Consider the following 72,089-nt stretch of genomic DNA (forward strand, 5'->3'; position numbering starts at 1 on the left):
ATCCGCTTCATGATTTATTGTACTGTACTACTGTCAATAAAGCGTCATCGAAACTTTACGGAAACTATTTACAGTAATAGAAGCGTATACAGATTGGTGTTCATTGCATCTAACAATCTATGTTATGTATATAAGCCTCGCTAATCGAAATGGAGATACATGCATAAATGTGTAATTAATGATTAATTAAAGCTTAGAGTTACATCCCAGATTAGCCCATATAGTCAGCACAGGCTAATCAGGGACGACAATTTCCGCAACAACTTGATTGTCGAAAAGAAGAGACTTTAACGAAAAGTACAATACAAACGGAAAGTTTCGTCCCTGATTAGCCTATCTGGACTTCACAAACTAATCTGGGACGACAATTTACGCCTCTTAATAAATCCAGTTTGTTCAGACCGAGGTTCATAATTATATAGTTGTGTTGTCAAGTTTAAATCGTGTGAGCCCACCGTATTTATTCCGTTGTCACTCCATTTTATACCGAGGGTGCACAATATCGTTTAATAAAAATGGAGGAGCCAATGAATGACCAATGAAATTACACCTTACAATTCGATACTAGTATTCGAATAGAGTCTGAGAAGCAAGGATCAGTCATAGCGCATAACGGAACACATGCCAAATGCGAAGGTTAACGGTTAGTATGTTTAACTTTAACTTCGTCTGTAACTTATAAGAAAACGCGTTTTTTAATGTTCACTGAAGCATTGGGCACGGAAATACGGTGACATAGAGGTTACATTAATTCCTCTTTTTTAAATTGCACTCCTCTTTTTCCTTTCTCGTGGCCTCGACTTAGTAACTCGAGGCTTCGACTTACTAACTCGTGGCCACGAGTTAGCTATGTCGTGGCCTCGAGTAACTAAGTCGAGGCCACGACATAGAAAAAAAGAGGAGTGCAAAACTAAAAAAAGATGAGTGCAATTGAAAAAGAGCGGCGCAGTAAATAAAGGAAGGGCGCATGATTCTCTTTTTTCTATCTCGTGGCCTCGACTTAGTAACTCGAGGCAACGACATAGCTAACTCGTGGGCACGAGTTACTAAGTCGTGGCTTCGAGTTACTAAGTCGATGACACGAGATAGAAAAAAGAGGATTGCAATTTAAAAACAAAGATGATTGAATGTCACCTCTATGCCACCGTACGGAAACCATGACTACGTCATTCTACTAGCCTTTCACCAGGTGTGTTATGGTAACATAGATTTAACGCGATATAAAAATTCTCATTTTTGATTTTTATGTTTCACAATATATTCCATGTCAATTCCCGGCTAATATATCCGAACATTTACGAGCGAACGCGAGATTGGCTTGGCGTGGGCACGAGTTACTAAGTCGTGGCTTCGAGTTACTAAGTCGATGACACGAGACAGAAAAAAAGGATTGCAATTTAAAAACAAAGATGAGTGAATGTCACCTCTATGCCACCGTACGGGAACCATGACTACGTCATTCAACTAGCCTTTCACCAGGTGTGTTATGGTAACAGATTTAACGCCATATAAAAATTCTCATTTTTGATTTTTATGTTTCACAATAAATTCCATGTCAATTCCCGGCTAATATATCCGAACATTTACGAGCGAACGCGAGATTGGCTTCGGGCAGCTTCGGAAGCACGACGTTGTTCTCACGATATACTGCTGGAGAAGGCTGCGTTTGTATTAGCCCAAGTATGAAAACAATAGCTTTACTACTTTAGGAATAAAGTGGACCTAAACAGAAAACTTTACCAAATTTTCAATTTTCTATGTATAAAAGGGGCACATAATTCTGTAAAAATGCCAGCCAGAGTTACATTACTTTGCATTCACAGTCCTCTTATGATAGTAAGTGTTGCAAGTATGACAGCAATAGCTTTGATACTTGAGGAATAAAGTAGACCTTAACACAAAACTTAACCAAATTTTTAATTTCTTAAGAATAAAAGGGGCCCTAATTCTGTCAAATGCAAGTCAGAGTTATATAACTTTGATTGCTCAATACCTTTATGATAGTTAGTACGTGTTACAAACATGAAAGCAATAGCTTTGATACTTTAGGAATAAAAGGGACCTAAACACAAAACTTAACCAAATTTGAAAGTTTCTAAATTTAAAAAGGGCACATAATTCTGTCAATATGCAAGCCAGAGTTATCTTATTTTGCATACACAGTCCCCTCATAATAGTTAGTAAGTGTGCCAAGTTTGAATGCAATAGATTTGATACTTTATGAAAAAAGGGGACCTTAACACAAAACTTAACCTAAACACAAAATTTAACAGGACGCCAACGTAGACGTTCAGTTGATGACATTAGCTAATTTTTTTTCAAAAAATAGCCGAGCTAATAAAAACAAATATGATAAAATATTGGTCAAAGATTATAAATGACGATCACGTAAAATATACATACATTCTATATAAGTATATCCTAAAAAGCCTTAACTCATACAAATGACTCGACTATATTTAACATATATTTAACGAAACTTGAAAGACATATATTTTCGAGGCCCAAAACAACATTAACTTAAATAACGTTCACAAAACAATTTTTACAGGAATGGAAAACCAAATTTACATGTCCGACAAAGGCAAACATGATCTTCTGTTAAAATAACAAGGAACTGGAAAATAACATAATTTAACTACCAAGCAGCCTGTCAACAAACCTAATAAATTCCGAACTGCAAACCACAAACTTCCGGTTAAAGTACAAAGATGGTCCAACATTCCTTATAACATAAGAAACTGCCCTTTTTGCCTCTAGCTAGGAAAAAGAATACTACGAGACGAGTTTCACTACGTCCTAGTGTGTCCAAACTTAACGAAACAAAGGCGTAAATATATCAAGATATATTACACCAGACGCCCAAATATCCCCAAATTCACTGAATTAATGCAGTGCAATAATATTAACATGGCTAAACGCACAAGCTGGTTTACGCTCAAAATTATGGATACATTCACAAACCAGCATTTATTAACTACCAACCTTCGACATAGTATCAACATAAACACATATAAATACCTGATTCTTAAGGCAAATCCGAATTTGTAATGAAGCATGTGGCTTTTAGCTGAGCACATGCAACATAGTCCAATTTCATTCATAAACGCAATGCTTACATCCCTTAATCTGACCTAAACGCGCTCTTGATTTCGGCATGTAGATCAGATAATGCGGGTAAATCGACCGACCTAAAAAATAACATCATTAAGGCTGCATACCACTGAATCCTTTACCAAACAATGAAGCTCAAGTGAAGACTATCTCTCCGGTTTTTTTGCTCTTAACTTATCCAACAAACTTAAACTCCTATTAGATATTACTATAATTGAATATTGTTATACGATTAAATAACACATTTACTATATACTATTACACTTTTGTCAAATGATTAAATTACAAATTTACTATAAATAATTACAAGCTGTATTGTTGTATGTGTTTTTAACAAAACCATATATGTGGATTGCACTATATGGTACAATTTCGTTTATATTCTCTTCGTGATTTTTGTAGATTTTGAATCGTATAAAAGAAATAAAACATACATTAATTGTCTATAAACTATGGCTAAATAATTGAACAATTGTGGATAAATTCATTAAAAACAGGCATAGTTTGCTTAACTTCTAGAAGATGAACAAAATCTTCTACTCTGTACAGTGTCTATAGGTATATTTTCCGATGGATACCGTCAATTCAATAGTGACTGCGCTTTAAAGTGGGTATGCACGATTTTGCCAAATACGTATGAATTTATATTACGTGTGTACAACACTTTTTATACATATATTTCAATATAAATTAAAACAAAAGTTAAGAAGAACATGTGTCGAAAAATGCTAAATAAGCAAGACATTTCATTCTGAAATCGAAAGTGTCTGTACAGTGTATATCATGCATGAACGATGTGAATCTAAATTTAGTTTTACGGATCATTTTAATTTCCTGTTACGATATATGTTAATATGACACACGAACACTAACTCCGATCCTCATAAATAGACGAATGCATCGGTTATTGAAGGAAAATATTAACGAAATATCTTCGTCACAATTGGCTAGGGGCGCTAATTTGTCTTTGCTGCATTTTAGGAAATTCGTCTTCAATGTATACTTGTTCTTGCCTATTTTGTGTTATTATGATATTTTTATCAATATATTACAATTTAACACATATAAAAATCGTGCATACCCACTTTAACCTTATTATATTTTATGATCTAACATAAAAGTGAGCGATTCCCTTCCAACATTTACACGTATCATGGACGACACATCTTTCGAACCTCTTAACTTTTGACACGTCAAATAATAATTGGAAAGAGTGAAATATATGAATTAATATTATATTTGATAATTTGTTTCTACATACTTGGCATTTGTAATTGATGTGTTAATCCTCTTGAAACAGATTTGCGCGAGTTTCCAGCACCACCATATATTGTAACACTGTCATGGCCGTGAAAACAAAGAGTAACTGCTTTCAAACCTTTTTTGTATTTAAATTACTTTCAGTATTTGCTTTTTTAACTAGCTTTACCTATAACTTGTGTCAGACGGCTTTAGTTGCATCGCTGATGAAGAACATTACTGATACAATTTATAAATTCTGATAGAGATTATACGACGTAAACTGGATCAGATTTCAACAAATACATATAATCTTGAAACAATGGATATTACGGCACACTTTTCAGTGGCGTGAATTCAGTCTCAAATAGTGGTTAACAAAACTTCAAATACGCACACTAAAATCACAGTATTTTGTTTGTAATGCATGTATGGATGCAATAAAGTATTGAACTGTTCTGTTCTGATTTGTATCGCGTGTTGAATAACCATATCATTTACCGCGTATAGGCCCCACTCCCAACATATAACAAATACAATTGTTGTGGCTAAAAGATTAAGACGATACTGACATTTAACAAAACATACCTTTTGTTTGCAACAACAAAGCTACTGGTTCACTTTGTTTATTTGCATAGTATTCATTCACGGTGTCGGCGTGGCATGGTCTTTTAAGTAGTGTTAGTGTTGATTGGCTTGCCGTTGACAAATGATATTGTATAATTTACCGGTACTCCTTGAAAACTGCATTTAATTAATATAAACAAAGTTTCATGGTAATCTGTACAATTAAAATGTGACCGGTAAACCGAATGGTCAGTATGATAACAAGTGACAAGTCAACTACGCACATAAACTGACGCTTCGACGATGCTTAAGAGTGACGTTTCGGTTACGCTTGCAACAACCTACGCTTCAACAGGTGTAACACCCGCGTCTGTCTCTACATAAGAACAAAGTACGTTGGAATTCGGTCACCAAATTGCATGCTGTTAACGGCAATTGTTGCATTCACGAAATTACAGGAGATTCGTAATACCATCCGCTGGTTCCCAAATTAGTGTTCTATTAAAATAAAATTGTGTTGCCACAAAGCTTACCACATACGCTTTCGCACAACATGTTCAAGGAAATACTGAGAGTACCGGTATTTCTGAAGGTGGCACACGCTGAGTTTGCATTACGCAAACGCAGTCTTTTAAAAAAAGACATCGGTTCTGTTCATTCGCCATTATAGTGAAACTTGCTTTCAAGTTGAAATAAAATCCATAAATGAACGGTGCGCGAAAAGTCTAGCGTGAAATTATGAGTTGTGTTTTTATTGAAAAAAAAAACAATTCTATTTTATTGTGTCCTGTTAAACATCACTTGTATATTAATTTAGATATGCACAGTATTAATAGTAAATTACGTATTAGTATCCATAGATATGACTTATATCTATCTATCTATACGTAATCTAGCAGCAGTTTGGGTTGAACTGAATGAAAGTAAAGGTTACAATAATGATATGCAGTTATTAATGGCTGACTTGATTATGAGTGTTGCATTAAAATATTCAAAGCACCAACTGTTAAGCTGTTGTGTTTTTAAAGTAATAAAGTGTAACAAACTGAATAAAGTTTTAGCATTATTGTAAAATTAATAACAGGCCAGAATATTGTATTTCGACTTAAGGATATATAAATCTCATAAACATACATATTCAATAACATCATGCGTTTCAATTAAATATATAAATAACATTATAAACTGAATGGTGGTGCTTTCTCCGGTTACTCCGGCTTCCCCCCGTTACTCAAGACCATGCCCAAACTGATATTCTTGCAGTAAGAATTGAAGCTATAAATAATTAATGTTCTGCCTAGTTTGAGTCAAGTAAATAAATTAAGTAGGAGTACTGGGACACACACCGGTCCACACATAATAAAAGCAGCCTTATGGATTGCTATGGAAGCCACAAACCGTTTCTTTGGTTCAAAAGACAAAATAGCAGAACACCAAGTAAATAAATCCTCAAACTAAAAGTTGCTTCAATTGCAAATCGTCTGACCATTTTGTTTGCAACTGTCTCAGCAAGTTAAAGGCTACAGCACTTACAACATGAACATGTGTAATTAAAACGGTCGTCGGTTTTGTAAGCAGGTCGCTTTTCGACTGGAAATGGAGAATCATTTTGTTGTTGTTGAAATCTTCATCAGTTAACGTCGTGTTTGCTCATCAAAATGAATAATATAGTGTAAAAAATTTACGTCATCAACATGACACCAATACCGTCTGGGGCAGGTTTTAATAAAAAAATTATATAGCATTTATAAAAATAAAAATATTTATAAGTTGCGAGCTTCGGTACGTTTAAAATATAACTAATAAGCAATATTTGACAAATATTTGACAAATCAAATACTTATTCACACTAAAATTGATTTAAAGTATAATTTAGTATATCTCATTTGCATGATTGATCTAAATTGATTTAATTGTAATTTGTATATTTGATTTTTTTTAATGTTTTGGAGGTTTTTAAGCGATCGGCTTAAAATAAAATTGATTGCTAACACTTATGCTTTTCTACCATCCAACTTTATGGATGAACATCGAATCAGCTAGCAGAGTTCCCGTTTCTATGTACTGATATGAATAAACGTCATCATACTTGTGCAAAAGAGTAAGTGCTGAACATATGTTATTACATAATTTGTGTTACGTAAATTTTCGCGCACAAGCCTTGAATATACCAAATACTTAAAATGTTTTCGTCCGATAACTATGTTTGTTGTTGTTGTTTTTGTTTATAGAGTTTACTTGATTCGCACGAAATGATGTAAAATGTAACGATGTTCATAATAAGAACTTTGAAAACTACATTAACTGTGCCTCTTTAACCGTTATTCAAACTATAATTCTTTGTGTCAAATGTATAATCGACCATAAATGATGATAATTAGGTTACATACACTATCCTTTCAACAAGAAAATAAAGAATAATTGAAAAGAAATGTATGTGGTTTGAGGATACTTACATGTATTTTTGTTAGCAATATTACGTGAACGTAAGCGGCGAAACAAAAACATATTCAATAATAAAAGTAAACAAATATTGAGATAATAGAATTGTTTCTCAAATTTAAAAGAAATATAAGGAAAGTAAATTCATTGTTTTTGGTTTACATAAGCTTTACTACATGCTCGTCTTCATAGTTGTTAGAAGTTCATGATAGTTGCATGAAGAAACGGTATATTTCATAAGTTTATGATCATTTGTGCAAATGCCGACAGCATTGCAAGCAAAGCTGGAACTTAAAGGAAAACGTGCTGTGATATTAAAATATGTTTCTATTTTGTTTCAGCGATACATCATAAACAATGTATATGCCAACAAGTTCCTATTTAATTTCTGCCTAATTGTGTACTTTCTTCGAAAAGTTCCTATTTAATTTCTGCCTAATTGTGAACTGTTTTCAAAAATAACGTATTATATGAGTCTTTTATTTTCTGGTTATCTGAGATGAGAAAACAACACGCATGTGCTTATATTTCCTTTATCCTACTTGTTAAATGACATTTACTATCAAATCTCATATCAAACAATTTATGAATAAATATATACCATATACGTCTTGCTTTAACAATATTTAGGAACATAAACATGAGTTTTGTAATTTAAAAAGAAATATCAAAATACATATATGTTTACAGTTCAAACCATAAAGTACTGCTTGCACCAATACAAATCCCTCTTACAGCAATTTTAAGAAACGTGTGCAATGTCGGTATAATGAAACCATTTTGAAAGTTGATGAATCTATAAAGATACTTATTGAAACCTTTTCATTAACAGAGCGTCTCGACCCACCTAATCCGCTGTACAATATTTTTGAGACCCACCAGACCTGTTGTACAATATTGGTGAGACCCACCTGACCTGTTGTACAATACTGGTGAGACCAACCTGACCTGTTGTAAAATATTGGTGAGACCCACCTGACTTGTAGCACAATATTGGTGAGACCCACCTGACCTGTTGCCCAAAATTGGTGAGACCAGCTCAACCTGTTGTACAATATTGGTGAGAACAGCTCAACCTGCTGTACAATATTGGTGAGACCCACCTGACCTGTTGCCCAATATTGGTGAGACCAGCTCAACCTGTTGTACAATATTGGTGAGACCAGCTCAATCTGTTGTACAATATTGGTGAGACCCACCTGACCTGTTCAACAATATTGGTGAGACCCATCTGACCTGTTATATAATATTGATGAGATCCACCTGACATGTTGTACAATATTGGTGAGACCCACCTGACCTTTTGCCAATATTTGTGAGACCCACCCGACCTGTTGTACAATATTGGTGAGACCCAGCTAACCTGTTATACAATATTGGTGAGATCCATCTTACCTGTTGCACAATATTGGTAAGACCCTAAGGTCTGATATATCAAACAGAAATCACAATGAACGATCTAGCAGGTAAGCACTGTACAGTGAAATGTAAATAAATATTTATAAAGATAGTCTTAAAGAAGTTGTACGTAATTAAACAGTATAAACTCTTCCGATAACAATTTCTGTATATCGAAATACAAAAACAATGTAGATATGAACAGGATTATGTTCAACTGCATCCATGCTACATGCATGCGTCAAACTGAAGATTCACAACAACTAGACATCACAAAGATACATCTCTAATCAACATTAAACTATTAATTTTAAGGCGATTAAACAATCTTTCAACACAATGCAGGACATAACATAAAACACCACAACGCGACAAATTAAATGATACTAACTGCAATGAGCCATTCTTGTAAATTGTTCGCAGTATTATATATATATTCAAATTTTCTACCGTTGTCGTGCACAATTGCACCTTGAGTAGCAGAATGTCACCAGGATAACATTCTACGCCCATAAATAAGCCCTCCAATCATTCTAAACATGTGCCAATAAGCGGCGTTGTTCTGCGGTTTAAGTTTCACTGAAAACTTATAGACACGCCAAGCTTGTGACAAATAGCCTTCAAGCTCCCAACAATGTCCTATCAGATTTAATGAGAATTCCATATGATATTGATCTTTCCATAAGTCTTTGGAAAGCACGTAATATTGGAGATTATTAAGCGCACTGTCTTTGTCGCTGATTAATCCAGTGATTCGAAATGTTAAATACTGTAGGTAATACATATATGGCAATGAATTAACCACTGCAAGGTCCATCCAGTAGTCTCGGTAAAGACGGCAGCCTGCATCCTCCGCCGTTACCGTTCTGTAGAACTCAGCAACGAGCTGCCTTGGAACACAATTCATTTCATGTCTGTTAAAAATCGTACACACAGCAACCTCGTTTTGCAACATGTGTAGGAACTCTTTTCGGCGTCCCAGCAGCTCTGAACCAAACTTATGGTTTGAAAAAGAAAAGAAAGGGCTAAAAGGTATAACTTGGTTAGAAATGAGAGCGTTTACTTGCTTTAGAATTGCAGCAGCCTCTTCAAAACGACATTGTAAGAAATATATCGACGCCAACTTCAGGCGACTCGATGTCACGTCGGACATCAGAGATTTTTCACACAAAGCGAAAATCTCCTGCGGTAATGTTTGATTTTCACCGATACACAGCGATGCTTTCATTACAGCCTGAATGGAATAACGGAATGGTAATATAACAGAGACTGCTGAACGAATGTATCCAGTGCTGGTTTGATTAATGGTCTCTAACTTTTGAATGTACCGGGCATGGTCTTTTATAACTTTTGATGTGTCTACTGCTGCAAACATACTCATTGTGTAAAATCCGTATGAGTTACCGATCATATAATTTAACATCTTGGTGGCAACAACGATATCCAGTTCTTCGAAAGGAATCCCATTTGTGCTGTCTGTGTAATTTGATGATATACGTTTACCAAGGTCGTCCATTTTAACATTACGCAAACAAGACACATCGTTACGGATTATATTCGTGAAAAATTCTATCAAAACCGGAAACTCATTCCATCGGAGTTTACCTGCAAATAAATTCACATTTACCGTCGTATACTGAGGGCAATATCGTACCTTTAACCACCGCTTTAATGTTGTCAAACAAAATTTTAAGCATTGGATAATATTTTTATCTTCCCAGATGCATGGGGGTGACATTTCAACGCAAAACAGCAACGTGGTTTTCAAATGAAAAGTGCATAAACGGTCGCAGACGAGTGGCTTGCAAAACTCTTTTCTGATTATTTTCATGATTACGTACACTTTCATTTGCGTCATTGTGAGGTCGAACATCAACAGCCGCTCCATCAAATTGGTAGATATCCTCCAATAACGCTTATCTGAGTTATCGTTAGGTCGTACTGTTAATGTTCCCAAGGATTGGTGAGGGTCCCATTGTATTGTGTTCTCAACATGCGCAGTCGAAACAAGGAATACCCCGCTATCCTTCAGCTGTGTCAACAATTCTGGTCTAGGCCAATGACAGGGCTTTGGCCTCCGGAAAATATATTTACAATCTTCAGGCAGTGTTGCACTGTGAAATGCGTAGACCATATCTGCTCTATCGTCGATGGTTAGCGAAGGACCGCGTTGGATATAGTGACAACCATATTCTTTGCAGATCTCTGTGATAGATATTTCCCGAACATTGTTTCTCAGGAATACCCGCCCATGAGCATCAATATGACAATACGGAAACAGTATATCCATCAAACATATAGAATAATAAGGCAAGAGCAATTGCAGACAGCAACACTGAGGCGGGATTGATATGTCCGTAACAACAAATAGCTGCCATTGCCAAAACTGCCTGTCCGCAATATTCTGAATCACCGGAAAGTTTCTATGGCAAAAAAGAGCATCAACGTCTGAGTTCATACCTTCTGTCGTAGAACCTTCGGTTTGGCTTCCAAAATTATATACATCGGAATCCCCGCCCGCTGCCTGATGATAGATGGTTAACAAAGCTTCAATATAAAGCCACGTTGTCCTTCTCAATTGAATCGTTTCCTTATTGACGCCAATGTCACTCAGAGCCTTTGCAAGAGCCGCAGATGTCACAATGCGCGTGTTTCCATTATTCTGAAGTTGAAATAACCGTTGTGTTAGATTATATATACGTATTATATTGTATCTAAATATTCCATAGGTGAACGGTAGTTGTATAAGAGCTATTCTCGAAAACAGTAGAACATCTACGCATGTGTTGTTATTTCAACTGATGCACTAAAAACCTTTTACTTAATGTGAAAACATTTAGGCCGTTTCCTGCGTAGACGTTCTGTTCGTTATATATTATATACTGGGAAAACATTTGGAGGGGTTATAAAACATTTGACTTCGCATTTCCTGTCAAACATTTATCTTTTTATTATGGTCGCAATCTGTATACTGTTACCGAATGCAAAGTAGTTTAATCATTGAACGTCTACTTTATTACAGAGTAAAAAAACATACTAAATCGATGAACTGAACTCAGATGAATACTTATTAAATGTGAACGCAGATGTATAATTATTAAATGTGAACGCAGATATGTTTACATATATAAATAATTTTATGCTACACAAACAAATAACGATCATGATTTTAGTGTTATCCATGTTGAAATGACTCAAATTATTTAAGTCTGAGAGAGAAATTTAGTTCATATCAAATAATATTTATTATTAATATCATTTTAGATTCCTAAAAGTTCAAAACGAAAACCACCTTGGCCGGAAGTGTATATATAAAACTTACGGCGACGTTAAATAGACATAAATCATTTCTAACCTATACACTGCAAAATTAAGCAAAAAGTCTTAGCACGAAATTCATCAAACACGATCTAAAATAATGACCATTTCCCATAATTGGATATTATCGTTCCGACAAATAGATAGTTCGTTTAACCACAATCGTTGATTTCGTTCAGTGTCTTGCCTTTGGGAAGTAAGAACTTTGGTGTATTTAAGACGTCAATGCTTTCAAAATATAAATGTACTGTTTTATCTTATAAGAAGCTGCAAAAAATTACCAGACCAGGTATATATGAGACTCAATAAACACATGATATAAAATGTTCTATTAAATAAACAATGTTTTTTAAATTATTGAATTATGTTTAACTATACATTATTTCGGACATATATTTCTGACGGTCAAATGTTTCGCGATAATCGTATCGTTTCTGATATTGTGCTATTAAAAGTTACCTATAATGCGTTATTTTTCATATCAATGGTACTGTGCAGCTGCATGCCAGGCGCTTTTTTAAAATCCCCTATCCATTGCCACAACTACGCTTTATTTTTAGCCGCAATTATTCTATAAACCTTTTTGCAAGCACTTGCAAAATCTAAACCAAAAGGTGTCTGCTTAAAAACCAAGGACTTACCAAATCTTTAATTGTTGCATTTTGGTGTCAACAAGAGGGCGTGTGCGAAATTATGGCAATGTGTCGACACTTCTGCACTGTGTCGCGCACAATGCATACAAATGACCATATTTTCTAGTTCTGTTTTTCTTAAAGACATACACTATTTTACATACGCTTCCTAAAGCTGTCCGAACATGGGCTTCTATGAGTGATGTCATTTCCTTTCCTTTCTAGCTATTATTCTGGCATATTTCTTCTCCGGACGCATCGGATTGGCTACAACTTCAATAAATGTTCCTTTTTTTGACCTATTGTCTGCAAAACCAATACAAGTAATACTAGTCAAACGTTACAAATTCATGCGAACATGAGTGAATGAAATTTCTTCCAATAGTGATAGCTGTGCTTTAACTTAATAAACAAATATACAGTTCAAACTTTTTCAGTCGTAACTTTGGAAGACTGAATTATTGATTGTTACGAATATCTAAATTTTAAAGTCTCAATCACTTGGAACCATGCAAGAGTAGGTTTTTGAAGTTGATTTAAGTCAACATAGCAGCTTTAATGTTGTTAAATAAAGTTTAATCAGCAGGACGGGGTAAAGTTTATACACACATCTTTTGTACATATGCGTGGTTGGTTGCTCTTCAGTAATACAAAAATATTGTATCACGTTTCATTATTGTTTCATCTGTATAGTAAATGAATATTTTAAACATAATTATGTCTATAAAGTTTTGTATCACACAAAGTAAGGCCTTATTTTGAAATCGTATCCATAACAAAACAGGGAATGCTGCCCTTATCCTTGTCACAGCTACACATTAATTATCGCCAAAATCATTGTTTATTGGTTTTTGTTTCTTCAATGTATAAAATAGACATACAGTCTATGAGTATACATGATCAAAACATAGTAACGTATATAAAGGCATGACGTGTGATCAGTATTGATTTTCATAAGTTGTTAAATTAAGTATCAATACATGAATATGTCTATGGCAATTTTTTTGTATTACAGCATGTAGAATCTATTTAACAATCACTGCTATAACGATCACATCAAAAACAAAAAATGCGAATCTACATGATAGCACAAAGTCAAGTTTGAGTAATGAATAATATACAATTAATCATATTAATATTTTTACAGGTTTCTTTGACTAAATGCTTTATGTACATGCATAGCTAAGTGTCTGTTGATACTTGTATTATCCGATTGCATTAATTCAATGAATTTTATCATGCTTTGTCTTTTCCAGTAATATTTATTTATATACAATTTCCTAACATCATCATATAAGGAACATTCTAATATAAAACATGATATTCATCCTTAAGAACATTCCAATGTTGACATTTTCTATCATGAAAAGGTATAGCTTCAGGTTTATGTCATCTGCCTGATTCGATTTCTAATCTATGGGATGAAATCCTTAATCTACAAAGATAAGATCTAAACTTATTTATACAAAAATGTTTTAAGTAAGGTTACAATTCAACTTTACAAAATTGCCTGTAACTTAATCCAATAAATTTTTAAACTGTGAATTTACACACATTAGTTTTTCAAAGTTATACCTGAAGCTTTCGTCCGTGTACTACGGACTTCATCAGCAGAATGAATGTCTACTGTTGGGAAACGTTAACACCGCTAATTGTCGGGGTGAGCGATCATCTGAGGTCTCAATACATATACATGATTGTAAACCGGGCCACGCGATCACAATGGAGAATGTTAGGATTCTGGACCGTGAGCCATCCTGGTTCGAGAGAGGGGTCAATGAGGCTATTTACATCGGTGCACTAAGACCGGCTCTAAACAAGGACGGGGGCCGCTACAAACTCTCGCACACCTGGGACCATACGTTAACATCGCTCACCCCGAGAATTAGCGGTGTTAACGTTTCCCAACAGTAGACATTCATTCTGCTGATGAAGTCCGTAGTACACGGACGAAAGCTTCAGGTATAGCTTTTAATAACGAGTGTGTGTAAATTGACAGTTTAAAACTTTATTGGATTATCATGGAAACCACACAGTCAAACTTTCATCGAAGATTGCCTGTAACTTATTGCTCTTGAAGAAGCATTAAGTACTGACATCCAATTGTGGATAAATGTATCATTTAATCTCGACTTTACCAAGGATAAAAATCACTGTTCATCACCTACACCTTGGTGTACCCATGCAAATTGAAATCCTAAGGTCTGTAACAGATTGTAAACATATTTTGCCCAATAATGTTTATTTGGTTTATTTTTTAAATTCTCACACATGTGGTTATAAATACACTCTACATACTTCTAACGGATTAATTTTCAACCAATACCGTATTACATTAATGGCTCTTTTAGTTATCAAGGGTGTTCTTGCATGTTTCCCATATAGTCAATTAGTCTGTGTTTGAATTTTCACGCCTAGTAGTTTTTTTGGCAAAAAATTAAGTGAACTCTTTCAATAACCATTGACTCAGTAAATCCCCAGTGTTCTGACTCATGATTTAAAATGGGTAAAACAAGTTGATCAAACAACTCTAATTTGGTATGTATTGAAATTGTTGGATATAATTTTTTAATATGAGTTAAGCTTAAAAAAAGCCTTTGAAGCTTGGCCTGCAAGTGTTTTAAACGTATGTGCATAAGATCCCCCAGTAGGGAAAACAATTCCTCAGTATGTAAATGATGTAACAATTTCTAATTATTGGTCTTCATGCAAAAATTTAATATCCATCCTAAGTTGTTACCCTTTTTTGAAAAACCATAACCGTTGTTTTATGTTTGTAAACACATAATTTCCACCTATCAAAATATTCCTCTAACATAGACAAACCTTTAATTAGTTCTTCCTTAGTTTATGTCATAATTACAATTATTACAATTACATCTGCATATAACAAAAAAAAAATATCATACGAATGTGTATTTCTTTAAAACCATTTAACATATAATGTTCTTCTAAGTCATTCAATTAAATAGAAAATAGGAATGGTGATAATAATTATCATTGTCTTTTTCCTAAAAAACAAGAACAATATCATTACTTATTGTGTTTCCTAATTTTATTCTTGATTTTACATTTGTATAAATAGATTTTATGATATCAAGCATTTTTCCTCTAACGCCTAGCTTCAACAGTTTTTACCAGATTATATCCCTCACCAAATAATCGAACGCTTTGGTGTAATCAACATATATGTTTTACAATCTTATTTATTCATTAAATAAAAAGTAAATGACACAGTGTAATACAGTAATGCTATCAACAGTTGTTGTGCTTGAATCCTGCCTGTGCCTCTATGAATATAAAGAAGTGAAACTCCAGCTGCTTGAGTAGTATTGAATTATTAGTATAAACAATTCGTAGGTCCTTTATTTAAGGCAAGTGACCGATTGCCCAAACAGTACAAAACAGCACAATACAGCACAATACAAAACAACATAAACACAAATAAGAATAAAGCTGGGGTCACCGCCTTTAAACGGTCAATGCAAAGCATTGGGGGTTTAAACCGGTTTTGGAGCGCTCAACCTCACACTTGGCCCAGCAATATTCATAATACATTTAAGTGTAAATAAAATTTAACCTCATAGCATTGTAACTCAAATTAAACAATAATAAAAAGGAATTAAAACGCATTCAATTTAATTACCATTTAATTACTCAATGGTATTGAAGACACCAGAGCAACAGAGTTACAACTTTTTGAGGAATGATGGAATGAAACTATGAACAAGTGTCAACTACATTCCTTCTTTATAGAAAAAAGATTTAAAAATATAGCATCATGAAGTTTATATTTCAGATCATCATCGCACAAATACAGGAAATATTAGCAATAATGGGTGTAACAGTTCCATATTACATTGCTTGATTGTTTATGTACTGCTACAAAATAAATCTAACAAAAAACGCCTGTCACAGAGAAAATAAAAATAAAATTATAAACCCAATGACCTATGCATGTAGATAACAACTGGGAATGTTGGTCGTATGACGTCACAAAAATCAATGCACCCAGGAACAGTGAAAGAGTTATGACGTAATTGACAAGCGAAGACACAATGACGTGAACAAAATCCAGGGACAGTACTGTAAAGTAAAAATAAAAATATTGATGGGGCGGTACTGCAAAATTAAACTACTAATAAAACAAGTTTAGGTGATTAAATATTAAGAATCAAATGTATAAAAATGGTAATTCCATTAAAGCGACATTATTGGAATCAAACAGTTTATAGGGGTTTTGACAACTGACGACAGAAATGATTTGATATAAGATGTGAGTCTAAATGTAGTTTTTATGCAGATTTGTGCAAACGACACAAAGACACAATTATGCTCAAATGTGAAAAATGCCCATAATATCATTAATGATTCCAAATTTTAAGAGAAAAAAGATATAGTGAATCGAAAACCATCAAGCACGTGTTTTTAAGTACATCAGCATCATATCCTTTTGATAAAAACGAGTTAATTAAATTATAAAGTTGAACATTTTCTTTAACATATTTTAATTGGCGGACACGCTTCAAAACATCTCCATAAAATGATGGATGGGAAATTCCATTATTTAAATGCCATTTTAAAGAAACATTATATTCTGAAATTAAATCACCATACTTTGAGTGAAATCCAGCGAATTTACTTCTTAGGTTATGATACAAAAAGCCTTGTTTTAGCAAATTCTTTGTTAATATAAGATTACGATCAATACAATCTTTAATACATGAACATGCTCTGGCATAACGTACCAACTGCGAAATGTAAATACCATAGGAAGGACCTTTAGAGATGTTGCCATCTAGGAACGGCAAATTCACAATTTCAAAGTTAGTCGTCCCGTTTGTCGTATAAACTAGTTATAATCATATTATTATTTATAGTTAGATGTAAGTCTAAAGACGCAGCGTCTGTATTGGATTGAGACGATCTATTTAAGACTAGTTCGTTTGGGTAGATTTTGTGAATACATGTATATTGTTCAAATAATGGATTATCTAAATTAAGTATGTCATCAATGTACCTACTAGTAAGGTTAAAACATTGAATCAAATCAACTTGTTTAGTTTTAGATAATTCTAAAATAAATTCGCTTTCATAACAATATAAAAAAATATCAGCTTTAAGTGGCGCACAATAAGTACCCATAGGAACGCCACTAATTTGTTTAAATATTTACCCATTAAATTCAACAAACAAGTTATCCAGAAGAAAAGTAATGGCTGCACAAAAGTCAAGACCAGTCCAAATGATGTAATTATCTAATATCTGATTAGTAAAAAAAAGCTGTTTTAGTGTTTAAAGCTATATATGAACACTTCTCTCTAGCAAATGTTTTTTGAAGACATGATATTGTTCAGACCAATTGTTAAGCTTGTTGTTAATGGCCTTAGTGAATAATTTACCAAAACTACTTAATAATGTTATCCCTCTGTAATTAGTCAAATCCTGTTTATCACCCTTTTTATGTAACGGAACAAAACACCTATACACCATCCTTCAGGAAAACGTCCATATTCAAAGAAAATATTAAACAAAGTGCAAACTACTTAAAAAACACGTGTACTACTAATTCAAAATTATAAAAAAAAACTCATTAAGCAGATAATCAGGGCCACCTGATTTAACATTATGTATTTGCGTCCAAGCACATTTCACTCACTAAAAATTATATTTTATTCTCCGTGAAAGTACCGGTCCTGATCAATGAAAATATCTTCATCAGTTAAAAAAATCTAGAGTTTTCACAATTTAATGCATTTATATAATCTTTTTTTTTCATTTCCCGTTTATAAATGTATGGTATTTTGGCATCTTTTTTCATATGGCTATTACTATCAGAATTTGTATCTATCTTAGTTTTACATTCAATACTAAACTTTACCACACAGTGATCTGCTCAAATAAAACTCCAAATTTATGAATCAATGGAAACATATTACTTTCACAGAGAACAAAATCAATAGCATTGCAACCTTGTGAACTTACACGGGTGTGTTTTCCTATATTTCTATCTGAATCTAGTCTACCATTCAATATTCTTTAACCTGCCATTTTACATTTTTTAAATAATGACTTTCCATACTCATTTACAGTTTTATCAAGGTTACATCTTGGTAAGTTTACATCTTGTACATAAAATCAGGTAACAAATGTTCTACGCAGACATGAACAGCGTCATGTAAAACAAAATCTGGTCTTTCCCCAACTCTTGCATTAAAATCACCACATATCAGGAATTAACAAGTGTCATACTCATACATATTTTTAAAATGATGAATGCCATTTGTAATCCCTTAAAAAGATTTTCTGACAGGTTCTGTCTCCCACTACCTTGTGGTGCATTGTAAATAAAACACAATAATAAATTATTTTTTTAATTAAACAATTTACCATCTTGTTTAATCCACTTTATACAATCACTTGCACGTGTAATTAAAGGATTCATTTTTGTATTATTACATACATAATAATTCCACCACTACTTATTTAAGAACTTTTAGTTTAATTAAGTATAAAATGTAAAATTCCCAAAATTATAATTAAAAGTATCATTTGACCATGTTTTAGTTAGCAATAAAATGTCATATGAAGTGAATAATAATTTTATTTCCATACTGTCAAGTGTGTTACAATGTTTACCAATAAGTCCTTGAACATTCAATAAACACACGTTGTTCTCGTTGTTGACCTCATCGCCGTCCTACTTACTTTTGTTTGCTGATATCTGATTGGTCACCCCAGCTTTGCCGCCTTTCAAAATGTCTAGTTTCAAATCTCCATCGGTTGCACGCTGTTTACAAGGCTGGGATCCCACAGAGAGTTTCTTTCTCCCCACGCTATTTATATCACAATGACTGTCAATGGTATGATCGCTTATTATTGGCAATGACGCTTGATTTTTCCGTTCATTATAAGTTGCAAGCACTTGCAAAATCTTAGCCAAATTGTGTATGCTTTAAAGCCAAGGACTTATCAAATCTTAAACTGTTGCGTATTGACGTCCACTTGACGGCGTGTGCGAGATAATGAGAATGTGTCTTCCCTTTCCATTGTAATGCCGTTTAATAATCCATATTTTCCAGCTGCTTTTCTTCAAGAAATATTTGACATACGCTTCCCAAAGCTCTCCGCACATGGGCTTCTTTGATTGCTGGCATTCGCTTTCCTCAGTACAATTTAACGTTGTTTCTGGCAGATTTCTGCGATGGACTTATCGGATGGGCTGAAACTTCAAAACTTTTTGTTTTTTAGGACCCATTTTCTACAAAATCATAAACGTAATACTAGTCCAACGTTACAACATTGTGCAAACATAAGTGAATTATTTTTTCATCGATTTATACCGTCATTTCAATAGTTGCCATGGTCTAACGTTAATAATACATGATTACACATACAAGTGAACGATACCCTTACAGCCTTAACACGTATCATGGTCTTTCGAACCTCTTAACTTTTGACTCGTCAAATATAACATTGGAAATAGTATTAGTATTATATTTGATCAATTGACATGTTAATCCTCTTTTGATAACAGATTTGAGCAAGTTTCCAGCACTTACATATCATGTTAAACTGTCATGGCTGCCAAAACAAAGAGTACCTTCGTTCGAAACTTTTTGTAATAAATTACTTTCAATAATCGCTTTTGGATTAGATTTAACTATAACGTGTGTCAAACGGCTGTAGAAGGATCTTTGATGACCTACGTTTCATCATATAGTTTATAAATTCTGATACAAGATATACGACGTAAACTGGATCAGATTTCAACAAGTTCAGATAATCGTTTTACAAGTGACATTATGAAAGACTTTATTATGGCGAGAAATCATTCACTCACGATGATTGGTTTACAAAACTTCAAATAGGCAGACTAAAATCACAATACAATGTTTGTAATGATGTCTGTTGCAATTAGGTATTGTATTGTTATATTCTAATGTGTATGGCGTGTTAAATAACCGTGTAAATTACCTAAAATAGGCCCCACTACCAACAGATCACAAATAGCATGCTTGCGGCTAGAAGATTAAGACGATACTACCAATGGAAGCGTCACAACTAAATATATGTAATGCATAGAAAAGAAGATATGCATATTTTACTTTTTTAAGTGTAATCACAGAATTTTTTTTTTCAAAATAAGGTTTAAGTTTTGTAAGAACATTGTTTTCCTAACCTCATTTAATACTTCCATTTTTTTTTAATCAAAACCTCCAAACTAAGGAAACAGGAAGTTCATTCTTCATTTATGAAGACCCTGTCTATTATTACAATAACAGAGCAAATTGTCTACAACTGCAAAAAATTAAACATCGATATTAGACGTTAAAAAGTTGTACGTTTCCACTAACATATGTTTGTTTGCACTAACATATTGGCAAAACAATAGGGTAGGTAGGTCGCCACAGCTTTTGCCATCTAATTTTTTACCTTTACGCCTTATTTTCCACTAAAAACGTACTTTCAATGACAAAAGTCATTCCAATTGTCAGTGCAACATCATTTCTATGTAGTTCTGTGATAGCAAAATCATAATTTGATAAAATAATCCAGTTAACAAATTCAATAAAAATGATATCAAATGGCCAAAAAATGTTAAGGGTCCGCAAAAAAAAATAGGGTCAGTCGGGTCAGTGGAAACATAAAAGGTGTTGTGGGCCTTACAGACAAAGCCAATAAAATTTGTACAACACAATGTTTGAGTTTGGTCTCTTATAAATCACACATTTGAATTGACCGGGTGCAAACGAGTTTTAGGGGCGAACAGAGTTGTAATCATGACCTTAGCAGCTTACCTTAAGAGTTCAGGTTAACTAAATCATGCCAACCGCGATCATATATACAAATTAATTAAATACATTTAAGAAAACACATGTCGTTTACCTGTATATGTAGATATTTATCAAACACGTTTCCTGGAATTAGTGAATTTTCATCTTTTTTCACACGGCTGCTGTGTTCCTTTGTTGACGCACGCGCCAAAGAGGATGCGAAAAACTGCGGTTTTGTATTCATAATATTCAAATTTGTTGAGTTGCAAATGTATATTTTAGCGCACAAACCTAAATATGTGAGTCTTGTATGCAATGTTTTTGTGAATATTTAGTATAATTTATTATTTACAAGTTTAGTTTATACCCACAACGCAAACAAATCGCAACTAAAACAAGCTCTAAAAGCTTTTTCAAAATGCTTCAGAAAAACTGTTGAAATATTTATCTAAACTTATAAATGGTATTTTTATGTAAATCGTTTACCAAATATAACAGATAATAATTATTACGATAAAAAGGAACATAAGATGGTATGACCAAAAACAACGTTGGTACAACGTTATGTTATAACGTTGGATTAACGTCCTAAAATAACGTTCTTAAATAACGTTTAAACAACTTAATTTTTACGTAATTGCAAAGAGGGTAGAAAAATACAACGAAATCACAACTTTGTAATAACGTTATGTGTTTGCTGGGGATTTAGGCTGCCATTGTTTGACAATATGAGCGCCCGCAGATGATCATGTCCGAGAAAATGTGTATTATCCCTATATTAAAAGGCTGGAAACCAGTATATGTCATGTGATCATATCGATAAGTAAAAACCCTCATTCTATCTTTGGTCAGAAGTAAATAGCAAGTGTTTTAACAGGTGTGTTATTTACATTTCTTTTTTCATTGTAATTTGCCGTATTTGAGCAAACTTATTGAGCCAGCAAATGAGTATGTACATGTTTTTCAGACAGATATGCAGTTTTGTTATCATTCTTTTCGCAAAACAAATAGTTTAAACTCCAATGTTTTACTGACTGGTGTCTCTTAAATAGGTTGGACAGTGTTTGTTTTTTTCACCATTTTTGGAATGGGGCTGGGTCCCTTTGAATTGGGAAAATTCGCTGCGTTTTGACTAAAATTGGGAAGTAGTGTTGTTGCTGATTTGCTTTAAAAATTCTTCAAATTGAGAATAGAAATGTTTTCAGTATTATTTTTACTTTTTACTAAGGTTGAACTTTTATGGCTGGATGGGAGATGAACGAAATAAAACAATTGGAGGGAAACCTCTTCAATTGGGAATTTTTAACTCCCACTTTTTTCCATTGGGAATGGGGCCGAATACTGGACGCGATTTTGAACGAAAATCACAAAACACTGATGAGTTGCAACATAACAAATGTAAAAATATCTATACAAAATAACTTTGTATATTTGTTTCGGAAGAAAAAGGTGCAGAGAAGAAGCTTAGTAGCAGACAGAAAAACAGGTAGGTTACAAGTAAACAATCAAATAGTAATACTTTATTCTTGTTTATGAAAGACTGGCAATCAAGGGCACATTATTGACTACATGTACTTTCATTATGTGTGAAATATAAAAGTGCTAGCTAATCTACTTGCCATAAATACTGTTTTACATGTAGATAATTAAGTTTAGACTTTTCTGAATATAAGATTGAAAACTTGTGATGGTTTGAGTATCCAGTCATTTATTGTTATTTGGAAAAATGGGGCTTAATGCATTTGCATAAAGCATCATCCCAGATTAGCCTGTGCAGTCTGCACAGGCTTATTTTGGGATGACACTTTCCACCTAAACTGGATTTGTGGTAAGAAGAGACTTCCTTAAAACCAAAACTTCTATTTAAGCGGAAAGAGTCGACCCTGATTAATCCAGGACGATTCTTCATGGACATGCATGAAGAAAATGTATTTATTTGTTATTGCAGCGAATTAACGTAAACGTTTTCTTGGTATGTGTGGATGTCATGACAATTTGTTTGTTCTTGAAATGGAGAGGTTAGAGAGGGAAGAAGTGAAGAAAACAACAAGAAAAGTAAGCTTGAACATTCTGATGATGATGATGATGATGATGAGCAAGGTATTGAGATGTTGTGTGTGTAATGCTATTTGATTTTTGTTGCCTTGCATATTGTCTAAAAGCATGTGTTAAACCTTTAGGGCTTATATGCACTTTGTTGACCCATTTGTTGTTCCATGAAATATTAACTTTAAGACATTTTTCACTACTACTAGTAGAGTCAAGGTTTCAAGCCTTCATTCCAAGCTTCAGGTACTAATGAGCAGCAAACATCATTAAACATCAATAGTCTGCTAGTTACTGGCAGGCTGTTCTGCTAGTTACTGACAGGCTGTTCTGGTTTTTTGCTGGTTGCATATAGCCATTTGCACTATGCTACTTAGCAGGGAAGGGTTAAAATATAGTGAAGATAGATACAAACAACCTTGTTATGTACACTTTTCATGGTTTTCATTAAAGTGTTTTTGTCCCCTACCGGTGAAACATTTTTCTGGATCCTGCGATAACTTTAAAAGTTCTTAATATTTGTTCATGAAACTTGAAACATGGATAGATGGCAATATGGAGATTATGCACATCATTTCATTGTGTGCCTACGTCAAAAATTCTGGTTGCTATGGCAACAAATATAAACATAAATAAAAAAAATTACTGACAATGGTGGAGTTTAACCGGTAGGGGACAATATTGCTTGGCAATCTCTTGTTATAGTTGTTACTGTGCATTTTTTTGTAAAGTTGAGGAGTCAATTGCCATTGATTCAGAAAATAACACACCCAATTAGAGATTGAATATCAGTGAAAACAAGACCCGTCGTTTTGAATGATATAACTGCAAGTACTAAGGGATTTCTATTGATGTAGATTTCTGCTTTTTTGATGCAAGCATTTAGCAAATTTCTCATTTTTAGCTCGACTATTGAAATATTGAAATATATATAGTGGAGCTATCCTACTAACCCCGGCGTCGGCGTTTCCGTTGCTGTTTCCGTTTCCGTGCAAATGTTAAAGTTTTCGTACTACCCCAATTATTTTCATTGTCCCTTGACATATTGCTTTAATATTTTGCATACTTGTTTACCAACATGACCCCAACCTATAAACAAGAGCAGACAACTCTATCAAGCATTTTGTGATAATTATGGCCCCTTTTCCACTTAGAATATGCAGCGAATGTTAAAGTTTGCGTACTACACCAACTATTTTCAATGTCCCTTGACATATTGCTTTCATATTTTGCATACTTGTTTACCATCATGACCCCAACCTATAAACAAGAGCATACAACTGTATCAAGCATTTTGACAGAATTATTGCCCTTTTTATACTTAGAATATGCATATTATTGATAAAGTTATGTTAAACTTTGCGTACTACTCCAAATATTTCCTATATCCTTTGACATATTGCTTTTATATTTTGCATACTTGTTTACCAACATGACCCCAACCTATAAACAAGAGCAGACCACTGTATCAAGCATTTTGACATAATTATGGCCCCTTTTAATTTTTTTTTCCTTTTTTTATTTTTCAAAGATCGTCTAATAAATTATTGAATATGAACAATTTCCCCATGATGGCTTACATTATACTGTCAAGCACTCGAATAGACGAGCGCGCTGTCCTCTGACAGCTCTTGTTATGCTCCCAATTGGGCGGCATATAGCAGTCACACTGTCTGTCTGTCTGTTAAAGGCCCGTAACTTTGTCAAATATCAATTGACCATAACCTTGTCATAAGGATTTCAATCAGGATATAGCTGCTGTGTGGCTTCAAAGTGCAGTAGGGGGCATTGTCATCATTTGTGTTTCACAAACACAGCTCGTGATTACTCCTGCAGAGTATCTGCCTTTCGTCAGTCTGATGCAAATGTAACTTAATAGCAAAATCAATAGTACATTTTATATGATAAAAATTATGCTATTTTGCATAGTTAAAATTGTGCAAAAATAAATTTGCAGGGCATTTAAATAATATGTTCAAACTAAATAACTCTGTGCTTCATTAATTTGACCCATGATAATTTCAAAGGACCCCTGAAATGAGCAAAAATGGGGTCATTTGACTCCTGTATGTCAAAAGCTAAGGTATTGAAATCCCTGTCACTGTAATCACACTTCAAATTCAGAGTCTCAACGGGTTATGATGGACTCAATCATCAAGCAAGTCAATCAGAAGAAGAATGGGAAACAAAAGCTACAGAAGGTTCAACCTGAGCCTGAGGTAATAAAAAATAATAATTTAAAGAAATAAACCTGTCTCAGTGAAATTATGTTTTAATGCATATCCATAAAATGACATCCCAGATTAGCCTGTGCAGTCTGCACAACACTTTAAACACTTTCAGCTTTAAATGGATGTTTGGTAAGAAGAGACTCCATATAAAAGAAAAATTCCATACATGTGTACAAGCAAAAAGTGTCTTCAATGCCTGTTAAGACTGCACATGCAGATCTGGGACAACATTTTTAGCTCATCTATTTTTTGAAAAAAAATTATGAGCTATTGTCATCACCTTGGCGTCGGCGTCGGCGTTGGCGTCCAGTTAAGTTTTGCGTTAAGGTCCATTTTTCTCAGAAAGTATCAATGCTATTGCATTCAAACTTGGTACACTTACTTACTATCATAAGGGGACTGGGCAGGCAAAGTTAGATAACTCTGGCGTGCATTTTGACAGAATTATGTGCCCTTTTTATACTTAGAAAATTGAAAATTTTGGTTAAGTTTTGTGTTTAGGTCCATTTTATATTCCTTAAGTATCAAATCTATTGCTTTCATACTTGCAACACTTACTAACTATCATAAGGGGACTGAGCAGGCAAAGTTATGTAACTCTGACTGGCATTTTGACAGAATTATGTGCCCTTTTTATACTTAGAAAATTGAAATGTTGGTTACTTTTGTGTTTAGGTCCACTTTATTCCTACAGTATCAAAGCTATTGCTTTCATACTTGCAACACTTATTAACTATCATAAGGGGACTGTGCAGACAAAGTTATGTAACTATTACTGGCATTTGGACGGAATTATGGGCCCTTTATACTTAGAAAATTGAAAATTTTGTTAAGTGTTGTGTTTTGGTCCACTTTACCCCTAAACTATCATAGATATTGCTTTCATACTTTGAACACTCGCAAACTATCATAAGGGTACAGTAAAAGAACAAGTTGCATAACTCTGGTTGTCATTTTTACGGAATTATGACCCTTTTTTGACTTAGTAACTTTGAATATATGGTTAAATTTTGTGTTTCGATCCACTTTACTTCTAAAGTATCAAGGCTATTGCTTTCAAACTTCAAATACTTTCATGCTATCATGAGGTTACTGTACCTGGAAAGTTGAATTTTACCTTGACCTTTGAACGACCTTTACTCTCAAGGTCAAATTATTAAATTTTGCTAAAATGCCATAACTTCTTTATTTATGATTAGATTTGATTGATACTTTGACAAAACTACTCTTACCTGACATACCGCAATAGACTCCACCCAAACCATCCCCCGTGCCCTCCCCCCCCCCGAATCCCCCCCACCCTAATTTTTTTTTAAGATCATCTCACAAAACCACCACACCCCACCCTCACACTATACTATACCCACCCCACCTTTCCAAATTGCGAATTCCCCCCCCCCTATTTTTTTTCTTTTCTTTTTTTAAGATAATCTCACAAACGACCACCACACCCTCACACTATACTATACCCCCCCCACCCCCCACACCCACCCCCGAATCCCCCAACTAATTTTTTTTTTAGATCATCTCACAAATGACCACCACACCCTCACACTATACTATTACCCCCCCCCCTCGAACCCCCCCAAATTTTTTTTTCAATATCATCTCACAAATGACCACCACACCCTCACACTATACTATACTCCCCCCCCCCCCCCCAACCCCATCCCCCCTAATTTTATTTTTTTGAAACGGTTAGAAAACACAAATATTTATTTTTATTATTTTATGTTTAAAATACCGTCCAACCATTGCATCCAACAATACCCCCCCCCCCACCCCCCTCCCCCCGAATTCCCCCCCTAATTTTTTTTTAAGATCATCTCACAAATGACCACCACACCCTCACACTATACTATACCCCCCCCCACCCCACCCACACAAATTTATTTTTTTTGAAACGGTTAAAAAACACAAATATTTATTTTTAGTATTTTATGTATGAAATACCGTCCAACCATCGCACCCAAGAATACCCCCCCACCCCCCCCCCCTCGAATTCCTCCCCCCCTATTTTTTTTTTTTAGATCATCTCACAAATGACCACCACACCCTCACACTATACCCCCCCATCCCACCCCCCCAAATTTTTTTTGGGAAGATAATGTAATAAATGTCCACGCCCCCACACTATACACCCCTCTTCACTCCACCCCTCCCTCCTTTGTGATTTAAAATGAGAGTCCCTTCACCTTTAAAAAGAAAATAGATGAGCGGTCTGCACCCGCAAGGCGGTGCTCTTGTTGCACACATGCAATAAGCATGATTTTCCCAGAGAGGCCCATATATATCAGACATAAATTCACTGAGAATTCATGAAAACGTTGTTTTAATGAGTAGTTGAATATGACCATGTGTTGACATGACTGTTTAAACGGGCATACTGGTTGAATTCATGAATTACTATGAAAATAAAATATTGATACTGACATATCGAAATAGTTTAAACAAGGTAGGTATAGATAATGAAAATAAAGTCAATACATGGAATGTTTAACCCTTTCCCACTCAGAGGCAAAGTGAAAATGGCTATGTGCAACCAGCATAAAACCAGAACAGCCTGCGAGTAACTCACCGTTTATTCAGGTTTTATGCTGTTTGTTGCTCATCAGTATCAAGGAGTTGGAAATGAAGCCTATACAAATTGAATCTAGTTAGAAAGGTCTTAAATTATATGTAACTTTCTGAGGAACATCATATGCGTCAAAATTCGTCTGCAAGTGGTAAAGCCTTAAAAAATAACAACCATGAGAAGACTGAATGCCCCGTGTATGACCCGTCCCATTACCTTAACTTCAAGATCTGACTTGAGGATCAAAAGCCACATTTATATTAGACCTATTTATTTAGCTCCATTGCATTGAAAGCCTCAGGCTTATAGAAATGCTTTCTAGTCCGTTTAATCCTGGGCCTATAACCAGTACTTAATGTCTTTGGGTAAGATCTAGAGAATAGAATCTAACTACATGTAACTTGATATTTAGTTACTCCAGTTTCCAACCATAACAAAGAAGTAATTGTATTTATGCCCTGGAAAATGAGGTTTAATGATTGTGCGTAAAAAGTCATCCAAGATTAGCCTGCCAAGTCCACACAGACTTATAAGTGAGGATGTTTCCTCTAAACTGGATTTTCACTTAGTAAAACTTCCTTTAAAAAAAGAAACAATAAAAGCTCAAAGTATCCTTGATAAGCCAGTGCAGACTTCACAGGCTAATCTGGTGTGATGCTTTACACACATGCTTTAAACCCCATTTTCCCATAAAGCAGCTTAATTCAATGTATGCACAGGAATCGGAAGATGAAGATGATGATTTACAAGACGATTTTGATAATGATGATGATGACGATGAAGATGACGACGAAGATGATGATGATGATGATGATGATGATGATGAAGAAGGAAGTATGGATGAGGACAGTGATGAAGACGGGGAGGATGTGAAAGGATTTTTTGATGACAATCAAGCCTGGTTGAAGCCAAAAACAAACAAATCTCAGCTACCAATGGTATTTGTTCTCGATACTTATATTATTATCTTCTGTAAGTATCTTCACAGTTTGACACTCAAAATGCATGCATATGGCTAAAGTGAAGTTGGATTATGTGCATGAAAAATAATAATGGGCTTAAGTACCAGATTTGTTGTGTTTCAAGTAATGAACAATTGAAATGAAAAGTAAACTACAAAATCCTCAGGAACTAACTATTCACAGAATAATTGTTACTATGACAGTCATTCAGTCATTTTAAGTGGAAAGCTTTTATATAGAATATGTTATTATATAGTTTTGAACCCCATGTTGAGTTATTAAAATAAAAAATGTCTGTGAAATATGGTTGTATTTTAGGGGGTTTCTGATATTTAAAAAACACCTTAATATGTAACCAATCCCAAAGCAAACGGAAATCCCAAACAAAAGTTGTATTTTTTTCCACCAATTTAATTGTATTTTTTTCGAAAGAAGTGTCTTATGATTATTTTCCCTTACCGGTTTCACCAGAGGGGACTTATGGTTTGCGCTCTGTGCGTCTGTCTGTCTGTGAGTCTGTCTGTCTGTCTGTCACACTTTTCTGGATCCTGAAATAACTTTAAAAGTTCTTAATATTTTTTTATGAAACTTGAAACATGGATAGATGGCAATATGGACATTATGCACGTCATTTCATCTTGTTCCTACGTCAAAAATTCTGTTTGCTATGGCAACAAATAGACTAGAAATACTGCTGAAAATGATGTTTTTCTGGATCCTACGATAACTTTTAAAGTTCTTAATATTTTTTCCTGAAACTTTCAACATAGGTAGATGGCAATATGGACATTATGCACGTCATTTCATTTTGTTCCTACGTCAACAATTGTGGTTGATATGGCAGCCAAACAAAAATAATCTGAAAATGATGGAATTTCTGACAATGGTGGAGCCGGTAGGGGACCATATAGCTTGACAATAGCCTTGTTATATTTCAATTTTATGTAATAAACATCCAACACAGTATGAAACTAAAAAAATAATGATTTTGTACTGATGTCTCAATATTTGTTGATACAAAAAAACTCAATTTGGTCCATTTTATCCATGACAAATTCCCAATTAGCTTTTTTTTTATTTTAAAAATCCCAATTTGACCAGACTCGAAAAATACCCTGAATTTGTCAATGTATTTTCTTAGGAGGAAGAGAGTGTCAGTGAAGACGAAGAACTTTAAGATGACTTTGATGATGATGATGATTCAGGTGAAGATGTTGAAGTTCAAGATGATGAGGATGAAGACAATGAGGTACACTTGTTCAATATTCTAACAATAATGATCTGTATTGATCTGAGTGTAGCTCTGGGAAACTGGGCTAAATGAGTGTGTGTAAAGTGTTTTCCCAGATTTGCGTTTGCAGAACACACAGACAAAGCAGGGACGACACTCTCCGCCTAAAGTGGATTTTTGTTGAGAAGAGAATTCCTTGAGACAAACAAATACCATATTAGTTTAAAGTGTCGTCCCTGATTAGCCTGTACTGATTGGAAAGGCTATTCTGGGACCACATTTCAAGCACATGCGTTAAGCCCCATTTTCCCAAAGTGTGGCTCTTTTGTTTTATTTTCTTTCAACCCTATCAGTGTTTTTATGTCCCCCAGTCTATATTGTTTTTGCCCTGTCTGTTTGTTTGTTGGTTTGTTTGCGTCAAACTTAAACATTGGCCTTGTGCAATATTGAAGATAGCAAGTTGATATTTGGCATGCATGTGTATCTCATGGAGCTGAACATTTTGAGTGGTGAAAGGTCAAGGTCATTCTTCAAGGTCAAAGGTCAAATATATGGGAGGGGACATAGTGTTTCACAAACACATCTTGTTTCAGCATTAATCTGTTTCAAACGCTTTTATTATCAATTTTAAAGTATTTGTAAGCATAAAATCAACAACATTGATTTCCCAATTTTAATCAAAAGGACTTGATATTTCCCAATCCAACAGGACCTGTCCCCATTCCCAAAATGGCGAATAAATTAAACTGTAAAGTCCACTGCTCCACCAACTGAGCTTAAGACAAACATATCTTACAATTACTTTGTTATTGATAAAAAGGTCTTAGTACGAGCATGTCTACGTTCGCATATATAACCTAAGATACAATCTAGTTACCTTTTTTTACCTTATACATTTCTTTGGACCTCATTATAATCAAGGCTCTTTTGTTAATTGCCTTACATGGGAAAGGGGGTTTTAATGCAAGTGCGTATAGTGTCGTCCCAGATCAGCCGGTGCAGTGCCACAGGCTAATCAGGGACAAAACCTTCTGCTAAAACTGGATTTTTGGTAAGAAGATACTTTCTTTGAACAGAAAATATCATAAAAGCAGAAAGTGACGTGACTGAATAGCCTGTGCAGTGTGCACATGCTAATCTGGGACAACACTTTACCCACATGCATGAAACCCCCTTTTCACACTGCACGGCACATTTGATTGCAGATGCTGCCAGTTGAAAAAGCATCCAAAAAGCTGAAGAAGAAGAAAAGAGAAACAAGTGAGTTTGACTGCATTAGAATTATCTGTATACTTATTGTGTAAGTGGTATAGCTTTTTATAATGGATAATAAACAACAACAGTAAAAAGCTTAATGATGTAGGTGGACTTTTTATTTGCTGCCAAAGTTCAGCATAAATAGACAGTGCCCCAGATCATTATTTTGAAAATAGGGTTTTCACCAATTGATTTTAAAAAATAGGGTGATTTTAATTCTTGAAATAGGGTGAATCGAGTTATAAAAATACATACCTTAAAATTATGTCTGCTTTACTTCTGATTAAGCTGCACACTTGTATTGATTCAGTAAAACTGTAAACTATCATAATTAACTTTAGTAAACAGACGTTTCATAATATCTTTAACCATTCAAACTGTCCATAATATCAACTTTAAACTTAAAAAAAATCGATAACATGAATGATTCGGCACTTATTGGCTCTTGCTATCTTGGTTCAAAAGAGTTTGCGATCGACTGATATTTTGGCGCAACAGTCGCGCACGTCTTTCGACCACTCTTGGACATTATTATTAGGCATCGTAATAGAAACTGAAAGTACAGACACTTTACAAATACATGCACACTGAACAACGGTTTCAGTTAGATTGAAAATGATGTATGTCGTCGTAAATAATTTGGTCAGACGGTTTATTTAACTATGACATCTAGTCCGCAAATCGTTTGAATAACTTTGACTGTTTTCTTGCTCTGTCATCCAGGCGCTTGCTAAATGAAAGGGTCGCCGCGTTACGATAATAATTCCAAAGAAAAAATACCGAAAATGAGCAAAGCATTTTATTGATCCTATTGTACGGTAGGCATCAAATTTGATGAATTTGTGTAAAAGTCAAATTAGTTGCGTTTTCAATACGCATGATATTGTGTTTCTTTGCGTTTTTAAACATTTCAATAGGGTGAAAAACGCAGATACGCAGCTTATCTGGGCAGGGGTGGCGAAATCAAATGTCTGAGTTGCCCGAGTCGTACATTTGCTTGTCTGGGCAACTGATTTGTTTCAATTAAATTGTCCGTGGACAACCAGTCGGGTCGAGAAATAAAAAAAATACATTGTTTTAAAGCCGTAAATAAGTTTTAAAAAACCGGGTGTTGACACGCCATTACATTGTCAGTGCCATTTGCGGAGCAATCAAGCTAAAATACGAGCACTCTCCTGCGCAGTGATCTCACTTATTTTATAAGAGACCGGGAGTATGCCGCATTTTCAACATTCGGCAAGACTGTAATACAGTGAACAGGCTGGTGTACTCGTTCATTCCGTATCTAAATACTGAACGTTCTTCTTCAATTAAAAAATGTATTAATAACAAATGTTCGCTAAATTCTAGCATCATTTTTTTCTCATGTTTTACTTCATACAAATTCGAGCATAGCCGGATAGTTACGTTGCATATGGCAATGGCTGTCATTAAAATTCGGAAGTGTTTTTCGGATTACACATTTACTTATGTTGATTTTAGAATAAAACAAAACGTTTACAGTTGTGTGTAATTAATTCAACGAGTCTTTGTTAAAATGCTTAAAGTGATGAAAAAATGTTTCGACAATATTACGCATGAAATGCACAATTTCAACGATGATTACACCGTTGCCATCATCAGTTTTCTAAGTAACTGGCCACGATTTTATCGTGGAGGTGTACACCATAGGGTCTGATTAGAATGGTACACGTGTAGGTATAACAATACATTAGTTTATAATTTAAATAAACATTAATGGACAAGTGTAGTTCAGAAACGGACAAGTTAAATTTCCTAAATAGTTGTCCGTGGGCAAGTATAGTTTTTTGAGATATCGCCACCCCTGCTGGGGCACTGATAGATTTTAATTTAACCTTATACTGTTGACATGAATAAATTGAGGAGACTCTTAAAGTTGTGTCAATTCCAACTTGTTGACGCTGATTGGATGTTCATACAAAAATCTACTGTGTTGTGCGAAAATGGAAATAATGCCATTATGCGGCCAGCGCAGCTCCAGACTATCCTGGGCAGAAACTAGCCTGCACAGAAACTAGCCTGCACAGAAACTAGCCTGCACATAAGCTAGCCTGTCCTGCTATAAAGTCATGCAATGGGTTGTGGTCTCATTAGCTTTCTTTATTGCTCCTCGTCATACGGATACAGAGGCATACACTGTTCGGATGTCATAAGGCCCATTTTTGCATGATGCGGGTCAAATGTCAAATCTGAAATAATACCATGCATGTTTGGCATTTAAAGATAAATAATGAAAGATTTGTTCACAAACACACATATTTCTGTTGTGTGATGGCTAGGTTTCATAGCAGTGATTCATTTGACTGGGTGAGTTGTGAACATTAATGAGGCATGGTCTATAGTTTATTTTTTTGTATATTGAATATAAGCCACGCGTTGGATAAACAAGGCTTAATGCATGTGCATTAAGTGTTGTCCCAGATTAGCCTGTGCAGTCTGCACAGGCTAATCTGGTACAACACTTTGGGCCTCTACTAGATTTTTCGCAAAGTCAATAAACAAAAACCACAATAAATGTCAAAAGTGTTTTTCGTTCCTTTGCGGAGTTCACAGGCTAATCTAGGAGGACACTGCGCACATGCATTAAACCCCCTTATCCCAGTGCGAGGCTCACACATGTTTGTGGAATGTTTCAGGCAGTTAGCGGAGGCAGAGTTACAGACCAACATTGCTCACACATGTTTGTGGAATGTTTCAGGCAGCTGGCGGAGGCGGAGTTACAGACCAATATTGCTCACACATGTATGTGGAATGTTTCAGGCAGCTGGCGGAGGCGGAGTTACAGACCAACATTGCTCAGACTGAGACCTACACCCTGCCCAGCGGACAGGAAATAGAGAAGGAAGATATCCTTGAGTTGGAAATGATGTTGAGTTTACCATTTTGGGAGATGGGGCTAGGTCTTTTTGGATTAGGAAATATTGTGTCCTTTCGACTAAAATTCGGAAATTAATGTTTTGATTTTAATAAACGCGATTTAAATATTATATTTTGTAAGGTTTAACTTATAGAGCTGTATTTTTATATTAATGACATGTTTAGACTTATTAAAAAAGTGTTCTTTTTTTAAACCTTCAATTGGGAATTTTTAGTTCCCATTTGGGAAAAATACATACTTTTTTTCCATTGGGAATAGGTCCTGGTACCGGACCAAAATTTAAATGAAAAACCCCCACTGCAAATAGTACTTAAAAGTGGAAAATAAAAGTGTGTCATTATTATATTTACTAAAGTTTAACTTATATAGCTTGATAGGGAAATTAACTTAACTTTCCAATATGTATTTTATGTTCTCTTTTTGGAAACCTTCAGTTTAGAATTTAAGGAGGTAATTTGGGGATACTTTTTTACTAATTTGACACAAAAAAAATATGATGTAGCATTACGTGGGGGTTGTATCTAAAGAAGAAGTATTAAATAATACATAGATATCACTGGATGAGTATAGTAAATATAGCTCTCTATGTAGAGTGACGTAGACCAAGGCCGAAGGCAGTGGTTGACAATTCTCACGAGGGGGAGGGGGCAATATTTAGCATATTTTCTGAAAGATGCCTTTTATACTTGTTATAATATTATTATTAAGTTTTGGGGGGAGCATATAGTCGCCGCTTCGTCTGTCCATGCGTGTGTCCGTCCGTCCATGCACAATTTTTGTCCGGGCTATTTCTCAGCAACTAGGGACCGGAATTCAATGAAACTTTATGGGAATCTTCACTACCAAGAGGAGATGTGCATATTATCAGCAAGTTCTGGTCGGATGATTTTTCACAGAGTTATGGCCCTTTGAAATTTTCCATTAACTGTACATATAGTGCAATTCTTGTCCGGGCTATTTCTCAGCAACTAATGACCGGAATTCAATGAAACTTTATGGGAAGCTTTACTACCAAGAGGAGATGTGCATATAATCATCCTGTTTTGGTCTGATGGTTTTTCACAGAGTTATGGCCCTTTCAAATTTTCAATAATTTGTACATATAGTGCAATTCTTGTCCGGGCTATTTCTCAGCAACTAATGACTGGAATTCAATGAAACTTTATGGGAAGCTTCACTACCAAGAGGAGATGTGCATATTATCAGCCGGTTCTCGTCGGATGATTTTTCACAGAGTAATGGCCCTTTGAAATTTTCCATTGTACATATAGTGCAATTCTTGTCCGAGCTATGTCTCAGCAACTTTTTACGGGAATACAATGAAACTTTATGGGAAGCTTCACTACCAACAGAAGATGTGCATATTATCAGCCGGTTATGGTCGGATGATTTTTCACAGAGTTATGGCCCTTTGAAATTTTCTATAAACTGTGCATATAGTGCAATTCTTGTCCGGGCTATTTCTCACCAATTACTGACTGTAATACAATGAAGCTTTATGGGAAGCTTAACTACCTTGAGGAGATGCGCATGTTATTAGTGGGTTCTGGTTAGATGATTTATTTAGAGAGTTATGGCCCTTTGAAATTTTTAAGTTGCTAAACCATCCATCGTATTATTTTGTCCAAAGTTATGCCCCTCAAGACGTTTCCTTTTATCTGAATATATAGTGCAATATTGTGACAAAAAAAACTTTGGGGAGCATCACCCGTCTCCGATGGTTTCTTGTTTGCCTACAAATACTAAAAACCACTATAACATTGAAAATAAAAGTGTGCTTTTTTTCGTTTTATTTGTGAAGGTTCAACTCATAGAAGGGAGACTATTATGTTTTATTAAACAAATAGAATACTACATTTATTTTAAATCAAATGTTTTGAAAACATGCAATTCCGAAATTCAGACATTACATGTGAAAATTTATGTATTATAGCCCCCCCCCCCCCCTATATATAAAATGCCATATATGTTGGGTTTTTTTATTACACTTATCCTGCAATATCCACTGACATTGCAAAATATATGTACTTTTTGAGCAGGGAATTCAGTCCGAAATTTGACTCCCCCCCCCCGAAAAAAAAACAACACTGCTGTGTATGTTGGTTTCCTTGACCACACATCACCTGCGACCTCTCCTGACCTGGCCATGGTACAGCAGCGTATCAAGGATGTGATGCATGTGCTGGGGGACTTCACAGCGCGTAGGGAACCGGGAAGGTGGGAAATCTGGCATGGAAGTTTGAGGGAAAAATGTTCAGTCATGCCCATGATGAGGCCAAAAGTGAATTTAACGTTGTTTAGCTAGACACAAATATCGAGAGATGAGTGATAAATATTTGTATCTGTTTAACTATATATACATTGGATCAAAATGCTCAATGCCCTTAGTTAATTCAGAACAACTGTCTCTAACTTAATAACATTTTATTAAATCCGATGTCTGAAGAGGGTTCTTTGTTTGATTGTCATCCTTGTTTGCCTCACTTTCAGGAGCCGCTCTGAGTACACGAGCACTCTCCTCAAGGACCTGTGTCTCTACTACAGCTACAATGAGTACCTCATGGAGAAACTCACCAGCTTGTTCCCATCAGAGGTAGGCACCTATATATATGAGTCGTGTTCTGAGAAAACTGGGCATAATGCATGTGCGTAAAGTGTCGTCCCAGATTAGCCTGTGCAGTCCGCACAGGCTAATCAGGGACGACACTTTCCGCCTAAATTGGATTTTTGCTAAGAAGAGACTTCGTTTAAAGAAAAATGTCATAAAAGCGGAAAGTGTCGTCCCTGATTAGACTGTGCGGACTGCACAGGCTAATCTGGGACGACACTTTATGCACGTACATTAAGTCCAGTTTTCTCAGAACACAACTCGTATATATATTTGAGTTTTGGGTGCGTTAGCTGCATTCTGATCCACACCCGTGCCCTAATGAGTTGGTATCCTGTGGCTACAAATGAAATGTCCTTATGACATGTACTGAGAGATCTCTTATGACCAGTCAACTCCATTCCGCACAGTTGTTTTATTCACTAACATTTTCATTGTGAAAACTCAATCGGGGATATGAAGTGACAGATTCTCAATAATTAGTGGAAAAGAAGTATATGTGACGTTTTCATTCTTGAATGGTACAATGTTTAATATATTATTTGTTTGTGAATGCAAAGGAGAAAATGCTGACTTGCATATTCTTATAGTAAATGTTTGTGTTAGAGCGTGCGTTGGTTTACAGATCCTGCAAAAAGCATTGAAAACAGATTGGAACAAGTAAACTGTGTTTTTTAATTAAGCATCAAACACATTAAAACATATTTCAGTGCTGTTTAACATGCAGGGTTTTCTCTTCTCACTGGGAAGCTTCCCTTGCCCTCTGAATTTAGGAAGAAACATCACATAAATAGCTTATTTAGGAAGTGAGAACACTGGTGTTAGTTTAATTAAGTGAAAAACTGCATGATTTGAAATTAAAAAAAAAATTGAAACGGCACTTTTATCAGACTATGTAATATAAGGTTAAAACCTCTGACATTATTTCCGTGTTTGCTTGAAGATCATTGATTTTCTGGAGTCCAACGAGGTGCCGCGCCCAGTCACGATACGCACAAAAACACTGAAGACACGGCGTAGGGACCTTGCACAGGCGTTGATCAACCGAGGCGTGAATCTGGACCCGATAGGAAGTGGTCCAAGGTTGGACTAGTTGTGTATGACTCACAGGTGCCCATAGGTGAGTGCCACATGCTGATATTAAGGTATTGAAGTTTTATATCTAGAGCTTTTTATTTTAGCTAGATTGAATGAAAAGCTTATGGCTAATTGAAAGGCTCTCGAGTCCGTTTCCTGGGTTGAACCAGTACTTTGTGTATTTTGGGAAGATCGAAAGAATGCTCCCACAGTGGGGATCGAATCATTGACCTCCTGGTCGATAAGTGGACGCCATATCCACTATTCCACGGCGACATGCAGTTAAGGAAGTGACATGCTTAAGTTCGACAAGAAATAATTACTTAAAAGAAAAATGCACAATTTTCTAATTTAAAGATCTTTTTTGTAATGCTGAACATTATAACTATCACTTGATCTTACATGTATTCTACGTCTTCATTTCAATTAAAGCTTTGTTATCAGTGTAATGTAACCCATGAGCTACGTACTCAGTGCAATGTAACCCCGTATTCAAGGTGCCACCCCCGAGTACCAAGCCGGTCACTACATGCTACAGGGAGGCTCCAGCTTCCTGCCTGTGATGGCCCTAGCCCCACAGGAGAGTGAGAGAGTCCTCGACATGTGCTCAGCCCCCGGGGGCAAGACCACGTATATAGGTCAGTTTAAACCTTTTTATTTAAGCTCAATTTCATTGAAAACCTAAGGCTTATATAAACGCTCACACGTCCGTTACAGGGTAGAATCAAATCTTGGTGTTTTTATTTGGGGGGGGAGAGATATAAAGAATGCTCCCAGGGGATTGAGCCAGTGATCTGGTAACTAAGGGGACACCATATCCACAACACAACGGCAATCTATAGGTGATTTGGCCTGCATGCTTGGAGATAGTTTCCAAACACCTTACACACGTCTCAGGTCTGGTATGACAGTCTGTCCAAAACGTCGTCAGACATGTCTGGTAAAATGCTTGCCGGTCCGATAGATTTTCTGTCTTTACAGGACCAAATGTCCGGTAAATATTTGATCCGCGTAGAGGTTAATATTTCACCTGATAACACGTTCAAAACAGTTTACATAGTCTCATATAAAACATTTTTCCCTTGACACAAAATATTGGAAAAACATCATTCTTAAAATAGCGCCGCAAACTTATGAATATTCATACAGTTGTGTACTCTCATAATCTCGCGAGATCATTATGCTAACAGTGAGGCAATGAACTGCACCTTTATTGGTCTGATAAGAAAATCAGCATATCTGGTTCCCTACATTTGTTATTTTCCGTCGCCAAAGCGGGAAAACTTAGGCCACACAGCATTTTGACCTCTTTTCAAGGACTCTTCGCAAATGTAACAACAATGATCTTAGCTGAAGCTATTGTCTCATTGTAACTGGGAAAAAATGTGAACACTGACAGTATCTGTTAGTCCAATTGTCTTACCTTTTAGAATTAACGAAATTTGCCCTATATGCTTTGTCTGTTTAAAGGTTTTTTGGTCTGGTATAATGTTTTTCTGTCTGGTAAAATGTCAAAGGTTACCAGACTAAATGTCCTGTAAAATGTGGGCAATTTTCGGAAAGACTGCTATGAGAATCTTTCTATTGTCAGGTGATTTCCTCGGTTTTGATTGAAAATGTTAATCAGAAAAGTTGATGAATTTATTGGCAATAGTGTAAAAATCTGGTTGCATGGTCTAATCTTTTTGTTCACCAGCTGCTCTTATGTATTACATGTGTTTGTTTTCCAGCTGCTCTGATGCGTAACACAGGCATGCTGTTTGCTAACAATTGGTCCACTATATGATGATGGTCTTTTGTTTTTGTTTGCCAGCTGATCTGATGCGTAACACAGGCATGCTGTTTGCTAACGACGCCAACAAGGAGCATGTACAGGCGGTGGTAGGAAATGTGCATCGTATGGGGATCACCAACACAGTCATCTCTGACGTGGACGGCCGGAGGCTGCCTGAGGTATGGGCCAGGGCCTTGTCTCGCATCACATGAGCCTCATTCTGAGAAAACAGGGCTTAATGCATGTGCATAAAGTGTGGTCGCAGATTAACCTGTGCAATCAGAAACAACACTTTCCACCTTTATGGTATTTCTCGTTTAAAGAAAATCTCTTCTTATGGACAATCCAGTCTAGGTGGAACGTGTTGTCCCTGATTAGTCTGTGCCAATAGCACTGGATAATCTCAGACTTTACTTAATGCACATGCATTAAGCCCAGCACTGGACTACAATCCTATGATTGGGGGTTCGATAACTGGCCTGGTTACATAATATTTGTGAGCGATGGTAATGAACTTTTTCAGTTACTGGGCCTTTAATATTGGTAAACCAGCTTACAAAGAAACGTGTGAGTACGTTAATATACAATTGTGATGTTACTGAAATACTGTACAAAAAGGGTAAAAGATCTTAATAAAAAAAACATCATACATGTACTGCTTAAGCTGTATATTTAACAAATCAAGATGCAAAGCAGATTGTCTGCCCGAGTCCAAAATGAGCATTTTGCTAGCATTTGAAAGATGCATTATTTATCCATTAAAACCCGTGGCCATGCTGTTCTATGAATTAAATGTCCATTAAAACGCCTTGCCATGCTGTTCTTTGAATTATATGTCAATTGAAACCCCTGGCCATGCTTTTTTTATTTTTTGTCAATTAAAACCCCTGGCCATGCTGTTCTATGAATTATATGTTATATAAAAACCCCGGCCATGCTGTTTTATGAATTATGTGTCCATTAAAACCACTGTTCTATGAATTGTGTCCATTAAAACTACTAAAAATAAATTATTTGTTCATTAAGACCGTTTTCTATGAATTATGTGTCCATTTAAAAACCGCTGTTCTATGAATTAAGTGTCTATTAAAACCCCTGTTCTATGTATCTGTATCTATAATCAGATCATGAAGGGGTTTGACCGTGTGTTGCTGGACGCTCCCTGCAGTGGGTCAGGGGTCATCTCCAAGGACCCAGAGGTCAAGGTCACCAAGGACGAGGCGGATATCTTGCGATGTTCCCAACTGCAGAAGGAACTTCTACTGGCAGCGATAGACTGCTGTAATGCAAAGTCAAAGACTGGGGGATATGTTGTGTACTCAACATGTTCTGTGTTGGTAAGGGAGAAAACTGCTTTGTCGATTGTAGAAGTATTTAAAGTCATGTTTTCTATGTGAAAACAAAAGAAGTTATCTTACAGGAAATAGTGCAGATGTTTTAATTGACTGCAAGCATTTGATTGCACCCTATCTTGTACATATGAGCCTCGTTCTGAGAAAACTGGGCTTAATGCATGTGCGTAAAGTGTCGTCCCAGATTAGCCTGTGCAGTGTTGTCCAAAATAAGCATGTGAAGTCCGCACAGGCTTATTGGGGACTACACTTTCTGCCTAAAATGGATTTTCAATAAGAAGAGGCTACATTGAAAAATAAAATACCATACAAGCAGACAGTGTTGTCCTTGATTAGCCTGTGTAGACTATAAACAGTTTAATCTGGGACGATACTAAACACACATGCATTAAACACTGTTTTCCCAGAGTTCAGCTCAAATGTTTCTTGTTGATCATTCTTAGGTGGAGGAGAATGAATGGGTGGTAGACTACGCATTGAAGAAACGCAATGTGAAACTGGTTCCAACCGGTCTCGACTTTGGAAAGGATGGCTTTACCAAGTGAGTAATGACCCATTATGGTACAACTTAGTATTATTTTCTTCATTGAAATTAAGCAAACGTTTTTTATCTGTCTTTTATCCTTTGGGTTAAAAGGCCTGGACTCGTTTTGTTTTTCAGATAAATAGGATAATAGATAAGAGCTTGATTCAAATTACTGAGATAGCAATATTATGTGTGGGACAATAATTGTTGTGGATTTTTGATAGTTGAAGAAATGCAGAAAGTTTGAATGTTAATACTTACAAAAACTACACTCTAAATTTACAAAAGAAAAATATATATGGCAAACAATATACATTATAACCAATGACATTGTTTCCAGTTTTGAGAAGCACCGGTTCCATCCGAGTCTGAAGCAGACAAAACGATTCTACCCACACACACATAACCTGGACGGGTTCTTTGTTTCGAAATTGAAGAAGTTCTCCAACACCATTCCAGGAATGGAGGGTAAGTTATACACATGGGGTAATGGAGCGTAAGTTATACACATGGGGGAATAGAGGGTAAGTTATACACATGGGGGGATGGATGGTAAGTTATACACATGGGGGAATGGAGGGTAAGTTATACACATTGGGGAATGGAGGGTAAGTTATACACATTGGGGAATAGAGAGTAAGTTATACACATGGGGGAATAGAGGGTAAGTTATACACATGGGGGAATAGAGGGTAAGTTATACACATGGGGGAACGGAGGGTAAGTTATACACATGAGGGAATGGAGGGTAAGTTATACACATTGGGGAATAGAGGGTAAGTTATACACATGGGGGAATAGAGGGTAAGTTATACACATGGGGAATAGAGGGTAAGTTATACACATTGGGAAATAGAGGATAAGTTATACACATGGGGGAAGGGAGGGTAAGTTATACACATGGGGGAATGGAGGATAAGTTTTACACATTGGGGAATGGAAGGTAATTTATACACATTGGGGACTAGAGGGTAAGTTATACACATTGGGGAATGGAGGGTAAGTTATACACATTGGGATATAGAGGGTTAGTTATACACATTGCGGAATGGAGGGTAAGTTATACACATTGAGGAATAGAGGGTAAGTTATACACATTGGGGAATGGAGGGTAAGTTACACACATTTGGGAATGGAGGATAAATTATACACATGGGGGGAATGGAGGGTGAGTTATACACATGGGGGAATGTAGGGTAAGTTATACACATGGGGGGAATAGAGGGTAAGTTATACACATGGGGGAATGGAGGGTAAGTTATACACATGGGGGAATGGAGGGTAAGTTATACGCATGGGGGGAATAGAGGGTAAGTTATACACATGGGGGAATGGAGGGTAAGTTATACACATTGGGGAATGGAGGGTAAGTTATACACATGGGGGTGCGGGGATGGAGGGAAAAACTTCAGTTGTGGAGGGCTATATACGGAGTTTGCGCTATATTTTATTTCTTTTGTTAATTAAGTTTCCAGCAAAATTACTTTTGTCAACTGCCATTTTTTGGCATGACAAAACAAAAAGTTTATTCATATAACTTAAACAAGTCTAGTTCATCGTTATAAATACATGTACACAACTTACAATATATAAGCAACAAGCACAAGCATAGCTATGTAAAAGTGACAAAAAAGTATATAAAATGTGTTAAAATGGCCTTTATATTACTAAAAGTTTGCATTCAATGTCTCAGTTCTCATTTTAAAAGCATTTTTACAATATTTTGAGAGATTCCTATGAAATTTAGTGTCAGTATTTATTAACATAAGTATAAATTTATGCATACTAGGTGGGTTCTAATAAAATCTGTCGATATACAGTTTTCTAATATTGGTATAAAGAGGACACACAGTTACAAAATGATAAAAGTTAGCCACACTTCTATGGACTTTACTGTTAACATGTACACTGTTTCTGCTTGCAGAGAAAAAGGAAGACAAGCTGGGAGAATTTGGAGGCTTCTTTGAAGCAGAGAACTCCACAGGTAGGCTGATACATGATAATCTTGGAGAAATACACGAACATGATACCTTCTTGAGAATAAGTCATTTTACAATTCATTGTGAAATATCTTGATTCAAAATCTTGTAAATATTTCTGTGGGTTCAAGTCATCAGACTTGATTTTAAAATCCAAGGTTTCTTTTCACGGTAACCAAAACCTTACAAATACAATTCAAAATATCTTAAATGAAATTAAATTTTAATTGTGTTGTTTATCTTGTAAAAATGTTTTTTTAACTGAAATTATATGTCTGCATGCTGTTTCGCGAATCAACATAAGTGTTGAATATGATCAATTTACCAATATGGTGTACACAATCTAAATTTCGTTTGTTATCCACCGCCATAGGCGGAGGGATATTGTTTTGGCGTTGTCCGTCCGTCCGTCTTTCAGTCATCTCGTCTTTCCGTCCGTCGGCACTTTTGTGTCCGGAGCCATATCTTGGAAGTGCTTTGGCGAATATCATTGAAACTTCGTATGATTATATATATGGATAAGAGGATGATGCACACCAAATGGCATTGTGCACCATTTGTTAATAACGGCGTTATGGCCCTTTGTATCTTGAAAAAATGCTTTTTTGAGTGTCAAATATAATAATATGTTTGTGTCCAGAAGCATATTGGCGGGTTATATCAATTCAACAAATTTGTTATTATTAAAGACTTATGTTTGAGAATGTATATTGTAGTTCATATGTAAGTTTTTATTAAAAAAAACAACAAAATCATTCCTTTGCAGTGAAAGCTGAGGCAGACAGCACTGAGGCAGATGTTAATAAAAGTGAAAATAAACAGACAGTCAATAAGGACCAGAAAACATCTATAAATAAGGGACTGTCACCTAGCAACAAACAACCGTCACCTAGCAACATAGGACCGTTCTCTAGGAAACCTATTAATAATAGCAGCGCTAAAGGGGCCCATTTTTCAGTTAGTCCTGAGGGGGACAGCATTGAAGGCCAGCAGAATAAGGGATGGAAAGGGAAGAAGTTTGGACAGAAGAAGAAGTGGAATAACAACAAGAATGGAGGAGGGGGCGCAGCGGGTGCTAAGTTCAAGCCAGGAAAGTTTAAGCGGTTTAAGTCAGGAGGCAAAGATAAAGGGAAGGGGAGGAATGCGTGATTAAAATAGGGTGCAGGGTTAGGATGTTTATGGCAGTGTTTCCTGGGAATGATGTGTGTGATAGTGGTGATAGTTAACTTACAAATACTGATTTGTAAAGTTTTTGAGGTGAAATGAAAAACAGAATGATGTCAGAATTTCCAATACAAAGTACTGGTGTACTTTTGTTCACTGTTGGTATCTACATGGCTTATCCCAGTACATTTAAAATTAGTTTTCTTAAGTCATCTTTAGCAAGCATCTTGGATAATTGTTTGGTATTGAACAGTAAGAACAACACGGAAACATGGCAATCAAGTCATTACGTGGCTTGCTGGCTACTGATTGAGTTTACTTTAATTGTTTATGAGACTCACTCTGGGAAATCGGGGGTAAATTCATGTGTGTAAGCTATTAAGGAACAACACTTTGCTTAAACTGGATTGTCGCAAAGAAGAGACTTCCTTTAAACAAAAATACTATAAATGTGGAAAGTGTCATCCCTGATTAGCCTGTACACACTGCGCAGGCTAATCTGGCTGACACTTTACGCACATGCATTAAACATCCTTTTCCCAGAACGCAACTCATATAAATATCTTTATAAGAAAATAAGTTACAGTATATATTCTCTCACACTGCATGCTCAGCACTTCAGGCATGCTGCAAGCCCTGTAATGAAGACATCTGCTGACTTGTTTGTTACTATTAAAGTCATACTTAAAGCGATCTATATTAAATTGTTATGTATATTGTTTAATGAATTTCATATACTCTTGCATAAATTGTCATTATTTCAAGATAAAATGTGAACATTAACATTTATATGCATATGTGTATGAATAAATTGCACAAAATATATGTTTTTGTTATTTTGTGAGAATAGATGAGTGTTAATTAATTGTTTACTTATCTGTTTGTGTACAGTTGAATTCATTATGTCCCTCCTACGAAGAAGATGCGGTATATTGTTTTGCTGGATGTTGGTCTGTCTGTCGGTAGACCAGTTTGTTTCCGATCAATAACTCCTCAAAAGATTGACTGATCGGCTTGATACTTCACATGTGCATTGGTTTTGGACATTAGTTGATCCCTATTGAGATTGGAGTCAAAGGAAACTGTCACAATTAGTGTGAAAATCGATTCCGATCAATAACTCGTCAACGAATTGACCGATTGACTTAATACTATTGAAATTGGGGTCTTTAGGTCAAGGTCACAGTCAACAGTGTGATTTTTTTTATATAATAACTTGTCAAAGAGTTGACCCATTGGCATGATACTTTCCGTGTGTATTGACCTTTGAAAGTAGATGACTCCTATTAAAATTGGGGTCACTAGGTCAAGGGTTAAGGTCACTGTCACAATAAGTGGAAATTGTTTCTTATCAATTACTCGTCAAAGAATTGACCGATTGGCTTGATACTACCCACGTGCATTGGCCTTGGAAGTAGATGACCCCTATTGAAATTTGGGTTATTAGGTCAAGGTTACTGTCACAATAAGTGTTAAAATTGTAATAGATCAATAAATCGTCAACAAATTGACAAATTGGCTTGATACTTCATATGTGCATTGGCATTGGACAGTAGATTATCCCTATTAAAATTGGTGTCACTAGTTCAATTGTTAGATTGTAAAGTGCTAAATTGGTTTCCGTTTGCTATGTCATCAAAGGATTGAGTGATGGGTGTCAAGGCCCTGTTTGTGGGGGGTGGGGGTATCTTTCTGCGACCGAGAAGCTCTTGTTGAATTTGGATTAATTAAAAATAACTTTGTGTCACCATTTTTACGAGTTATTCAATAACAGAAATGGCCAACATACTTACATAAGAGAAACAACATGTCTTGCACCAGTATTTGATAAGCAACCATTTATAATATCTTATAATGCTATTTGTGAGTTAAATCCAGACAATTGAAGTCCAGTTGCGATGTTATCCTGTGGTTTGCATCATCATTGCAACAATTGGTTGTACACAGTTCTGCAAGTTCCTCTCCTGAAACTTTGAATCCAACACACATGGAAGATAACACCGGATTCAAAAGGTTTTTTTAGCTCGACTATTATATATGAAATATATATAGTGGAGCTATCCTACTCACCCCGGCGTCGGCGTTAGCGTTAGCGTGCAAATGTTAAAGTTTTCGTACTACCCCAATTATTTTCATTGTCCCTTGACATATTGCTTTCATATTTTGCATACTTGTTTACCATCATGACCCCGACCTATAAACAAGAGCAGACAACTCTATCAAGCATTTTGTCATAATTATAGCCCCTTTTCCACTTAGAATATGCAGCAAATGTTTAAGTGTTCGTACTACCCCATTTATTTTCATTGTCTCTTGACATATTGCTTTCATATTTTGCATACTTTTTTGCCAACATCACCCCAACCTATAAACAAGAGCAGACAACTCTATCAAGCATTTTTTCATGATTATTGCCCCTTTTATACTTAGAATATGCATATTATTGATAAATCTATGTTAAAGTTTGCGTACTACCACAAATATTTTCTATATCCTTTGACATATTGCTTTTATATGTTGCATACATGTTAACCAATATTACCCCAACCTATAAACAAGAGCAGACCACTGTATCAAGCATTTTGACATAATTATGGCCCCCTTTACACTTAGATAATTGAACATTTTGCTGAAATTGCCATAACTTCTTCATTTATGATCACATTTTATTATTACTTTGACAAAACAACACTTACCTGAATACCACAATGGATTCAACCCAAACAATACCCCACGCCCTACCCAGAATCCCTTTCCCCCCCCCAACCTCCCCCCAATTTTTATATATTTTTTTAAACATCATCTTATAAATTACCACACCCCACATTATACCCCCCTCTCACCCCCTACCCCACCCTACCTCCCCCCAATTTTTTAAGCATGTAATAAATTACCACACACCACATTATACCCCCTCTCACCCCCCCCTACCCCCCCTCTCTCCCCCCAAAAAAATGTTGTTTTTTCCTTTTTTTATTTTTGAAAGATAGTCTAATAAATAATTGAATATGAAGAATTTCCCCATGATGGCTTACGTTATACTGTCAAGCACTCGAATAGTCGAGCGCGCTGTCCTCTGACAGCTCTTGTTTTATTATAGTGTCACCCCTATTGAAAGAGCCAGCCAATTTTACTTATGAGACACTTTTTGTGTGTTACCATGTACCTCCCATCTTCTATCACTATGCCAGGCGGATAGAAATCGGTAACCATTCATTTTCAACTAGCTAACAGCTCACGAACCGGCCATTTCGGAACAAGTCCCATGACAAACATCCATCCTTCGACAAACACTCCCCATGGTGCTTGAACCTTCGACCTCCCGATCTCGAGGCGGACGCCTTATCCACTAGGCCACGGCGACCGGTCAATAAATAAATAATCTAATTTCTTAATAAAACTTGGGTATCGTCTACTCATAGATGATTGGATGTGTATTTTGAAGTTTATGAGGTCGTTCTGCACCTGAGGCTGCATTATGTGAGGTATCCAAGAACCAAACATAATTAACTTAGTTGACTCGCGAATGTTCGGACGAATACTTTGCTGCAGTTTCCAGCTATTATTTTTGTGCTGAAATATTTCTATTTTTGTGTGGTCTCTTTCTGTGTGTGTGTGGGGAGGGGGGGGGGTGGGGCGGAGGAAACTCCACCTTCCCGGTATGGTGACCACCAACCATAACCACATCATGCTGCCGGGACCGGTGACTGAACCCAGATTGCCTATGTGCGACCAGCGTGTACCAACCATCTCGATAACCGGACAGCCACTTATCAACACGAGCAATATATAGAGGATATTTGTTGGATTCGATGAAATATCGATTTTATTTCACGAGTGATCATATAAAATATGTATTTTTTATGATCACGGGTGAATTAAAATCGATATTCCATCGAATACAACAAATTTTCTTTTTATTTTATGCTTTTTCCACCGTTTATTTACATTGTAAAAGAGATTTACTGGAGTCATTTCGTCGAAAAAATGACGTCATTTCACAGTTAAACGGTGAAAAATATCGTTATTTGTCACTGTTATTTTTCACTGTTTAAACAGTTTTATTTCACTGATATTTCTCTATAAACTACTGGAGAGCATACAATAAATACTTGTAGATCAATTTATATGCACTACTAACAATGCAATGACGTTTATAACGTACGTAAACGTCTAAGATGTCTCTTGTAAAGAACTTCGCATTTATTTTTTACTTTTAGACCTATCGAAAGTTGCGATGAATATTTAATCAGAGCTCAAACGGTTGCTCCTTGTGGAACAGCCTACCTGCTGACATATCCAGTATAAGAAGATTACCTTCATTCAAAATAGCAGTTTAGAAATACCTGATGGACAGTTTATAATTATACCATGTTTATATCATTATTATCTATGTATCGTTTTTGTTTCGGTATAGGAATATTTTAATCAGTTCATCTTGATCTAGTCATTAATATTATTTTAATTGCTGAAGATGTGATATTGCTTTTATCAGCTTTCATTGAATTGATATTAAATTATTTTATAGGTTTTAAGGACATTGCGTCAAGGTCAAACCCCTTTCTACCGCCACAACCTCCGATGCCGGAGGTACCAGTCAGAGCCAGACTTATGCACTTCGCAAATCGATGGCTCCAAATAACTTCGGACGCGTGGGTTCATTCCCTTGTCACAAAAGGCCTCACTTTTCAATTCGAAAAAAGGCCCCCACTCTCTCGCGTACCAATAGATCTGGTATCTCCGCATCCACAACTTCCAGACTCCATTCTCGGACTCCTGGAAAAACAGGCGGTAGAAAGGGTTCACGACCCTTGTTCTCCAGGATTTTAGAGTCGCCTTTTCCTTGTTCAAAAGAAAAGCGGCTCCTAGAGACCAGTCATAGACTTAAAAGTGTTCAACACGTTTCTAGTCAAACCTACTTTCAAGATGGAGACTCCTGCCTTCATTCGGCGCTCCATCAAACCCATGCACTGCGGGGTTTCCTTGGCCCTGGAAGATGCATTATTCCATGTTCCAATCCATCCCAACTACCGGAAGTACCTGCGCTTCTCCTTTCGAGGCCAGGTCTACCAGTTTCGGGCGATGCCCTTTGGATTGGCCACAGCTCCACGAGTTTCCACCAAACTCATGGCCGCAGTGGGCGCACACTTCCGAATACACGGGGTTCAACTGCTTCAGTATTTCGACGATTGGCTCTTACACCAGCTCGATCGTCGACTGCTTCTGCTACACGTAGAGTTCTCTTGGAAGGAGCTCCTCTCTTTAGGACTCCTTCTCAATGCAGCCAAGTTAGACCTCATTCCCTCTCAGGATTTCATATTCGTGGGAATGAATTTTCTGACCCACATCAATCGGGTAAGGGTCTCGCGACAACGTGTATCAGACCTCCTTTTGAAGGTCAAATGGGTGCTGTCCCAAGCTCATATCACAGCTCAAGATTTCCTGTCGCTCAACGGTATCCTGAGCTCTGTAGCAGACTTCGTGCAGTTGGGACGTCTCTCAGCTTGTTGGAAATGGTCTCCAGACAATCTGCTAACACAGATTCCCATCCTTCCGTCCTTAGTCCCCCACCTTCAATGGTGGCTAGACGAGGAGACCCTATTGGCAGGAGTACCGCTTCTTCCCCCGAAACCTTCTTTACATCTCATAACGGATGCGAGCATGGAAGGTTGAGGCGCTCACCTGGAACCCCGCAGCCTGACATTATCAGAATTGTGGTGTCCTCAGGAGTCTCACCTGCACATAAACAATCTCGAAATGCGAGCAGTCTTTTTAGCTGTTTCTCAATTTCAATCACATCTTCGGGACTCCTGTGTGATGGTATCGACAGACAACACATCAGTCGTGGCTTACATCCAGAAACAGGGAGGTACACACTCTCACTCCCTGTATCTGGAAACAAGGAACTTACTTGTTCCTTGCAAGAGCCTCAACGTCTCTCTCTTGTCCAAACACATACCAGGTTGTCTCAACGCCCTGGCGGACGGTTTGTCTCGCAAACACCAGTTACTTCCATCGGAGTGGACACTTCATCAGGAAGTGGCCGATCAGATTTTCCTCACATTCGGTTATCCACTGGTCGACCTGTTTGCGACCAGAGACAACCACATACTTCCTCTGTATGTGATTCCAGTGTACGAACCAGCAGCGTGGGCGGTAGACGCGCTTTCGTTCGATTGGGATCAACTGGACGCTTACGCTTATCCCCCACCCATTCTAATTCCCCAAATCTTAGGGAAAATCAGTGTGAGCTCTTGCCGGATCCTCCTTATAGCCCCTTGGTGGCCCAGGAGATCCCGGTTCAACGACCTTCTCGGTCTCCTGTGCGAATTTCCAAGGGAACTCCCGCACAGGTCCGATCTCCTATCTCAGAGAGGCAGACTTCACGTGGATCCAGTAATGTTCCACTTACACGTCTGGCCGTTATCAGGCAACCCCTGCAGAAGAAACGCTTTTCTTTCAGGGCCTCAACGCTCGTTGCCTCTGCAAGGAGAAAGTCCACCAGAGCAGTCTATGATGCTCGCTGGAAACTCTTCTCTTATTGGTGTTCGAGGGAAAATTGATACCCTCAATCCCTCTGCTAGACGCATAGCGGATTTTTTAATCTATCTCTTTGATGATAAGAAACTTTCTCTTAGCTCCATCAAAGGATACAGATCTATGCTTTCGCATACCTTTGCTTTTCGTAAGTCATCACAAGTCTCTGCTGACCCAGTCATTTCGGAACTGATCCGAGCCATGGAACTTAAACGTCCTGTGTCTCGTTCTCTTACCCCCAAATGGGATTTGGCTTGTGTTCTTGGATCGCTTATTAAAGCTCCCTATGAACCCCTTAATCAGGCTTCTTTACAGTTCCTAACCTGGAAGACCGTTTTCCTTCTTACCATGGCTTCATCCAAACGTAGGAGTGAAATTCATGCTCTTTCTATCGAAGATAGCCATCTTCGTTTTGATTCCTCCGATGGCTACGTCACTTTGTTGTGTCAGCCAGGATTCCTTGCTAAAAATCAACTCCCCTCAATGGCTTCTAAACCCTTCAAGGTCCCAAGTCTTTCTAGAACTTGTGGAAATGAAGATGAAGATAGACTCCTCTGCCCTGTCAGGTCTTTGAAGTTTTATCTTAGTAGAGTTAAGTCTATTCGAGGTTCTCGCAAGAGACTCTTCATTCCCTTAAAAGTGGGGAGGGGCGATGTTTCTGCGGCTTCTATTTCCCGTTGGGTAGCCTCGACTATAAAAAGGGCTTACTCTTCTCTTTCATCAAGGGATTCATCACTTTTTAAGATTAGACCGCATGAATTACGAGCAATGTCGGCTTCGTGGGCGTATATTAATCATACCCCACTCTCTGACGTGCTTCAAGCTGCTTTCTGGAGGAATCAGACCACTTTTTCATCTTTTTATCTTCTACGGCATAGGTATATTACGCTTATCCGTGAATTAAGTTAATACCGTAATAACGAAGATTAGCTGAGAACCCGAGATAACGGTTCCGCTGTGATGGAGAGATTTTCGCGAACCTTCCCGCCGCAGCTGCAAAGTCAGCTATTAGATAGCAGGTAACGTAATTAAGCTATTAAAACAAATTTTTATAGTAAAATTCATTTCAATTAGTAATTACTTACCAGCTATCGGTAAGTCCCGCCTCCCACCCCGCTCTTCGTCTAATATTTTCATATTGTTTATTGGAATAAGAATGATGGTTTCTGGGTAATATCCCGTTTTTGGTTACACTGCATTATGTGACCGTTCTGACCTGGACGGGTTTATGACAAGTGAGGGATTCGGACAGAAAGCTTCCGGATAAATTACGATCCTTCGGAGTAAATAGCTATTAGATAGCAGGTAAGTAATTACTAATTAAAATGAATTTTACTATAAAAATTTGTATCAATGCTATTGCATTCAAACTTGGTACACTTACTTACTATCATGAGGGGACTGGGCAGGCAATTTCTGTCGTGCATTTTGACAGAATTATGTGCCCTTTTTATACTTAGAAAATTGAAAATTTTGGTTAAGTTTTGTTTTTAGGTCCATTTTATTCCTTAAGTATCAAAGCTATTGCTTTCAAACTTGCAACACTTACTTTCATGAATTGAAATTGAATCTGCTTTTTGGTCAAAAGTAATCATAATCATAAAGATAATGAGTAATGACCTCTTGTAGAGGTAATCTATAAAATTATTATTTAAGTAATACAAAAGCTATAATTAATGATCAATCCATGATTAATGAAAAAGTAATCAATTAATAATCATGATGATAACAGATTAACAATTATGATTACCCCATGTCTGCTACTGGCAACTTATTGAAAATATAACCCCATTTCTCAGGTAAAAAGTTTTATCAACTCATCAAATAATTATGAAATGGTATTTGTACTAAATACTTCAGGTAAAAATGAAAGTTAGATTATAATTTGACATTTGCACAACAGTAGATAGCAGCTTGTGCTTCAGTGATGTGAGACACAAAGAAACTATTATCAAGCATGTGCAATACCCTTAATGTTTTGAAGCATATTTACTTGCATGAAATGTACAACTCTTTTATCTTGAAATAATTAATGAGAAAATCAGAGCTTCCCTTGACATACTTTTTTGTATCTTCATCACACCCTAGGGTGAATTAAAAAGAGACAAAACAAAAACACAATTTCTGATAGAATATTGGAAATAGTGTCACAAAGCATTTGGAGAGAATGTTCAAAAGAAATTGTAAATACATTTTAAATGTTTATTTATGCATTATGATGAACAATTTAATGATCAATATAAAAAGTGCTTATGAAATGCTGGGAACAAATTTAAATGAATGTTGCCTGATTGAAATCCCATTGTCGTTTTTCCAGAGACTGTTTATCATCTTTGATGTGAGGTGTGAGCATTTAGAAGCCCTTAAATCAATTGAAAGTCTGTCACATTGAATCTTAAATTATGATACTGAATATTGAATTGTGTAAAAGGTCCCTTTTTTGGGCTGGACTAAATGACTGCCAACTTATGACATTGAACAACAAGTTTTACTGTAAAGTGTCAAATGAGCAGTACAACAATTGGCCCAGTGACACCCCATTTGCACAAATATTTGTTTGGTACTTGTTCAATCATTTTTAACCCTAGCATTATAACTCCTTAGTAAACTCCTAACAACAAGTATCGTTGAAAGCGATGGTTGCTCCCCGATGATGCGCTTTGTCAATCTATGTGTTAATAACCACCTAAAAAAATCTATTATTAGCCTCGGTGACCTTGACCCCAAATGACATCAAGCGTCATCAAAAGGTAGAGGTCTATATATGTAAGGTACCTACATGCCAAATATGTAAGAGATCAGTAAAATATTGAAGGCGCTATGAAAAACTGTAACACAAGTGTGAAGGAAAAATATATAATTAGCCTCGGTGACCTTGACCTTTAACCCAGTGACCTAAAAACTCATCAAAAGGTAGAGGTCCATGCAAGGTACCTACATGCCAAATATGAAAGAGATCGGTAAAGTAGTGAAGGCTGATGGCCCTATGAGAAACTGTAACTAAAGCGTGACGGAAAATCTATTATTAGCCTCGGTGACCTTGACCTTGAACCCAGTGACCTCAAACCTCATCAAAAGGTAGAGGTCCATGCAAGGTACCTACATGCCAAATATGAAAGAGATCAGTAAAGTAGTGAAGGCCCTATAAGAAACTGTAACAAAAGCGTGACAGAAAATCTATTATAAGGCCTCTGTGACCTTGACCTTGAACCCAGTGACCTCAAACCTCATCAAAAGGTAGAGGTACATGCAAGGTACCTTAGACATGCCAAATATGAAAGAGATTCGTAAAGTAGTGAAGGCCCTATGAGAAACTGAAACAAAAGCGTGCCAGAAAATCTATTATTAGCCTCGGTGACCTTGACCTTGAACCCAGTGACTTCAAACCTCATCAAAAGGTAGAGGTCCATGCAAGGTACCTACATGCCAAATATGAATGAGATCGGTAAAGTGTTGAAGGCGCTATGAGCAACCGTAACAAAAGTGTGACGGAAAGAAGGAAGGAAGGAAGGACAAACTGGCCACTATATGCTCCGCCAAAATTTTATTTCGGGAAGCATAAAAATATAACACTTGTTTAACCCTTTCCCACACAAAAGCAAAGTGGAAGTGGCTATGTGCAAACAGCATAACTGCAGAACAGCCTGTGAATAAAATGCAGGCTGTTTAGGTTTTATGCTGTTTGCTGCTCATCAGTATCTAAGGGTTGGAAATGAAGCCTTTAAAACTTGGATCTAGAAAGAAAGGTCTTGAATTAAATATAACTTTCTAAGTGACTACAAATGCGTCAAAATACGTATCTAAGGGGTAAAGGGATAAACAAAAAGTAAGGATTTGTAGTAAAAAACTAAGAAGATTGCCAGTAGTATTACAAACAAATAAAACTATGTATTTAAAACTGATAATATTGTCTTTGTGAAATTAATCTGCAGATTCATTAGCCCATTGTTCTCAATAATTAAATCAAATACAACTGATAGATTTACCATGCCAACACATTGCTTAAAACAATTATTATAATACTTGTTTTCCTCAATAAAAAAACAACTTATTTCGTCTTCATTTAAAATTAATAAAAACCCTCAAATCTCAAGATTGTTTGACCAGGAGATAATAAGATATTTGTGTGGAGTGTGTCCTTCAGCTTATCAGTTACTGTGTTACTGATTGTAATCTAATAAACCGTGGGTGACTGTGCTCTCTAGGGGTCTAAGGTGACAAAATAAGAAAAGACTGGATGCATGTATTTAAGAGCGCATAAGGCACTATTTGGATTTTTTAAATTAATAAATGACATTAAATAAAAATGGAAACTAACAAACTAACAGCTCATAGATTATGGGCATTCAATAGTGGTGATATTATATTGTTAGTAAAAAACAACTGCATTAATTTATTAAAAAGAAACTTAACACATAAACTTGTCTATTTGGTATCTGAAAAATCTTTTCTTGCTGAAATTGTGATGTGCACACCATCAATGCATTTGGTTAAGTAATATCCCATATTTCTACGAATTCACTGATGGTATTGACACAACTTACATGTAACTGTAACAATAATAAATATTAATAATAATTATAATGCGAAAAAGTTTCCACCGTAGATTTTCATTTACAAGTAATTGATCGCCTGATAATAAAGGCCAATTTGGTGCAGTCACACCAGCAACCAGTATTCGATTTCCATTCTGGGACCAGGGTCCATGTAAATTGTTTCGGAGGTAACAATACAATATAGGTGGAGCTAAAATTAGGTACTCTGGTTGATCCACATGGCACATGACCATGTCAACTTTAAAATATGTTTTTCAGTGAGTCAGAGATTAATGCATAGAATTAAGCTCTTAATATTGAAAATTCTTCCCACATTTTGAGTCTTAACTGCAGGAGCTCCAGGTCAACACATTGTCATAAGCATGATAATACATATTCATCATCACAAACTGTCATGTAATTATTCAGGTGAGAAAGGAACTAAGAAATAAAATATATGCACACATGCACACATTTGTTCACAACCTGTGGCTTTCAAGCCTAAAAGATGCAGCAGACGTCAACATCCTCAGGTGTGAAAAAATGATGTTCAATAAATTAAAAATAATCTACAGTAGATACACTTGATTAACCACACAGACGAAATCTAAAGTACTGTAACGACACTTAAGTATGTGAATAATTTCATCATTGTTCAATTAATGGATTTTTTTCAACATTTGACCAACAAAATTTTTGTTGTAGTAAATACATTCAATACCAACAACAAAAAAATCAATTATAAAAGTGGATAACATTCATTAACCCTTTCAGTACGGGAACCGAATTTTAAAGGCCTATGCAAAACGTGGCGTCTCATCAGGATCCAAACTGTTTGCTATTCTGATAGTATTCTTTGAAAAAAAATCAAAGAAAATGCTAATTTTAGAAATTCAGCAGACGACATTTTAGCAGACGACAAATTTCCCAGCATGCAAAGGGTTAAGGGGGCAGGGGATATTTTTTTGCCCAAATTTCAAGTTCCGAAAGGCAGCAAACAGTCAAATCCATTTCATCAAAACAGCAAGTGACACAAGAACGCCTATTTGTGTCAGTGTCATAACATAGCGCTAAGGCAACATGCATTGAAAATAAAACCAAAGACAAGGCCAGCTTCTTCACTTGTGAAACTATTGCCCTTGATCTTCCCCCCGGAAGCGAGACAATTCACCCCCAAGACAATTGACATGACGCCGTATCTATGATCGCTCAGCCCACTAGAATTGATCCACCAATCAGCGATCCATTAATCGGGCGCACTCGTTAGCAACGACCTGTCCGCCATTTTCTAGACAAGCTACATGTTTAGGTTCACTTTTATTCCAACGAGTTTCTTTTGTTTTCCTCTTTAAAAAAACGATTCAAAATGGTTAAACGGTGTCAATGGGGATTATGTAACTCGGACAATCGATATCCTGACAGATTAGTTGGTGACATTGAATTTATTTCCTTTCCAAAGCGGAAATTTCCAACGAGGCAATGCGGTCTTGGCAAGAGCGAGTGGAAGCTTCAAGATTTACCGAGATCCCCTTTATAGAATATTAATTTATTTCACAAACTTGAAATGTCATATACGCAATAACTAAGCATTATTAAGTATGTTTTATGTCACGTGTGCATGTAAAATAATTGAGAATTTTGGTACCCAATTCGTGTAACTTTACTACGAAATCCCCGTTAAAAATCGCGTTTCTGTGTGTGTCAGAAACAAGTGAAAACCATTTTGTTATTATTTTAATAAAGACGTATCGATAAATGCTATTGTAAAAGAGTTATTATTACTGATATTAGTTAACCAATAAATGAGGTAACTTCGGGGAAGTCGGTACCTGCGCGAGCGTCTGATATTGGTAGTCTTATTAATTTATAATAGCCTGACCGTATTCCATTTCGTACAACGCTAGTTTTATATCAGACAATGTCCAAACTTACTGTGTTGTTTTTGCGCTTTAATTTATAGTGATTGATAAATGTCCCATAAGCAATGTTTAATATGATTAATATCACTTTTATACGCAATAACATGTGGGATTGAGGTACCCACCCGGCGTCAAAAAGCGCATAAAAACTTCACCAAATTCCCAGTTATAAAGCGCTATTTTGTGTCAAATACACGGGTAGGGGGTATGTTTCGGTAATGTTTTTTTAATAACACGGGTAAATACCGGTGAAGTTTTAATTTATTGCAAATTCCACCATTACACGTAATAACGGGTTCGATTTCGGTAAGCGTGCAAGTGTTTGGGAGCGTGTTTAATGTACCGATTTACCCGTTATAAATAGCTGATGTTCTCTTTAATCGTATATTTTTTTTGCATTTGCAGAATAACTAAATTGCATCAACCCCTTTACAAGTGTAATATGGTGTTAAACAAGTCCATAAAATCATCCGAAATATCGCGTAAATCTATATGCAGTCTATAGGCAAAGAAGCCATTTTGGTGAAAGCTTGTCTAGGTTTTTCTTCCCGCTAAGCCACGTGATTAAGTGGGCGGAGCAATCACTGATAAGGCGTCATGTCAATTCACCCCGAGGAGAGAATTCACCCCCTAGACAATTCACCTTTGCTCCTGGACAATTTTTTTTTATCTTTTGCTGTTTGTTTAGGATTTAGTAATTACAAATATCTGTTTTCTAAGGATAGTTATTTGTATTCTTTTTTATTTTTATGAAGTTCTAATAAAAGCATATTAAGATGTTCTCAGAATTTCTTTCTTTTTTCATAAAATTACTTGCAATTGAAACATAACTGTGCTTTTTATCTATTGATGTTTGTTTTTGTTATTAACAATATCTTATTATTAACAATATCTTTTTATTGTTTTTATGTCATTAAATAATTTATTATGTGTTTATGTTTTATTTAAGATTGATTTTATTCATTAAAACAGTTTATATTTGTAAAAAGTGTATAAATAAATAATAATGGTATTGGATACATTATTTGGAAATAATCTAATTGTTTTATTTGATAAGTTATGCAAGATTTCGAAATTTTTATAAAATTACTATATTTATTTTTAAATGGGAAATATAATTATAAAATATTTGTCACATAATCAGTCAACAAAGTAACAACACCTAAAAAACAACCTTTTTCACACCCATAAAGGTATCAATAAACAGATAATCTGTCAGGCATTTAGAGCTGATGAGGGTACTGATTATCTAATGGTAGATAAGGCTATTACTGATTGGGGTTGCTTAGAGATAAGGCTGTAGTATGGAATGAGTTAACATACTGTATGATTGAAGTGGACTTGAATTGAGTACAATTTTTGTAAAAAGTACATTACATTTCAAAACATTTTTAAGAGGAGCATACTAGCGGTATTATAGTAGATTTAATAAATCATGAGGTATTGGTGTATAAGTACCATTTTAAAAAAATTTAACATAAAATGGTGTGAATTTGATACTGGCTTTGAAAAGAATACTGATAATTGCAGACTTAAATATGTTTCAATACACAACATTACAAAACACAACTTCTATCACTAATCCTTCAATGAGAGAAAATCCAACAACTTAATGGATAAAAAGAATAAAAATAATATTTTTTTTAATGAAACACTTTTGTTTATAGGCAGTTAAATAAAAATAATAATCAACATATCAGATGAACAACAATATAATTTTTTAATACAATACCAGGTCTTAGAATTGCCCAGCCCAACATAATTATTTGTCAATGTGTGTAACTGAAGTCTTTGTTTATCTGTGTTGACACTTTGATAAAGCCTTGGCAGGTGTGTGAATGCTTGATTGTAATACCCATTAATAGCACGCTTCCAACCAGATTAAATTTCCTTTCTTTAATTAAGGTTTTCTCATCAATTAAACCATAATATTTTATGAAATTAATTATCCCATCTAACATGAATAAATAAATAATTGTCATAATGTAAAATTCTAAGAATTAAATGAAACTAATTAATCTACTTCAATATTTGACAAAGTTCTCAAATAATGAAATAGCAGTTAACCTAATAATATTATTTCAGTCTTCACGATAGTTAATTTTATCCACTAGCCATTCGCGCTACTTGAATGGTAAAGACAAGTAGCCCAGCAGCAAAATTACTAGCCCAAAGTAAATTTGTTAAAATATACACCCTGTTAAAGGGTTTCATCTTTCAATAGCAGTTAATCTATTAAAAGTAAAATTGTATCCAGGGTATGTTAACTGTAAAGCCTATTGCAAAAACAATTGCAACACAATATAACAAGTCAATGTAATTATGTCCTTTATTAATTATAAGTATTTAACATGTGATAAACAACTTCTTCGTTCATCTAATCATCACTGCAATTGACATGACGCCTTATCTTTGATCGCTCCGCCCACTAGAATTGATCCACCAATCAGCGATCGATTAATCGGGCGCACTCGACTTGTCCACCATTTTCTAGACAAGCTACATGTTAAGGTTCATTTTTATTCCAATGAGTTTCTTTTGTTTTCCTCTTAAAAAAAAACGATTAAAAATGGTTAAACGGTGTCAATGGGGATTATGTAACTCGGACAATCGATATCCTGAAAGATTAGTTGGTGACATTTAATTTATATCGTTTCCAAAACCAAAAAGAGATCTTGAGAACTGTAAGAGATGTATAAATACATGCGGTCGTCACCACGAACAACTGAACGTCAACACTGTCAAAGACAATTATAATATATTTTTATCGGATATACTAGCAGATTTAAATAGTTTATGTTATCGATCTGATTATCACATACTATTTCACTTTTTTAAAATAGTTTTATCAGTTACTAGGTCAGAAGTGAGGTTCATCTGCATTACTTAAAGAGAAATAAAACCCACCATGAAGCCTAATTCATGCTGTGTTTTATTACTCTGATAGTAATGCACTTAATTGACATCATACATGTTATTTGACGGTGACATGTGATTTATTATCTTATTAACGGTATCTACACATTTGCGCTCATGTGGTGTCACCAATAGACGCTTTTAATCCACACTAGGAGCTCGAATGCCTAGATCTCATTTTTTAAACGAGTTTCTATATTTTGTTCGGATTAAAAAACGGAAATGAAATATGGCAAAAACGGTGTAAAAAGGGTTAATGCAACTCTGACATTTGGTATCCAGAAAGATAAGTTAGATGAATTAAATTTATACCATTCCCAACGCGGAAATGCGGTCTTGACAAGAGCGAGTGGAAGCTTAAAAAATTATTGAGATCCCCTTTAAAGAACATTGATTTATTTCACAAACTTGAAATGTCATATAAGCACTAACTTAGCATTATTAAGTATGTTTTATGTGTGCATGTAAAATAATTGAGAATTTTGGTACCCAATTCGTGTAACTTTACGAAATCCCCGTTAAAAATCGCGTTTCTGTGTGTGTCAGAAACAAGTGAAAACCATTTTGTTATTATTTTAATAAATACGTATCGAAAAGTTTGGTGTTTTTTACTCTTTATACAATGGAATATATTGCAATGGGTATAAACTGTTTATTGAAGTCAGATCCCCCCTCCCTTCTCTGGTCAAACTCCCATTGGAGTTCTTTATAAATTGGAGTTTAACGGGGATCCCCCGTCAATCTCCCATTGGGGTTTAATTTAAATGGGGGATTGACGGGGTCCCCCGTGAAAACCCCGTTTTCTCAGTACGGTGCATGATACGCCTTCGAGTGCGTATGGTACGGTACAGCATTTTTCATATGCGCCAACGCGCCAAGTAAACTTTAAATGTTTTGATGTTGTAACAATACGCGGCAAGAAAGATTTCATTGGCGCAATGAATAAAATATGTGGCACAGTAATTGGATCAATGTTAACGGAAATTCTCCCAATATCATCTCATATCACATTTTTAAATGACAAATTTTGTAATAATGAATTTAAAATAAAATAACATTTTTTACAAATTAAAGAAATGAATGTATGTAGAGGTCTTTAAATAAAATTGAAAAAAATGGTTTAAAATGGTTTGTTTGTTGTTTCCATCTGACAATACGTATCCCGTTACGTATTGTATCGTACACACTGTACCGCGATACGTATAGTAATGAAGAGGCGTATCATGACACCCTTAATAAGAATAGGATTTTTTTGTATAGATGAACAGTGGTTGATAAAGGGTCTAGAAGCCCAAATATTATTAAATGCTTGAATTAATACATTTGTAATCAATTTGATCACTTTGGTTGAGATTACCAATTAATAATATATCAATGAAAAAAACATTAATCATGTTAAAAAATAAGTTTTAATTAATTTCATTGATTTTTTTTCGAGTAATTGACCACATGTCTGCCCAGTTGCAACTGAGAGTAACATTCTTTTGTGACATAGACATTTTGCTTCACTTCATTATAAGAGCTACCACACTGCAGTTTATAAATTAACTGATAAGATAAGCTATTGGGGGACATCACCGACCCCAGTAGACAGATTATCTCCAGAGCCAATTAAATATGCAGGTTTTGTTTTTTGCTATAATTAGCACATGCTTAACAGTTACATGTATATGTTTCAATTGTACTTTCTCGTGGAAGCTGTCTAAGCCAGCTTGTTACCTTACCTGGCCTTTGTAAGACAGACTGTCCAATAAAATTTCCTGCGGCTAGACACAAATAAAGACACTTCATTTATTCCATTGGCTGATTTGAGCGATATATATATATGGTATGTCAATAAAAGATTCTTATTGTGTTTTCAACAATATCATGAAAATATTATTTTTGATTATTTCACCATATTGACGTTGCCAAATGTGTGGGGAATGCTTGCAAAAAATAATGATGTTATAATATATTATACATTTTGGGAAGTAATTTAAGTATTTCTTAAGTAAATGTGGACCCATTTCAATACAAGAAGTTTTATAAACTGGATCCATTTAAATACTAGAATTTGATAAAGTGGACACATTTCATACTTGAATTTTAATTTCTGTCATATCAATACAGTATACTTATTGAATTTGCTATGATATCTTTAACGCTACTGAAATTTACTTTTTGATACCCATTAATATGGTGTGCGGTAAAAATGCCATAGGTAAAAATGCCAGAGGTAAAAATGCCAGCGGTAAAAATGCCAGATGTAAAGTGGTAAAAATGCCATAGGTAAAAATGCCATAGGTAAAAATGCCAGACGTTATATAGTAAAACAGATTTTTGAGCAATATTTTTAAAGGATATTGAGTATTGTACGGAAACATTTTTTTTTTAATTGAACATGTTGTTAATGGTTGGGAATTTGTGTTTCTTTGATGAATCGGTCATTAAAGAAAACTTGTTAAATTCATTGTAAAAGGATATTTAGTATTGTACGGATACATTTTTTTAATTAAACATGTTGTTTGAGAATAATGTGTCAGTAATACATGTTATTTTATATTGTATTCTAAAGATTCACATGCTTTTTTTAAGAAATGAAAGATTCAAATGTGTCTTATTCATATTGTTTCTGTGTCTTAAATGTGTCTTATTTATATGTGACTACGTGCTTATTTTTTGAAGAAATGAACGATTCATATGTGTCATATTTGTATTTAATCCATGTCTTAAATGTGTCTTATTTAAGACTACAGGCTATACCGCCAGTGCGATGCAATAGATCTTATTTCTTAATCTCCACTTTCACACTTAGCGCTGTCTTTAATAAGGCTACCTCTATTTCAAGGACAGATTACTGAAAACTAAATAAAAAGTACAACGGTGATGTTGATCCATGTTGATGCTGATTCTAGCTAGATCATATTTAAGTAAATTATATTAGTTCGGAATTATACAATTGCGTATGCTATGCTTAGAATATATAGACATTTACTAACATTTATTAACTGTACTGATATCTTCATCAAATAATGATTTTACCTGTATTATTTGCCATTGAACGCGTATTTAAAATAATAATGGTAAATAAAACGGATGCTTGCAATAATTGTCATTAACTTTTTCAAACGGTATAAATATAAGACAATGGTAGAGCGTTTACTATTTATTGAAGTTTTTTTAAGGTACACAACAATTTAGCAATAAATGAAATCAGTTATTTTGGCAGTAAATCCAATTTTTCCAGTACAGTAGCCAGGTGCCTGTGTATTGAGCTAATAAGATAGTGATCAACACAGCAGGTTGCTAATACACAGTGTAGACTTCCCCTGACTTTGATTCGAGCACAATAAATCCCAATATTATAAAATTAACAGAACAGAACAGCGAGTTTATTTGCGACATAAGCATATACAGCTAAACATCAAACTACCATAATAATAAATACACAATACACATGCAGCAAAATAACACCAAAAATATGTTTATGCATTTTGTACAAATATATGACTTGTGAGAATGTGTGATGTAAGAGAAAGCTCTTTCTGTTTTAACAAAGTTAAGTGAATTTTTAAAATCCGGCATTGATAAAGAAAAAAATACAGTAAGATGTTATGTACAAAATTTTAGTTGTGGGGGGAAAATTTACTCTCTAAAAAATCTTTACATTATCTGCTCTAAGTTTAAATGCTGTAATTAGCAAGACGTATCAATACATGCCTCATTTAATAATCAATCTATTATGCATTTATATATAAGCAAATTTCTGATTTCAATAGTTTTATGGTTTCCCATATTTATGCCCCCTTCAAAGAAGAGGGGGTAGATTTTTTGTACATGTCGGTCAGTCCGTCCGTCCACCGAATGGTGATGTATATCAATTGATGTATATCAAAGTTATAATGGCAGACACAGTATGGTGCCAGATAAGAGATTAGCCCTCCCCAATTGAATCAACTTTTTATAATAATTTAAACATTTATAATTTGACTTCATTCTCATTCACAATCTTACTTTGTGTAAATTAGTATAAATAATGGTTTGTTTATTTTGTGTAGTTTAAATCATCGAAGAATGTGCTTAATTAAAAAAGTGCTTCAGTTTTATAAGTTAAGGAAAGTTTTAATAAATTGATCATTTAATAAATGATTTAATTTATAAATTTAGTTTTCAAACAAGAGTCATTTAATAATTAAGATAAGAATTTAATTAATAATTTATAATTTTAATCCATTGATCAAGGAATATTAAATCTAAGAATTTAATTTAAAACAGGTGCTTGTTGGTCAATTTATAATATAGGAAGATAATTTAATACGGTGTCTTAGCTCAGGTAATATTAAATACCACACAATACCTGGAAATAAGACAGCATTTTGTCTTATTACCAGTTATTGTGTGGTGTAAATGGTGGATTGGTTGTTTATTGTCTTTCTGTGTTCATTTGCTGAAATATGACAATGAATTTATAAAAATGAAGCTCATTCTATTACAAGAAAAGGAATTGTGTATAATGGAAGAGTTTTTAAGTTACAATACTCATGTAACACACTGTTGTATCTTATGGAGAAATTGCCATTATTACATTATGCAGTAACAAGTCAACTAAACAGCCTGAATGTTGTTGGGTTAAAATGGTTAAAATGCTGATAGAAAGAAAAAGAATTCACATATGAAACATTATAAATTGCATGCTTATGTGCCTTCTTTATAAATTCCATGAGGTCTTTATATTTTATGCCCCCGGTATGGTGGCATATAGCAGTTGAACTGTCAGTATGTCAGTCTGTCCGTCCGTCCGAAAAAAAATTAACGTTGGCCATAACTTTTGCAATATTGAAGATAGCAACTTGATATTTGTCATGCATGTGTATCTCATGAATCCGCACATTTTGAGTGGTGGAAGTTCAAGGTCAAGGTCATTCTTCAAAGTCAAAGGTCAAATTGCGGCACAGTAGGGGGCATTGTGTTTCTGATGAACACATCTCTTGTTTTATCTAAATTTAGAATAGCATATAAAACATTTCATATTATTTGGTGTTCATCTGATATGCTCATTTGTATTTTCAGTTTGGCCATGCCCAGGAGGGAGTGACTGAGTTATGGGGTGCAGAAGAAGCACAAGCCATCTCGACATGATGAATCATCCCCAACAGCGCTTGAAGATGGTTTCTTGCTCGATGAGGATGAATCCATAACTGAGAACTGAGGATGATACTTTTCTCAACACTGCATTGTATGAAGACAAAGCAACTCAGTGTGGTTAGTCATCGTCAACAACAGAACCAGACTCAGCTGACGTTGGAGACTGTCAAGTTGAGATCACTGTGCCTATCAGGGTTGAGTGTTACATACTGAACGAAGTGATCCAAAGCAATTTATTGTCAATACGCATGCTAGAGACCTGGACATTCGCTTTTTACATTCAGACCAAAGCATGGCAAAACATATTTAAGGATGAAAGTATGTGTTAATGAAGCAGGACACACCACTAACTTCATGGTTAGGAAGTTGCCCAGAACCATTTTTTGTGGGAACAAATTTCTAGTGATTATCTTTTTGCCCTTTAGCTCACCTGAGTACAATGTGCTAATGGTGAGCTTTTTTGATCGTCTTTTGGCAGTCGTGGAGTGCGTGTTGTGTGGCGTCAACATTTGCCTTGTAAACAATCTTGAGGCCACATTAATTGTCCAAACTTCATGAAATTTGGTCAGAACATTTTTCCAAATGAAATCTTGGACAAGTTAAAAAAAAATTCCGGTTTATTGTCCGTCATCATGAAACTTGGTCAGAAGATTTGTCAAAATGATATCTTGGGCAAGTTCAAAAATGGTTCCGGTTGGTTCAAAAACATGGGCACCAGGGGGTGGGGCATTTTTCCTTATATGTCTATATATAGCTATAGAAAAACCTGGTATCCGGACAATCTCTCCTACAGACAATCGCTCCTACGCTAAATTTGATAGGGCGGACGGTCGCTCCTACTATGTTTTGACAGGGCGGACAGTCGCTCCTACGATGTTTTGACAGGGCGGACAGTCGCTCCTACATTATTTTGCCAACCCGGACAATCGCTCCTACATTATGTTGTCAACCCGGACAGTCGCTCCTACATTATTTTGACTCCACGGCAAAATGTAGTGTACTCCGATCAAAGGCTAACACCTATGATTAACCGACAATTAAAATTGCCAACTTGTGTCGAAAAATGCGAAATAAGCCAGATATTTAAATTTGAAATCGAAAATGTCTGTACATTTGAATTCGCCATTATGTTGCATTTCATGAATTTTGTATTCAATGTATAATTGATTGAAGCGATTGAATGATTTGGACAGTTCTAGTGATGTCATTTAAATTTGTGAAACTACGATGATATAAGGTATAAAATACGCATCTTATGTATCCTTGGCAGGATAGCTCAGTTGGCTAATGCGTTTTTTACTTCGAGTCCTGCTGCGGGCTACTTTTGTTTTCCTTTTTTAAATTTTATTTTTGATTTTTTACTGGAGCTTTTAAAATTTAATGTTTACATTTATCAATATAAAGCATTTAATGACAAACTTCAAAACATGTCAAAATCTGTGAAAAGGCCCCTTTAATGTGACGCCATTCTGTAATCTTTATGCACGGTTCGCACATCATAGGTGTCAAAGTGGTCATTATCGATTGATACTACCATTGTTGTTATAGCAATTATTGATTTAATGCGGTTTTTATGTTTATTCCATTCGCAAAATGGCACTTATTCCAATAAATGTAATATAGGAAAGAATGTCCCTGATAGGAATAATGTAGGAACCATTGTCCAAAGTGCCCTTATAACTACCTTATATTTACAGAATCGACAAACTGTAACATAGTTTGTCAGTAAGTAAATTAATTAATTAAAATCAAATTGATCGGCTCATGTTAATTAAATTGGCTTTCTATTAACAGGTTGGCAATTTTAATTGTTGGTTAATTATAGGTGTAAGCCTTTGATCAGCAAATAATATGTTTTGCCGTGGAGTCAAAAATAATGTAGGAGCGATTGTCCTGGTTGACAAAATAATGTAGGAGTGATTGTCTGGGTTGGCAAAATAATGTAGGAGCGACTGTCCGCCCTGTCAAAACATCGTAGGAGCGACTGTCCGCCCTGTCAAAACATCGTTGAAGCGACTGTCCGCCCTGTCAAAACATCGTAGGAGCGACTGTCCGCCTTGTCAAATTTAGCGTAGGAGCGATTGTCCGGGATTCGAAAAACCTTTTTAACACTCTATAGAGTGTCCCAATGATATCATGAAAAACATGGCCACCAAGGGGCGGGGCTTTTTCCTTACATGACTATGGTAAAAACATGTTAACACTCTCAGTCGCATTTATAGTCCAATCTCCATGATGAAAAATTCTTATGTGATTATGAATTTTCTTCAGCAACATTAATACCCTGCCCCATACGATAATGGCTCTTATGCTTACATGTTTGTTGCCTGCATTACTGCAGAATATTAGCTGTTTTCTCCCGATATGTTATTAATTTTGTAATATCAACAACTTGCTTAATACGTGTAATAAATTGCTTATTTTTTATGCCAGTTGTATTGATATGTGTTTATGAATGATGAAGTTTTGATGAAATATCATTAAATTGTAAAAACTATGTTCATGCATTCTTTTATTGCACAGACTAAAATTAAACCTATCTCGCCAAAACCACTGGATGCGCGAGAGTTTGCCTATATTTGGTGAGCTGCCTATCTCTGTTATCTCTGTTATCTATATCTCTGATAAAACTAATTACTGCTGTGTTGTTTTTTTCATCCTTTCCATTTGTCTCTTTTATATGTCTGTCAAATACAGGGCATATTAAGGCTCGATTGGTCATTGTCGGCTCGGGTACTACTTACATGTACCCCGGGTACTCTTAAGTATACTTACATGTACCCCGGGTACGGTAAATATACTAAAACGTACCCAGGAATTTAAAGCTTAATCAGTCGTTGTCGGCTATTTTTATGTCCCCCACTGTAGCAGTGGGGGACATATTGTTTTTGCCCTGTCTGTTGGTCTGTCTGTTTGCGCCAACTTTAACATTTTGCAATAACTTTTGCTATATTGAAGAAAGCAACTTCATATGCTTGTGTATCTCATGAAGCTGCACATTTTAAGTGGTGAAAGGTCAAGGTCATCCTTTAAGGTCAGAGGTCAAATATATGTGGCCAAAATCGCTCATTTTATGAATACTTTTGCATTATTGAAGATAGCAACTTGATATTTGGCATGCATGTGTATCTCATGGAGCTGCACATTTTTAGTGGTGAAAGGTCAAGGTCATCCTTCAAGGTCAGAGGTCAAATATATGAGGCCCAAATCGCTTATTTTATAAATACTTTTGCAATATTGAAGACAGCAATTTGATTAGGCATGCATGTGTATCTCATGGAGCTGCACATTTTGAGTGGTGAAAGGTCAAGGTCATCCTTCAAGGTCAGAGGTCAAATATATGTGGCCCAAATCGCTCATTTTATTAATATTTTTGCAATATTGAAGATAGCAACTTGATATTTGGCATTTTTTAAATAGAAGTTTGTTTAAGATAATCGGTAGCGCGTTTTACGACATAGGATTTTAGGCGGGATAACAACTCGAGTACAGTCTAATATCGACCGGGTACGATTTAGTATATTTACCGTACCCGGGGTACATGTAAGTATACTTAAGAGTACCCGGGGTACACGTAAGTAGTACCGGAGTCGACAATGACCAATGGAGTCCATATTAAGGGATTAATTATGTCATGCCTGGGGTCGGGCAGCTTCCAGTACTTTGTCCGGAGTATTAGTCTTTAACTATATCACCTATTCACATGAAACTTCATATATGCATATATGGATAGATCTCACTGATTAGAAGTTCAGTGCACAAGAACTATAGCTATAGCCCCTTCATTACTTTATTTATCTCACTTTTTTATTGTCCGGGTCATAACGTAATTACAATAAGACCCATTTACATCAAACTTCGAATAAAGGTAGGTTGTGGTGTATAGAAGTGCACCGTTCAACAATCATAAGTCGAGAACTCTGGCTTGCATATTTCACAATTCTATGCCTTTGTTGGTTTCACATTTTTCTTGGTTTCCTGTTTTCCTGAAACTACTAGTTCATGATTGAAAATTAAGTTTTTATTACATTTAGAAAGGAAATCATATTGCTTATATGGGTTATATCAAATATTTCAGTTGTGTGTGGTATTTTGTATTTTATACACAATAATGAAAAGTGATATAAGTCCTTGGTGTTATATGTCTGTTTGTTTAGAGGGAAAAAGACAGCACAGGAACTAACGTCTGGGATATCATATCCTTATCAGAAAACAAAACAGTTAATAACTGAAACTGCAAATATAACTCAAATGTATTTAAACATCATCGATTCTATTGGAGAAGTGGTGTGTCCCATAATTGAAACTAGCCAGTACAGTATGTTTCAAGAAGACTCCCGCATGTCTCTGCTAATAACGCTACCAGTGCACGGTGTTGTTAAAGATAAAAAACAAACAACTACAATAACAAATAAATGAACCTAACACACTGCCCTATTCAGGCATTTTGTGTAATAAATAAAACAACTTGTGGAATGTAACCGGTACACTAAGGTACGACATTGCACCGAAAATGTTTGCAAGCTAAATTTCTAGGAAAAAAACCTCCAAAACTGTTACACGGGAATAAACAGCAAAAGAAATACAATTCCGAATGACAATAATTATGCTTCCAATGTTATTGTCTTTCTGGATTGTATTTATCATCACAGAAATGGAAAAAGCAACGTTTGGATTATCAAAAGGTAAATGTAATATATTTTCGAGATAAGTCACTATATTATTTATACAGTCTTTCAAAATTATGGAACGTTTTAAATTCATCTTTCCAGAAATAGCAATATGTGGGTCTAATCTCTTTCAAAAAGACATTTTATTCAACGTAATGTACCGAGTTAAGAACATTAAAAAAATATAAATTGATTTTGAAACCTTAAAAAGAAAACATCAATTATTTAATAAAGTTTGGTGTCTTTTACTCTTTATACAATGGAATATATTGCAATGGGTATAACCTGTTTATTGAAGTCTGATCCCCCCCCCTCCCTTCTCTGGTCAAACTCCCATTGGAGTTCTTTATAAATTGGAGTTAAACGGGGATCCCCCGTCAATCTCCCATTGGAGTTTAATTTAAATGGGGGATTGACGGGGTCCCCCGTGAAAATCCAGTTGGAGTTTAATGGATATGGGAGATGGACGGGATCCCCCGTCAAAACCCCACGGGGGAAGAAAATCTACAAACACTTTATTTTCTTATTAAAGTACATATTTCTTACAATTATAACTTAAACATGTGTATTTGTAAACATTGAAACAGAAAACAAAGGATAATATTTAAATTACATTTTTTGTAAAATATAGGTAAAATTCTCCCGTCTGGAAAAAACTCCCGTTGGAGAATTGCAATTCTTAACGGGGGAGCCAAAACCCCGTTGGGATCCAACGGGGGATGGCAACTTTATCATCAAATAACTCTACTTTCCAAAAACATTTTAACTCTTTTTTTCCAATTATATGTATGTACTCAATGCCCCCTACAAATATGCAAAATTTCATAACAATTGTTCAATAAAAAAAAAAAATAAGTTTGCAAATATTCTGGATTTGCAAACTTAATCTGGATACTGTTATTTTTTGAAGATAATGTAATAAATGTCCACGCCCCCACACTATACAACCCTTTTCACTCGACCCCTCCCTCCTTTGTGATTGAAAATGAGAGTCCCTTCACCTTTAAAAAGAAAATAGATGAGCGGTCTGCACCCGCAAGGCGGTGCTCTTGTTATAACTTGTTATCTATGGAAGAGCTCCATGAAATGTAAGTAGTTTCAGCCAAGTAGAAATTGGGTTGGTTAAAAACAAAGTGTCATAAAATTCAACATAGTATGATTTAAGTAATATTTTGAACTTAGTTATTTATAAATACACTATATACAGCAAAAATACC

The 72,089-nt window shown here is 35.6% G+C and overlaps 1 protein-coding gene and 1 pseudogene across 1 annotated transcript; one reads left to right on the forward strand and one right to left on the reverse strand.

Moving 5' to 3' along the window:
- Window positions 1-7,975: 7,975 nt before the first annotated feature.
- On the reverse strand, window positions 7,976-13,014 carry LOC127842177 (uncharacterized). The gene is made up of 2 exons (XM_052371535.1): window positions 12,875-13,014; window positions 7,976-11,422 (listed from the first exon to the last, which is right to left on the reverse strand). Exons 1-2 carry the CDS (start codon window positions 12,917-12,919, stop codon window positions 9,248-9,250), a joined length of 2,220 nt encoding a protein of 739 aa, XP_052227495.1. The 5' UTR covers window positions 12,920-13,014; the 3' UTR covers window positions 7,976-9,247.
- Window positions 13,015-25,661: 12,647 nt separating this feature from the next.
- On the forward strand, window positions 25,662-45,153 carry LOC127840460 (probable 28S rRNA (cytosine-C(5))-methyltransferase; annotated as a pseudogene).
- Window positions 45,154-72,089: the final 26,936 nt, after the last annotated feature.

The sequence above is a fragment of the Dreissena polymorpha genome, chromosome 8, assembly GCF_020536995.1.
Source record: "Dreissena polymorpha isolate Duluth1 chromosome 8, UMN_Dpol_1.0, whole genome shotgun sequence".
Classification (NCBI taxonomy): Eukaryota; Metazoa; Mollusca; class Bivalvia; order Myida; family Dreissenidae; genus Dreissena; species Dreissena polymorpha.

Excerpts from the sequence above, each read along its gene's own strand:
- LOC127842177 (XM_052371535.1), bottom strand. The coding sequence starts at position 12,919 with ATGACATCACTCATAGAAGCCCATGTTCGGACAGCTTTAGGAAGC. Across the intron at positions 11,423-12,874 it reads TTCGGACAGCTTTAGGAAGC|AATAATGGAAACACGCGCAT; the intron begins GTATGTAAAATA and ends TTTCAACTTCAG.